This window comes from Petromyzon marinus, chromosome 13, assembly GCF_048934315.1.
Source record: "Petromyzon marinus isolate PM22_M1 ecotype Great Lakes invasive population chromosome 13, UKy_Petmar_22M1.pri1.0, whole genome shotgun sequence".
NCBI lineage: Eukaryota > Metazoa > Chordata > Hyperoartia > Petromyzontiformes > Petromyzontidae > Petromyzon > Petromyzon marinus.
In genome coordinates, this window is record NC_133679.1 from 314,788 (window position 1) to 367,206 (window position 52,419).

General features: G+C 51.4%; 1 protein-coding gene across 3 annotated transcripts; it reads right to left on the reverse strand.

Annotated features, from left to right (window-relative positions):
- Nucleotides 1-495: 495 nt before the first annotated feature.
- Nucleotides 496-37,400, reverse strand: LOC116942169 (uncharacterized). Of its 3 annotated transcripts, XM_032953784.2 has the most exons (4): nucleotides 37,310-37,400; nucleotides 36,350-36,651; nucleotides 8,679-8,812; nucleotides 496-3,396 (listed from the first exon to the last, which is right to left on the reverse strand). In XM_032953784.2, the coding sequence occupies exons 3-4, from the start codon at nucleotides 8,724-8,726 to the stop codon at nucleotides 1,534-1,536; spliced, it is 1,911 nt and encodes a 636-aa protein (XP_032809675.2). In that variant the 5' UTR covers nucleotides 8,727-8,812; nucleotides 36,350-36,651; nucleotides 37,310-37,400; the 3' UTR covers nucleotides 496-1,533. The 3 variants fall into 3 exon arrangements, with proteins under 3 accessions (XP_032809675.2, XP_032809677.2, XP_075922862.1); XM_032953786.2 differs by lacking the exon at nucleotides 8,679-8,812; XM_076066747.1 differs by lacking the exons at nucleotides 36,350-36,651; nucleotides 37,310-37,400 and adding an exon at nucleotides 33,211-33,499.
- Nucleotides 37,401-52,419: the final 15,019 nt, after the last annotated feature.

Here is a 52,419-nt window from a genome sequence, read left to right on the forward strand (position 1 = left end):
AAACGGGGAAATCAAAGATGAGCTCTGCCCCATTGCGCGTTTGCGAGGGAGACGCTTGACTTGTGTAATTGATGTCATTAGTGATGTTTATACTCCGGTTTATTTGGATTGGCAATTGCAATCATCTTCTTTTGACACAAAATCCTCGCGTGTCAGCCATTGTCTGTTCCCAGCGTTCTAATTGGCTGGAGCGCACGTGCCGGCCAAAGTGCGGGGGCTGAGAGTGGGGGGCGCGGAGAGGAGGGGGGGCACCTGGGGGTGGGGAGGTGGGGGCGGCGTCGTTGCTACGCGACGGCTACTGCCACTCATAACAATGTCTAATATTAACTTCTGCCCTGTTTATATTACAACTTTATTACCTGTGATAATAATACTGCAATGGCTTTCACTAATAACATAAGCTTGAGTATGAAAACACTGCTTACACTGCGTCTAAAACATATTTGAAACTCGATGCAAGACAACGCAATTTTCAAAGACAACATTTGTAACAACTTTAGGCAAGTTTAGTTTATTAACCGCATCAAAACCAACACACAATGAACGCGTTAAAACAGTGAACAACCTCCTTTAAATAATACTATTTTGCCATTTCAGCAAACGGGGTAGGTGTAGAAACCTCTGCTACCATTCCATGGTAATGTTTGCTGTCCAAAGGCAAACACCGTTAAAGCGCTCTCCATGCTGCAGTCAGGCCACATGCACGTGTTGTAGACTTCTTAGTGTTACTGTGATCGCTTTCTCTCATTGTATCTATCACCTAGACGAGCATTGTGCCGTTAGCGTCCAAGCAGCGGCAAACTCCGTTGATGAACGATCCAGAGGAGACATCGGACTCTGAGCCTGTGCTGCTTTTATCTCTGCAAGGCCCTCCTATGTGGGAATGGATACATTCTGTGAAACATCTAATTTATGTTATGGGTTTTAGTACGGTGTCTGACGACCGGGCTGAGACCATTATCTTGCCACGTGTGAGAACCTGGTTTTATTGTGGGCGGCTGTCGGGAATTGAACTGAGGATCTCTGGGGCGTTCGCTCTGCCACGGAAATCGCCCCCCCCCCCGAGCCACCCAGCCACCTCGGCAGTTCTAGCAATCTCTGAGATGAATACAGCTTCCTTACCGTAACATATATTCTACATGAACATCTGGGAGGCCTGGTTATGAGTGCTCAGGCATTGTTAGAGTGACAATGTGACATGTAATTAAATATACAGTGTTGTGCAGTACTTCCAAGTGTTACGATCACGTGGAGATTCACGGGAGATGACCTCCCGGCGATCCACAAGTCCCACACACCTACAAAACACGTTTGCAATTCAGTTCCATAAGGTTCAATTGTAAAACGTCTGACAGCAAAAAACAAATGGCTCTTAAATGCATATTCAAATACAACATATATGGACATGTCTTATTCCAAACAAAACAGTCTACATGTACTCGAAAGAAATGTAGGTAATGTTTAAAGTTCATTCAAATCAGAAACTGCAATTGCATTTCGTAATTTTCAATGACAGCAACTTTCGAGGCCTCCCTATACCATCCTCATGCTGATCTGTCTGGGGTTTGGCGCCTGAGCGCCCGAGTCGGTGCTCTCGGTGCGCCGGGAGGTGTACTCAACGTGGACGCTGGGTTTGTGTCTGCCCCTTCCCCTGCTCCAAAGAAACAGAATGAACAAGCAGAGCACCACGACGCCCAGAAACGTGAAGCAGCCGATGGCTATGGCCACTAGGATGGTTTTGACGTCGTAGAGCTGCTGGTCCCTTGCCCGAGTGGCGTTAGAGCCGGTGCCGTTCATCCCGTTGCCGACGTACGCGAGGGTGTCGTTGTTGTACAAAGACTGTGGAGAAAAGCTCTTGACGTCGAGGATGCCCGTGTTGGTGTCGTTGCCCGCGGCGTTGCTGGCTACGCACACGTAAGTACCGCTGTCCAGGATCTGCGCGTAGCGAATTTGCAGCGTGCCGTCTGGCAGCACGGCCATGCGGCCGTTAGACTGAGCCGTGATCTTTTGCTTCCATGGCGAGACCCACATGATGGAGGGCTGGGGGTCCCCCTCTGCCTGGCACGGCAGCAGCACCGTCTGGCTCTCGGCCGTGGCGACCTGCTGGGGCTTCTGCACCGTGATCCAGGGCTTCTTGCACGAGAAGTAATACGGTGACATCTCCTCGGGGAAGTCTCCAAACGCCATGCCCTTGACGTGCTCGGGAGATTCGCACGACGGCTGCCGCTCGCCCAGGGCCAAGCGTCTCCGCCTGCGCACGACCCACAGCAGGCGACAATCGCATGCCAGGGGGTTTGAGTCCAAACCGAGGACCTGCAGACTACTCGTCGACTGGAAAGCACTCTCCTCCAGGGACTGCAGCAGGTTTTTTGACACGTTTAAAACTCTTAATTTGCTGAGGCCTATAAAGGCCTGGGGCTTGATTGTGGTGAGCCTCGACACAGCCACATGCAATTCCTGAAGTCGAATTAAATTCTGAAAGGCACCAGCTTCTACTACTCTGATTTGATTGTACGATAGGTTTAATAGCCTGAGATTAACCAGAGGCTGCAATGCTGATTGTGGGACGGTGGTGATATTTGTGAAGGTAATTGATAGCGCCGTCAAGTTCAATGCATATAGACTGTTCATAGGAAGCTCCTCGAGCATTGGCCAGTGGCTTAGTTCAAGCACCTTCAGTCGGAGGAGCCGCCTGAATGAGAAGGGCAAGATGCTCGCGATGTTGAGGTGGCGTAGCCTGAGCGTGGACAGGCTGCCCAGGTGAGACAGCGCCTCCGTGGGGAGACTCGTTAGGTTGCACTTTTCCAAAGTGAGCTGCTCCAGGCTCTGTAGCCCCTTGAAGGCGTGGTGAGAGACATAAACCAGTTCGTTGTCTCCTACCTCCAGCCGCTTGAGATTGCGCAGATCCTGGAACATGTAATCCAGCAGGATGACGATCTTGTTTTCACTGATGTCTAAGTGCGTCAGGTTGGTGAGCCTGGAGAACACGCCGCGAGGGATGAGCTTCAGGCGGTTATTCCTCAGGCTTAAAGAGCGGAGGAAGGGCAGGTTGTTGAAGGCTCCTGGCTCGATATTTGCGATCACATTTTCATTCACCTCCAGCTCCTCCAGCAGCAGAAAGTTCGAGAAGTCGTCAGGGTCCAGGGAACGTAGCCGGTTTTTGCTGAGGTCCAGCGATTTGGTTTCTGTGGGTATGCCTTCGGGGATGGCCACCATTCTCCGCCGATGGCACACCACGGACTTCTGAAGCGCAGTGCACTCGCAGCGCGCTGGGCAGCCCATGGCGTGGCTCTCCAGGGAAGGCAGGATGATGACGACGACCGCCAAGAGTGCCTGAGAACAGCCCAGGGGCTTGTGAAGCACCCTTCTTCTGTGTCCGAGCATTTCAGTCTGAACCTGCCAATGAAATTTAAAGAAGATATAGTCCAATAATGTGCTGTCACCCAAGGGGGAAATCATGCCTCATTTGCACCCTGCAGTCTAACACCAGCAACGAGCGTAACAACCACATTTGCAAATCAACGTGCACGTCAAATAGCACAAGGTCACACAAGAAGGAATTACTATTATTCCAATTGGTGAAATGTGTTGTGTTAAGGAACCCACAGTATTCACCCAGCATTAACAGTTACAACTCGTTGTTTGTTCAGTGACTTAGACAACCTTTAAGCATATGTATTATCTCGTATTCAGTGAAAGGTCATATGTCAGACCAGGTAACACAATTATTACAGCTTTATTCTTTTGGCAGATTGGTATGGTACATTTAATATATTACCCGCTATGGATAAAAATATGGTCATTGACATACAAAATGGAACAAAAGCTGAAATGTGAGATTCTGAGATTCCCAATGAGGAATCATCAGCACGTAATAGCAATTTAATTGTTGCTGGATTGTGCCTAGGAGTGATTTTCTGCACACAGACTATTTTACATGCTATTCCTCATCCTTTGTCCCATAATTAAAATATATTCGTGAAAATATGTAGACATGTCTGCCACAGCACACTGTATGTAATGTGTACGCCTTGTACAATTGATTTCATGTTGCCCTCTTTTTAGCTGATGGATTCATTTGGATTGCCGGGAGAGAGATGTTATTTCTCGTCCTTATTTTGGCATGTTCTAACTTAACCGTGAGTGACACGCTGGTAGCGTTCCTAAACATAAGTATGACATATTTGAGAAAATTCTGCATATTTTTCAAATCAATTGCCATGGATATGTTGGAAAATGCATTGAATAAGCTGCAACTAATTACGGAGAGGTTATACAGATCACTTGCTTTCTGTCCGTATGTTTAACTTCTTTCTTTTTTGTGCACCGTATGTAGCTAACTGTGCTAATTGGAGGTGTGCATCTTCTCCACGATATGGGTGACAATTATCGCTCCTCACTGTCTTTAAAAAAATAAAATAGTAAATTGTGACTGCCATTTTTGTCTTCAAATTTTCCTAAAACATTGTGCAGAATTAGTCAGAGGTGTGTTATTGCTTGAGAAATGAATGTGATCATTTTCACATTTTAATTGGATCTGTTGCATGTCTGAATATAAATTGATTTAATAAATCCTTCAAGTAATCTGTCAGTGAGCATCATTCCAGAAAACGCAATTGCTTCCCGAGGGCATCCTGTGTCATATGGTTCATGCTTGGTGTCAAATATCTCTGATGCCTCTCCACACCCGTACGTATTTCTCTGGTTTACTTGCCTCCACCCTCGATATACATTTCTGTGATATCTCTCTCCTCGCACGCTATAAATGTTTTTTGAGTGAGAATGTTTCGGAACATTTCATCCTTTTCATCGCCACAGCGCCTCTCGTGAGATGGTGTACACTCTGATCAATGGATTTTAATAGCAGACTCTTACGAAGAACGAGAAGTCCTATTTAATATTTGTACTGTTTTTGCTAGGTTTTTCTACGTTTTTAGCGGTAGCCTTTTAAAGCCTGCATGATATTATCCACGGGCCGCATTGTTAAACTCCGTTCGCAGTTTGCTGTCATTCCATCAACTGTTGTCTATATCTGCTGCAGCCCTTTCTTTATTGTGTTTTCCCTCACAGTAATAGATCAGGACATGCAGGCTCTTTAGCTGTAGGCCAGACAGGCCATAAACACCTCGGGGACATTGACCCAGTCTCGGAAATGGAAAAGCAAAACCCCGGTGTGCTACATGCAAAGCTGGGCAGCAACCGCCACTTTCATTGTTGCAGCGGCTGCTCGTTTATTGCTGGGGGAAAAAAAATTAGTCTCTGGATGATTTGTTTTGTTACCGTAATTGCGCTGACAGTTCTCACACCGTAGAAAAATGAAGAGCTGTAGTCTTATTTTATATAATCCAATGTATGTATCTTTCCAGCAAGTCTAACATGCACGGTCAATTTGTAACAGCGGAAATATGTTTTTATCATCAGTTTAAGAACATATTTTACACAAAACATATCACAAAACAACCACACACAGTGGCTGAAACAAAGCACCAAAAGCTTCCCAAAGCGCGGGTTTGTTTATTCCAGTTGACCTTAGAGTCTCCCTACACACGTTATCCATCTTGACTGATCCGGATCTATTATCATAATTTGGTATTCGTGCCATTCTGATAGCTCAGGGCTATGACGAAGGTGGTGCTGTGGTTCACAGACACAGTTTGCAGTAGTTTCACAGCAGGGAGCGATGTATAATTTAGGTATTTTTTTTACAATTTGGAAAATTTAGACCGTGATGCCACCACACAATGGCCTACTCGTTTCAAATGCAGTCTGGGGATCTTTAACATCCATTGTGAAGCAGAGAGTGTGCATTTTACGGTTAATATTCCCGCAGGGATAACGAGGGCGGCCTGTAAAATTCGAACCGCGAACCTCTGCAACAAGCAGTGAACTCCCTACCACAGGGCCTTGTCAACACCACACCAAGGGATGCTCTTTAGCATATGTAGCGCCACCCACCCACACACAGTGTGTCACTAGAGTGGCACCAGTGCTTGTAGGAGTCTCAATATTCGGCACATCGACCCCACATAACGTCCACATGCATACAGTGTTTACAGAATGTGTTTCAAAGGGAGGTAAGGGCATCCCAAGTAACACGGTTGACTACGTACATTGCGAAATAAGTTCAACATACATACATCCCCTCACTAAATCTAAAAAGTGAATGTTGCTGCATCAGAGACACGTGATCTGAAGCACCAAACAAACCGATCCAGGGACAGTCTAAGAGTTTGCAGCCAGCACACATTTCTCTCTGATGCCAGCCACACGCTCTGCACCGCGCCTGAAGGTATGCCACATTTTGGGTGCCGTGTTCACCAGGGCGTGAATAACAAAAACTCAACGCATTCATCAAGAGCACTTTTTAAAAGACAACAACAATCTAAGAGACAACGTTTGGGGCAATGGTTCTTCTTCACCACATTTCAAGAACCATTGAAGGACCATTACCTGAAACGTCACATATTATAAATTTAGTTTATTTCCTTGTGAGGCGAGTGTTATTAACGAATGTGTTGAGTTTTCTTTATTTTTCCTTGTGCACCACTGGCCAGTATTACCAAATAATTTAGTTAGTTTGTCAGGGGAAGATAGCCGACCTTTGCACTGCTATTGTGCACTTGTGACACCGAGCACAATGTTCATAGTCCCGTACCCCTCAGATGATGAGTATGGAACGTCACACACATTGTCGTGCCTGATGCTCCACACACACTGAATATCGATTAAAGTTAACACAAGGAACACATCAGGGAAGAATGGAGCTGTGGTCTTTTGTGTGTATATGAATTGAGTAGCAACCATAATCAAAGTTGCCCAATGACACGATTGGCTTGACCCTGAAAACGACTGCTTTGATGACTTCTTGCTATGTGCTCCGGGCAGTCACTGAAATGATCGGTTCGGTAACCGAAGCGATGACATCGATCGTGAAGGTTCTGGTTAGCGAGCAGAAGGGCCGTGGTGAAGGCCGTCCCTGTCATCCTGCCCCGGCATACAGCAAGTGGGGACCATTTGTCGTTTTGAATCCAGGGGGTCTAGAAATGAACACGACGCTTTTGCTTAAATTATATTTTGGGAGAATGAGCTGGGTGGCTGCTTGACCTTTGCCTGCAGTATGCATTGGCTAAGCTCTGGGAATTGAGGCATACCTAGGACTTGATAATTGGTTTCTGGTCCTCCCGAGTAAAGTCGTATAAAAATAATTTAAAAAACACTGCAACTGAAGAAGAAATGATCCCTTGATTTTATGCGGAAAAGCAGTAATAATAAGCGCTTTTTGCGTTTACTTTCACAATATTTTTATTTATTTTGTACTTGCTTCATCCGAATTGACGATCTAAAGCAATCGAGGAAGACAAATGAAGAGCACATTACGTAGGGGCAGAGCGAGAGCATGGGCGCACTTATCGCGCCGAGGTGACTGGTAGCTCGATGGGTTAATACACACACGTAGTCAGCAGCACACTGAGCCAGTCCAATCACCAATGGCTGAACCAAAAAACCCATCAAATATATTTGATATTGCACTGGATTATCTCAGCTCTACGAATGGTTCACACACGCAAACTATACCAGCAGACACTGTTTAAGTGAATCGGCATGGCTACGGATATTTGTCAGCAGTGCAAAATTCAAGCCATGTTACTGTAAAAATTGGACCGCATTGCTACGGGAGAAAAAAAATCGGATAAAAAAACACATTTATTCTAATGTGAGATTCACATTACTGATGGTTCAAGGTATAAAATGAAATTTAAATTTGATTCCCACCACATGGCAAGAACCTTAAGAGATGTTATCTGTGCATATGACGTGTCTAACGTACCAACAGGGGGATGATTGCCGTGTTGATGAGGCCATGCACACGATCGAGATGGCGTTGGGTGGCTCACGTCGGCAAAGCGTCAACCTCCTACAGCAGGCACTGGGGGCCGTGTTCGTCTCTACTAGTGGCCCTGAGCCAGTCATAAACATTCCACATTCCTATGGTAGGAGCTCATCTCTTCATCAGATAGATAAATATCGGTAAGCGATTAAACTAAAGGTGAGCAATGTCATTATCCCATTGAATGTAGCCAGGAAACTCGTGAAAACTATTTTAAATCTTTAGATGTCTGAGCCGTTCACTGTCCCGTTTAAAGACTCCACCTCCCCACTCTCGTCTTCCTCTACTGCCCTGCAGGTGTCTTCCACTCCAACAACCAAGGATTATTTTCTGTTTTTTATTGCTTGTGGTTTTCAAACTGAGTGCATATTTTTTCTCTTTGTAATCATGTCATTTGTTCATAATATATTCATTTTGCAAAATCTTTTGGGAGGCTGCGCGTGGAAATTAGTGTTGTGAACTTTTGCATTAAAACGAATTATAATTATTCATGAGGAAGCTGTCCTAACGCTAAGATAATCATCGGGAGGGCGCTGCCCCCATAAACACCAGCCCCTCCACTCACCAGTGAAAAGTGTTCACGTGTGTATCTCCACTGGCCAATGAGCAATACGAAAGCTACAGGTCATATGGTCGGGTAGATTTAATATATATACAAAATTATCACCACAGTTTCTGAGCACAACGTTCTGTAGGAATGCATAAAATCGCAAATGAAAACCTACAAAAATGTAAGGAAATACAAAAGATCACGAGCCAAGAGTGGAATTCCACGGGACGCAGGGCGCACCTTAGCGCCGTGCGCTGCCCCGTGCCCTGGGGCCGGATCCAGGCCCATGGCCCCCGGCGCCGGGCTGGCCGAGCCCCACGAAGGCTCGCCCCGAGGAACCCTCCCCGCGCCGCCACCGCCTCAGCCGCGTGGCTCTGCAGGGACAGGAGGGCAGAGCACGCACGGCGAGAGTCCTCACACGGAACGACGGGAGAATAGAGCCATAAATCGGCACAGATGTAACTGAGAAATACAATAAAGGTGCTCAACTGGCTTCCAAATTACTCTCGAGTGTGCACAAGCCTCACACAGCCGAGCTCATTCCACCATGGTTGAGCCAATGCCAAACAATCACCATCCACCTCTTAACATCTGTTATGATGATGATGATAATACAAACACAGCACAGGCAACTATCGTGGGATCTGCAGTATATTTGCAGAGACTCCAGGCGGGCTGAAACCCTACAATCAAAAGGCTAAAACCTCCTGACCTAAAGTTTAATTTCCTTTATACCGCTCTACACGCTGCGTTAAACTGCAACAAATGCACAATGATGTCAACGTTGGTTTAGACTGGCTGTGATGAATATCTGGTGAGCTCCAACTCACATCGCAGCCAAGCCTCTGCGTGGCATACTCACCTGCTGTGTGGGGACGGCCTCAGATGAACAATTTTACATTTAACAACACTGCTGGACTTACAATTCGCTCCATATCATCTCAGTTCTCAAGCGCTTGTAACCTTCCTCAATGCAACAAATGTATGAACTCTTATGGCAAGTCGTATAACGCTGTTTTTTGCTGGCCATTTTACGTCTCAGGCCTTTGGGACTGTGCTCAGCAACTGTATTACAAAAAAAATGCATCATAATCTCAGAATGTGTATAAAAATTACAACTCCCAAGAAGAAAAATTGTAGAGTAAATGGCTGATTCCCATATCCCACTCTCATCACGAGCTACCCCATCGCAACATGCGTTACCATGTGAACATCACAATATACAAAGATCCCCCGTATAGCCTTAAGATACTGCTGGGGAAAGTGATATAAGCGAGCACCTGTGAAGGCTGCCACGACACACGAGGGGGTGGGTGGCCAGCACCACGCCTGACCGCCTTTGTCTCCCCAGTGGCGATGTTTACACACCGCACTGGGGGAGTTCTTCAGATAATCGTCACTGTTGTTGGCCGTAAGCGGGAATCGAACTCGGTTCGCCGGGTTCGTAGCGCAATACACTAACCGCCACACGACCGCACATCTAAGAGATATGCACACACATAAATATCCACTCCAAATCCGTACTGGGTTTTCCCTGACTAAACCACTGTGAAGTACTGATAATTCTACAGTTGCATATCCACTCAGAAACACTCAGAAGATGTAATTTATTTTGCTCTAAAAGCCATCAAAAATCCAGAAGCACGTGTTCTTTTCAAGGCCGAGGTTTTCAAAACGCGACGCTATTTTTTCTTCAGAGAATTACTATGGTCACGTGACTCCATGGACCTCGTACATCAATCCCAATGCGTAATTCGTGAAGGGCCTCTGACGTTTTAAAAACAATGGCGATATGCAGGCAGCAAGGACGGTGCAACTGCAAGGCATTGCCCTTCAGCTAGAAATTGTTTGGAAAAACTTAAACCGCAGCAACCTCATTTCACTCACCTCCCTTTGGTAGCTCTTAAATTGAAAGTGTAATTTTTTACTGACATTTGGACATTTTCAAAGTGCAGTGCATTGAGGCACCATTGATCTACATGGAGCAAGTCAAAGTGTATCTCCTGTCCAAATCAGCAATTGGGTTGCACCTACCGCTGTCGGTGGCCGTGAGTGGTGGAAAATAAAATTTCCAAAGATCAGGGCCAGTCTCGCCATTGTATGGCAACTGCCAACGTCCCTCAAAGTGGTGCTCATCTCTGACCCACGTGCTCATCTCTGACCGAGTACAGAACGACTTGTGCAATTATAGGAATTGCGTAACCTCGGACTTGTCCTAACGCCGATTCCATGTGGGATATACGCAAAAAACATTGCATAACCTCTGAGAGAACCGAGAGGTGGTCAGGACCAACTTTATCCGCCAGTGTGCACGTCGGTACAAAACAACAACAACCGCCATTCGCCACTAAGTGGCGGTGACGTCCACCACGACGCTTGTGCCAGGCCATGTGCACCTTGAGGCCACATGAAGAGTCGAACGCCCGCTGGCAGGTCACGGGGCAGACCCAAGTGCCACGGGTCGACTGACTAAGATGACTGAGATGACTGGCTGATGCACCACCTGTGCCCCCTACTGTGCTAATCTGCTGTGCTTTAGCCACCCGGCGCTCCGCTCGTTGTGAGCGTCGCTCCTCCGCCCTCCGTTGTTGTTGGACGGCGACTGCCTCCAACTGCCCAGTAGCATCCTTCACGAACCTCCTCCACAGAGGCCGATCTTGACACCGCTGGTACCAGTCATCGGCAAGTCCACTCAGCTCCAAGTCCTCTTGTACCACATCACTCCATCTCTTCTCTAACCCGTGCCGCGCCTGTTTAGCCCCCTTGATCCGGCCGAACAAAAGCTGTTTCGGCATGCGGTGGTTGGGCATGCGGGCTACATGACCCAGCCAACGCAGCCTTGCCTGCCGGAGGAGCTCACCGATGGGACCTTGCCCAGATCTTTAAAGGATGTGTGAGCTCCTCACACAATCCAGCCTGGTTAAACCCAGGATGGATTGTAGGCAGGCTAGCCTAAATGTTTATAACCGGCGAAGATGTTTCATTAGGGGGGTCCACGTTTCGCAAGCGTAGAGAAGGGAGGGAATGACCGTGGCCGAGAAGACCTGAAGCTTAGTGCGGAGCGACAGACGAGATGGCGTCGGTACACACACGTGCTCTCACAAGCACGGAGGCGGCGGCGGCGACTACAACGTTCGGCGACGTCACCACATCGCTTGTACCAGGATAGGTACACTGTCAGGCCACGTGAAGTTTCGAAACTTGACTAACAGGAGTCAGGTAAGCAGTCATTAAAAGTGAAGTGCAGATGGTGTTGGGAGACAGAGCAGCTCTTGAAGACCGCTGCGTGTTGGCTGTGCAGCAGTTATGGACACACTGTGTGTATGTTAAACTTATTTTGGACTGAACATAGCCAACCGTGCTAATCGGAGGTGCGAGGGAATGACAAACTAAACACAAAAGGCAGTTCTAAAGAAATTAGTTTTCGATTTAAATGATTTAAAGTGCATGGCTCCAGTGGCTTCCTAATATCTGAAGTGCGTTCCAGTCAGCTGCAGAAGCGCATTTGAAAGCGCGCGATGCGATCCCAGTCTTTATTCGATCCGGTGGCGGGGAGAGGGCGTCGATGGCTTTGGCCGTGATGAGATCTAAATATTGGAGCAAAATACATGAGACCATCCTCAATTTGTGCGCGGATGTCGCTGTGTTTCTGCAGCTCCCCGGCACCGTAAGACTCGCGCTGCGGTGTTGCTGCTGCTGCAAATGCAGCAGCGAGGCCGCCCTTCCACAGGCAGCCCCGGAGGGCCTCGCTCTGCACAATGTCGCCTCATTGATCTGATGCCCACTGACATTATTCCCTCGAGACTTTACAAAAGAACCCGGAGCTTTTAATGCTGCGAATAAAAAAAAAAGATACGTGACGAATGTGTGTCGTATATAAATGGGTGTCCATTTTGGACAATAAGAACAACAAATGGGGTAAAAACAACACGTTTTTTTAATTTTTGTTATGTTGTAAAGGTTCAAAGCGTCATTATTTTGGAGTTTGAATCAACTTTAAGTCTAGGTTGTAGTGTTTCAATTTCTGTAGTTTTAGTTTATGATTAGATTCCAAAGCGTGCCTTCGGGCAGCTCATTGTAAAGGGCGTTTCATAAGCTGGCCTTTATTATTGCCACTATGAATAATACCATATTTTACTGAAATATTTAATATAAACAAAACTTCCAAGAGCCATGTGAATTTTTTACCCAATCCACAGTTTCGAGCATGTCATTGAGACGATACATCCAAATGATGTTATTCCATTTTCCAAATTCACAGAAAGTAAACAGAGCTAACGTACTCTTTGGTTCTATTGGGTAAAGTCACGTAGGTAAAAAATAAAATAACAAAAATCACGACGTTTCGGCCACAACACAAGCGGCCTTCATCAGGTGAAGGGACGAGACTGTCTGGAGGATAGCGCTGTCCTCCAGACAGTCTCGTCTGGAGGACAGTCACGAAAGCTTTAAATCTAGAACAGAGCTAACGTGTTCTTCGAAATAATCGGCTCAAGCACTGGACGTCTTGAAATTAAACTAGACAGTGGATATACTCTTAAATATGCACAACTAAATGGTTTTGACCATTTGCAGCTAAAACGGGCACAAATCAGTGACAAAATAACCCAGCACACCATACCCCTCCTTCACACATTTGTCCCTCCACACGAACTTTCTGTCATTCTTCAGCTGGCACCAAAAGTGATTAAAGACCTCTCATTTGTCACTATTAAGTAGCCCAAAATACATTTACCATGTGGATGCATTTACTAATCAATTATAAAATATAAGAAGCAAAACTAATTTATGGAATATTTTGGTTCATTCACTAATGCTCATAAATATTGTAAGAGAAAAGGTCACAATTTAAATTCTACTCCTGAGACGATCCTAAACGTACCCATGGAGAGGCAACAATGTGACATGTATCGTGTGACATGTATGGTGTGACATGTATCATGTGACATGTATCGTGCATGCTACGGCTCCTCAAGTAGGTCACGCACAGTCGCAGACATGTTCACAGAGAAAGAATCATTATAAAATAAATAATTGCGAAAATAAACAAACTTAACAATATAAATATTCACATTAAAAAATATTGAAGCCACAGACTTCCGAAGAAATGACTCGCAAGGTTTAATATGCAATCTTCTTTTGCACGGCTGCTGATATAGCTACAAAACAACAACTACAATTTCACATTCAGGTGGTGAACATGGGGCAGAAGATGGCAGCCTTCATGCGGCTCACTCTGCTAAGTGAGAAATAACGACGAACGCCATCAACGCCGCGACCGAACATCGATCGTCGATCTCCCGGTCTCTAGAGCAACACCACAATATTCATTAACCAAGCATGATGGGCAGATCTTATAAACAGCAGCGGGAGGCATGGCGAAAACGCACTGATGGTGTCTTCAATCACGTGAGTCTTTACTCACGTGGGTGGGCCACGCTTCAACCGACAAGCGCCTCGCGCATGGACAGAGGACACGCAGCGGCCGAGGCCGGCAGGGAGAAAGCCTTCGCGCTGTGCCTTCGCTGCCCACTCAGACCCCGTTAATGAGCACGCACAAAATTCCGATGTAAAAAACGCGATGCAGCGGACGGCTACCTCAAGTTTCAGCCGTGAGACATGAAACACCCAGGCTGGACTCGCACGGTCCTGCTCAGCTGCACGCTTTTACATGGCCCAGCCACAACATCAAACCTGGGACAGGGTCATTTGAAACACCCAGGCTGGACTAGCCCCTGGCTAAAGTAAGCGCAGCGACTCTGGGGGTGGTAACATTGTATTCATGACTGGGACGGGGCCGACAAGAAGGTGGCACGCACGGTGGGGGGGGGGGGGGGGTCACGCGGTCGCATCGTGACCTCAGCGGTGTGCGGGGGGCTGACTCCCAGACCTGAGTGAGGTTCAGGCCGAATTCCTGCTAACCGGAGTCACCGGACAGACCCACACTCATATTGCACACTGCACCGCTATCCGTAGTTATGATTATTGATGGTGATGATGCTTTCAATTCGTGTATTATGTCATAGCCATCGCTGTATTCATTTCCCTAGGGGCTGGGAAGTGTCCTGGTGTGTTTATGGCGCAATGTGTCGTTTTTACACAGACCGACCGTCTATTGCTATGACCGTGTTGCATCATCAACAGATTGTTTACGTATGCACGGTGCTAGTGCATACTGTATGCCTTAACCACGAAGAAGGCGGATTGAGATGAAGGCGAGCCGTGTGTCCATTGCGATGTCCGCAGCAATCTGGGACGGAGTCTATTTTAATTTACGGCCAGGGCTGGAGATGGGACATGGGAGCGAGGTTCACGGTGGCCTAATGCGCACGGTAATTTAGGAAGGGCGACCACACGCTTATGACTACCGATGAAGATGTGTGCCGTACATTAATCCTGATAACAGCCCCATGACGCAGGGAAAACAAAGACGTATATGCACACAGATCATGTAGCAATGTGAGTATAGGAACGACGTAAAACGCTGATGCGTGCTATGGGCTCCGTTTGCACTGTGAATGCGAACGCGTAGGGGATGTTCACTACAGAACTCTGACTGACGTAATGCCACCCCGAGCTTAACACGATTTATTGCTGAATTAAATCTTGAATGAAAGATTTCGTGACTGCAGGAATTCACTTTATTTGGGTCTTTCGGTAAAGTCACGTGGATAGGTTCAAAGAAAATAACAAACGACGACGTTTCGATCACAACACGAGCGGTCGTCAGGAAAAAAAACGACCGCTTGTGTTGCGATCGACACGTCGTTTCTTGTTATTTTCTTTGAACCTAACTACGTGACTTTATGTGAAAGACCCAAAGAATATTGCTAAATTGGTTGTGGGCGCGGGATGACAAACCTAATTTGCAAATAGAGTATGGCTCAATCATTGCTGGATTTACAGTTCCTGTGCGGGGCACGCGCGGAGTCTTTGTTGTGCAGCGGCTTCCGAGCGGGGAGCTTTCTCGTCATTTAGACGTCGTCATTATTGTCGCCATTAGGCAAGTTATGGGTCCCCATGGTATAGAGATGCGGGGTTCCCAGGTAGGGACGTGGCAGCAGTGAGTATTGGTGACTGTACCGTACTGATGAGTCCTAATAAGGACAAACCGGTCTACAGTTGCCTCAGTGTATTACTGATGAATGTCTTAACGGTGACCTCTATGGGAACTTGCGCAGTTTATCGACACAAATCTGGGTCCTTGTATCAAGTCGGGCAGCACGGGCTCCGGGTGTGCGGCTGTGGCAGTCGCGCCCCGATCACCGCGAGTTAGCGGAGCTCGGCTAAAGCTCAAGAGGTCATCAAAGTCAATGTCACTGCTACTGCCACACCTGACCAGAACGTCTTTCCTTCACAATGTCATTAGTTAAACTCGTAACGCGCCGGACACTGTTCGCTCCCTGTCGTGGAGAGAGGACGACTCTGAAGTGCCAGGAAGCACAGCCACGCGGTGAGCTGCTGCCCCCCCCCTACCCGCTCTGCGGTCCTCTATGTATGAAGTTGGTATCGGACTTGAGTGGTTACATGTGAAAGCAGCACCCGGAGAAACCCCACGCGTACGAGGAGGCAAGATAATATCCCATACAGATGGAACAGATGGAGTCCTCATTTTGCTGTACCGCCTTTTCCTGGCGAGTGGGATTATGACACCTCCTATACAACATCTGTGCGTGATCCACCAACCCTGGCCTCCGCACAGTGCTGGATTGCAGGCATGCACCGCCACTACATTCGACAGCGACAGCTCTTGCACAGATCACACCTGGCCTGCAAAGTTGGCTAGACTCACAAAAGCGCTCATCGCTTCCTTGCCATGGGCATGCAAGCGATAAGCGTTCTCACATGACTCCTGCGTCGCGTGCTTTTGTAGTTTTCTGAAGCTATAAAAACACAAAGAGAACGGTGGAAGAGCAAAGGCCTTGCTGTGCGGTTCATCTCGACTCTCTCGCAATGGAGCCTCTCTGATGATAACTACTTTGAGAAACACACATGTCAGGATTTACACCAACGAGTCAGTCTCCTACACATACACACACACTCTACCAAGCATCCGACTACACGCGCGAGCGTTCTAATTTCATGCACAACCCATGGAGTATCTAACACGTGTGGGCCTACTCTACCAATCTTCTACCCTGCCCAGCGTCACACACTTGTACCCTCCTGAGTGTCCCACGCGCTTTATTAAACGGGTTAGTTAAATGAAGTGACATGTGATCCCTCCAGCTCACTCGTCGGCTGTAATGGCAGGCAGGCCACGCGACTTCCGCTCCTCTCTGCGTCGTTGTGAAGATGTTGGCTGTGTAAGTCCTCGCTCCGTGTAACTGTTAACCTCGCACCCGTCTCCGTTCTACGTCTCTCTGGATAGGGTGTGCATTGCAATTTTACGCACGTGCTCTGTACTACCTTTAATGGCGTGTATAACTCTTCCTGCACATGCCTTCGCGCTATCTCCACCATGGGTGGGTTTATGACGGTCACTCGAATGTGTGTATGTGTGCACTTAACAGAATATCGTCCTTTGAAGAAAACTGTTCTTGCCACAGGAGTATGGAATTTCCACGAAATGGTCCAGAACTGTCCATTGGAGAACTGTAAATACAGTACTTTGACTCACCGTGGCTCTAACAGCAATGGAGTGTAGATGAATCGAGAAACAGAAGCCACGGGACGTGGCAGCGAGGCGCAAGTGTGCTCGGTTTGCCGCTTGAAGAGGCCAATCAAGGCAGGGCTCGGCGTCCCTGCCGCGAGCGCTCGCGGCATCCCGTGCCGCGTCACAACGCGCTGGGTCAGGGATTTCCGTGCACGCGGAGCACTGCACCCGACGGCCCAGGGAAGCCACGAGCATTCGCATCGCAGTTTTAATTGTGTTTGTGAGACTGCGGTAATGGCTTCAAATTATTGATAATATGCCCGGAGAATTAACACTCTAATCACGTGTATTGGGCAATTACAATATTCAAACGTCGTGTACAAATATCAGGTCGTAATCCCAAAGGAGTATTGGTAAGAATTATGACCTTATTAACCAATGAAAGAGAGCATAGTTTAATCAGAGCAAACATCCGTATCCGCCACAATCAATCCGCTGGTGGATGAAGTCCTCCCCTCTAACGATCCTGCGCAGCGACAACAATCCACCCAGCGCCTGCACGTGAACCAATCTCATCAGTGGACGTCTTCTCAGACACATTCCAGTGAACAAACATAATCAAAATATAATGTCGTGTTAGTCCTTAAATACCTCTCTTTTTAAGCTCCGCACTGGGTGGCGTCTGGGAGCCACACAGTCCTGTCCCGCCCAAGGCTGGACGCGAACCTCTGATTTGGTGGAATGTTACGGACACAGACGGCCGCAGAATTGCTCTTCAAGCGCCATCCGATACTTAGAGATAAGAGACAGGGCCCTGTGGTCACAAATCCATCTCGCTGCCGTGCATTATTGATTGGCGTTGGCTGTGTTCTTATACCGAGTTAATGGACACCAGAGAAGCTGCCTTGTGCATCGCGAGGTGTGCGCGTTCTGGTTTATTCTTGCCACGTGAATATCGTGATGCTTCCTGGTCGCGGGATTTGTGGTGCGTCCCTGCCCGCTCGAGTCCTTTCTTCACAAAGCTCTGAGATGACACTGATATTCATGCGGTATTGTGTGGAAATTATCTTGCATCAGATTTATTTTTGTTCATCGTCCAATAAATCCCATTCCTTGCACATTAACCAAGGATTGTTATTTATTGTTTACGGAGAAGAGCCTCACCGAGTCTGAAGACTCTTCATCAGGAGGGTCTTGCCAAGTATTTGATACAGGCCGCGACATTACTGCTGTGTGTAATTCTGATTGAGTAATTTGCAAGTAGTTCTTCAGTATTGTGAGGAAACCAATGCCGAACAGGGGGTGGACAAACAAACTCCACACGGAAAGGCGTCAGAATGGAGAATTTAACCCGCGTTCTTCTCGCTGTGAGGCACGAGTGTGGATGCAGCGCTGGTGGCAATAGCCCCGGGCCGAGCCGGTAGCCACCTTGGTGTGAACACCTCGTGACCCCGGCCCTCCGTGCCCGCTCTCTGCACATTGATAGCCACTGCCGTGCGGCCCGCACATCCACACTACCGTGCGGCCTCCGAGGCGCAAGGGGGGCGATCACTCCCATCGCCCCCCCCCCCTCGTCGGATCTGCCACGGGCCTCAGCACACCTGGCGCTGCGTGAGCCGCTCCCAGTCGATGAGGAAGGATCCATTTCCCTGTAACCTCTGCCTAATGATTTTACTGTGACCTCTAATACTGAAGCGTAGGGCATTAATTAAATACCCTCCCCGCCAGTAATGTAATGGAAGTATAATATTGTTTTTATACACACATATAAAGGAAGTTTCAAACATTTCAAAAGCAATCCCGGCCATATAAATGCAATATTAATGTGCCTACATTTATTCATCAAAACCGATGTCTCCGAATGAAAGCGCAAGCCTTTGCTGCATCACATCCACGGTGGAGCGCACAGACCCCGCAGCACCACGCGCGTGAAATTAGAAATGCAGTCGCTTCCCAGCCCCGGCGAGTCACATCTCACATCGAGTGCGCCGGAACCTTCTGTATCATCGTACTTTTAACGCTGATGTGGACTAGAGTAGCCGTCGTGCTTATTAATAGCACTGCAACGCTGCCATTAGATGACTGCATAGAACACCCATTGCAGAATTATTTGATTAGGTGTTGCAGTGACATAGTGATCAAAAGCCCGTACGTATGAATCCTGTCGGGGTTGAGTCATCCCATCATCCTTACTGTGGTCAATAAAATAAATAACATTTTGTGGGACGTCAAGACCGCACAAACAAGGTCATGTGTGGGTCACGACCTGTAATCCTGACGCCATGGAATATGTGCAGTCATTGGTGATGGCCTTCGTTTAAAATTAAAGACATCGGCTTTACGGTACTGCGAGAAACATGAATCTCAGTGGCAGTGTGATTGGCAGAGTGCTGCCTTCGCCCCTGTGGAACAGAAGTCACCTGAAGAGGTCTCAGAGGTACCTCTGTGGTGTCCACTTGCTTGGACCTTTCTGTAACATCGAGGTCACACTGCTTTGCGAGAGATCATCATGGACCCTGTGTCTCATAACATCAAATACACAATAGGGTTACCAGTGGAGAATATTTTCGAACAAATGATATGTGACAGATAACAGTGCCTGCCTATGCATTGCCATTGCTTATAGCTCTGGCATTTCATATTATTATTACTACTACTACTACAATATTGTTAATAAGATAGCAATAAATGAGTGTGGCTCTCACAGCTCTCAGGCTGATTTGTTTACCCAAGTGAGAACTTAAGAGACCAGGATAGAGTCTCCTCTGAAGAGTAATGCCCGGCTCACCAAAACTACAGAAGAAAAACAAATACAATTAAATGCAGTACAGCAAACAGCACGATACATCGAAACTATTGCACGAACGTGAATCGGTGTTAAATTTAAATACAAATTTTCAATATAAATACTCGATGTTGAATAGAAATGCAATATAAATACTAAGTCTTGCCAACAAGGCTCCTCTGTGCTTCTGCTGTCGCGCCGTCCCCATCCACCGCTCGCGGCCCCGCGGCCACTCGCGCGCCTCCCTCGGCCGGCAGCGGCAGCAACAGCAGCAGCGCCGATTGCAACTGCAGCCACCAGGGCTCTCTAGCCGCTCGTTCTCTCCGAGGGGCGAATTTGAGTTGGTTTGAGGGGCGCTGCCTCCTCTGGGTTTAATTTCCCCGGCACGAGCGGCCACTGTGATATGGCAGTGGCGGATCCACGGGGGGAGGCATGGAGGTGATGTCCCCCCAACTTGAGACCTTGAACATTCTAATTCTCTTGATATTTACCATAAAAAAACCCACGTGGATGTTTTGTTCTTATTTCTGGAGCACCCTACCTTAAAATATTTACATTTTAGGACCACCCCCCCCACCCCCTTGCCTTGAGAAGTAATCTAGATTGACGATGACGGACGAAAAACGTATGTATCTCTTATCTCACCTTGAAAATGCAGGGGGCCTGGCAGGAGCTTCTTCTGTCTTTGCCAAGTCCTCACGATCTTTCCTCCTCAGAGCATGGACTATCTCCTCATCTTAAATTTTATCTTTTAAAATATCTCACCTGCACGGAAACGTCTCTTGCCATGGAAAATTTTGTTGGCAAGGGTGGCCACAGTATTGGTGGGCCATGCCCATTGATGGGGCTGAGCCTGTGGCTGTGATTTAACATTCCCATGCAAGGCAGGGCCAATTTACTGGGGCGAGGCGCTCGCTGAGCAAAGTTCTGTTCCTGCGGTGACGTTCATCGTCGCACGGGGGAGCGGCGTGGCCCATGTCCTCACGTCTCAGCGTCTGGACAACGGTCAATCCTTGCGCTATGCGGCCTACTCCTCTCCTGCCCCAAGGTGGCTGCAATCTTGACATCTCACATCAGTTGCTTGGCTTCTGGAAACGTTTCCTGTAAGCCTTTAAGAGGGTTAATTTGCAAAATAGAAAGAAAAGTGTGTCTTTTAAGAATTAAGCTGGGGGTTCAAAAGAACACTTCATTTTTCCTTGCACTGAATATTTTCACCATTCCCATTGCAGGGCCGGTCTCTTCACGGGACGATCGCTGTTTACCACTGAAGCATCGGTGTCTATTAATTACTCGCCCGACTGATGAGCCTCAACGGGACCGCAATTCCCATCGTGGATAACGCAAATTACACAAAAACACAACCAATGCGTGTGCTTTAAACAAAGATTCACATAACCCAAAATTCACAACTCCATCATTCTGGATATATTACTGTGCAATGTCATTCCTGAGCTCTTTAGATGTCTAATAACGAGCCACACCCGACTAATGAGTCTTAAAAAGCGGAAATGTGTGCAGTGTTTTCCTGCTTAAGCAAACGCTGCTGGAAAACATGTTTGCAAAAGGCCAATTGGCTCATTCCATGTGGGTAGAGGAATAAACCCACTCCGTTAAATTCTGTTTATTGAGCACTGGCCATTGTAGCGGTGTCGGGTTGTTTCTCTGAGCCTTGGGCACATCCAATGCGACTTAATCATCCTAATCACGCCTCAGCTTGGCTGTCTCTGCTCTGGGCACTCAATTAAACCCAAGCACTGCACCGGAATCCTAATACAGACTGACTAGCCTGACTACCACGGGTTAAGCCGATCCTGCTGTTTGATTTCACCCACGCAATGATCTCCAGAGGTTCACGGTTCGAATCCAGCGGCTGCCCCAGTTATTGCTGCGGGTATAATATAACCATAAAACACGCACCATCTGCTTCACAGTGGAACGTTTAACATCCCCTGACGTCATTTGAAACGAGTAGGTCATTGTGTGCCGGCAGCGTGGTCCAAACGTGCCAGGTTCTAAATAATCTTCACATTTGAGTCATTTGTGAGGATGAAACATCGTGTCCCCTACTCGTAGACTACCGCCCGCTTGCAGGTGAGGTATCGAGTCTCCTCGTGCCGCACAAGAACAGCTGCCACTGGGCGCTCCCTTCGGATGTTTGAGGCGAGGTGCGAATCACGCAGAAAGCGCTCTGAGCAAGACGCTGCGCTGTGAAGGACGCTCAATCAACATCAAATCTGTACTTGTAATTTATATTCATCGTGTCTTCAGATCAAACACAAGTTTTACAAAAGGAACGCGTTTGTGATGTCGGTGCTTGGATCTTCAGCAATTTACCCTGACATAGGAAGGACTCTAAAAACGCCTCCACACGCACGCCGCTACATGGCGGGACGCTGCGAGAGACGGATCTGTTTAATTAGAACGTCGTGCCAGCAGCAGCAGTAGCAGCTGATTTTCCTCAATGAAAACCTTCATTAATTTTTAAGGCTCGGGTCTCCGTTGTGGAGCGCCAGGCCGACCGAGAGTGGCCCTCACCGCACGCCCCGCTCGGCACGACGGCCTCCTCGTCTGCCCTCTGAAGCCTCTCTCCGCCAGCTCACACCCGTGTGTCTGCTGCGTGTGTGGGGATGGGCGCCAAAGGTGACCAAGCGTCGTGTTTGCCATACACCCTCTTGTGTCTCGTTCCGGCCTTAATAGGGGCTCGCTCACACCACTTGCCAACAGTTTGTTAAACGCTATGAAGGGATATTATTTGTGTGTGTTTGTGCGCTGGGAGCTGTGGCGCAGCGGTTAGCGCACTGCACTAGGAATCCCTGACTTCATTCCCACGCATGGGCATCATCAATGGCTCCAACTGAACGCCGTTGTGTGTGCAGGAGGCGGCCTCCCAAGGGGTGCTCCTATAGCGAGCATCCTCCACGTCGGGATGCCACTCTCGTGTCTATGCGAGTCGATACGCGGGCAGGACAGTAGTAGGGCTTTAAAGTGAACACCTCAAATGATTCCAGCCTTTAAATCGAGCGAGGGCTCAGCGGGACCGGTCCCCTTGTCAAGGGAGGCCTCGCAACACCCACAACTCTCTCTCTCTCTGTGCGGTGTCTTCACATCGCCCGCCGACTCCACGCTCTTAGAGCCACATTCAGCGTCGCGGCTCGGCTCTGGAAATTCTGAGCATGGTTGCGACAACGCTCAGAGCCGGCTCGAGTTAAGAGAATGGACCTTGAGCCGGCTCACTTGTGCCGGAGCCAAGCCTATGCCGAGCCGTGACTGTGATCGCGATGCCTCGGGTGCTGTGGCGCTCGTGCTGGGTGGGTGGGACGAGCTCGCAGCCGTTCGGGGATTTCACCTCCGGGGTGTCCCCAGCGGGGCAGACGACAGCGCCAAGGATGTAGACGCGATGGGGGGTACGGACTCTCCCGGAGCTCCATGAGGTCGTTAGAGCATGGAGACAGTCGTCAGCTTCTGTGCATTGCCACACGGGGCAATTATGCGAAGGAAGTTGTTTTAATGTTTATTGACAAGTGAGCTTAAAGTGTGAAATCGCTCGTGATTTCGCCGCGAATTTTGCGACGAGCGAAGTGCCGGCCTCACAACGTGACGCGGTGCGACCGGGTCACCTGCAATTTGTGGGCAATCACTCGCAATCACTCGCGATCACTCCAATCGCGGTTGCTGAATGCGGCCAATCAGCGTCGGGCGGCGCGTGGCGCGCGCGAGAGGCAGCGGCCGAGTTTGGAGCCTTTCCAGTTGGGGGAGGAGGGGGTGAAATGGAAAGGCGTGAGCAGCGAGGTGGTCAAGTGTGGCCAGACGGTCCTCATGGGGGGTGAAATGGAAAGGCGTGAGCAGCGAGGTGGTCAAGTGTGGCCAGACGGTCGCCATGGGGCGTAGTCGTCTGCCAGCCAAGTCGCTCTTATAAAAGAGCTTCTTAGCTCAGTGGGCTTTAGTCGGTGGGAAATTCATCCAATAACAGCCAAATAACTCAATAATAATTTAACACTTAACAGGTGATTATTGCCCCGTTATGCACTTTTAAATAATGATTCTAACGATGCACATTACCCTCGGAAAGCTCGCTGAGTCTCTGACGGTGGGACTATGGGAGGGGTCCCTGGGGGTGGCTGCGCGACGAAAGGGGCCCGACTGTGACTTGTGGAGCGAGGCGAGACGCCACCCACGACACTCGTCATGGCTACTGCTGCGGCTCCCCACTGAACCCACCCCACCCTAAACTGCGCGGGCCCTGTGAGCCCGGCTGGCTGTGAGCCCGAGCGCTGGCTCCCAGACTCACTCCGATTGTGCTCGCTGAAGAGTCTCGTGACCCCTTTCTCAGGAGGGTTCTGCCAAGTTTTTGCAGGAGGCGGGTGAGATTTGGGTATCATCCCAATTCGGTCATTTGCGGTGTCATTTTTCAAATTTGGACCATGGCACACAATGGCCGACTCGTGCGAATGACGTCAGTGGATCTGTGAACCAAACGGAATTTCAGGGTTAGTGCCACACCGCAGTATTAACCAGGGCGGCTGCCAGAATCGAACCGAGAACCTCTGCAACGAGCGGCGAATGCGCTACCGATGAGCAGCGTCACCGCGCAGCGTCGCAGTGAGGCTGCTACCGCCTCTGTCTGTGTACACCGCGTGTGCGTGCACGCTGGGCTACAACTTTAATCGTTTCCAATTAAATGTGATGAATTGTATTTCTTAATAATTTGATAGGCATAGCGGGAATGTATCACGATTGACATAATGCATTTCTCCCAGGCTTACACTGTCTACAAACACTGAATTATTTATAATGGACAATTAGGCTGTAAAAATAATAATTTGTCAATCTAATTGCTTGCCTTCGTAAACCGTTGTCTTAAACGCGAGCCGCGCTGTTGAATCTACGCTCTGAGCTCAGGGCTGGTGCCAGAAGATGCTGATGGAGGCTCCCGGCAGCATTGCGCTGCTGCTGCCGGGAGATGAGCTGCGATGTTGTTGAGGGAAAAGCCAACTTGTCCACGAGGCAGTATCACACATCCTCTTATTTAACCATTATTATTTCGCTCGTTTACCCAGGACAGCTTCCCACGTTCCATCGCTCTTTCATGACAATTGCGAAGTCATTTGCGATTAAGTAACTTACGGGGTCATTTTTCAAATTTGGCAAATTTGGACCAAGACACCGGCACACAATGGCCTAGCCCACGTCACGGCACCTTTCACATCCACCGTGAAATACGGGGGGCGCGGACTCGTACTGGTAATGGACGCACCACAGAATTGACCAGGGCGGCCGTCAGCGCCCCGTGCCGTCCATCCGTCAGCGCCCCGTGGAGGTTCCTCTGCACTCCTTTAAGGGTCGATGACTGTTGTGCATATATAGGCCTTTTCCCATTCCTTAGATAGTGACGCGGGATGCTGCAAATCCGCGTCAGCAACGCCACAGGGGAAGGCGGGAGGAGCCACGTGAGCGGAGCGTGGCCGATACGAGCAGTGGTGGCAACGCTGTGCGCGGGAAGCAGATGTGAGCAGATGTGAATTATTTTGTTTTGTTTTGTTGATATGTTTTGGTGATATCAACTGTTTTGTTGATATCAACTGTTTTGTTGATATCAACTGTTTTGTTGATATCAACTGTTTTGTTGATATCAACTGCAAAGAAGGCTGTTCCTGTTTTGTTGACGTTTCACAACGCGGTTGAGAGCTCACGGAGATGGGTGGAAGGGTGTTGACCACCTCTCTGTGGGGAGTTTGTGTATTATACCTCTGTTCTACAGTGAGAGCGAGTGAGTGAAGTTTGTATGTTCTCAACGTGTTCTACAGTGAGAGTGAGTGGAGTTCGTATGTCCCCCTCCCCCTCTGTTCTACAGAGTGCGAGTGAGTTGAGTTTGTGTGGTCTCCCCCTGTTCTCCATGGGTCTCCTCTGGATTCTCCACTTGAGATAAATAAAGCACACAATATAACGGGGATATTGGCAACATTACCCCTGACTGTGAAAACTTGTCAGGACCCTCTTGAAAATGTTCCTTAAGGCTCTGTGAGGTGTTCCTGGGTAAGCGAGCAGAATCGTACTACGATCGCTTCGCAGTCGCCTGCTTCTGAGGTTGCACTGATGCTCGGCCACGTGACGTGGCAGCAGAGTGGCTGCCCACGTGATGTCGCTTACATTCCTTTGGCTCTGACCTGAATTGTTCAACTGACACGAAATGCACTTTTTGCAATGACGGAAGAGCAAATAATTTACATTTCCTATTCGTTATAGTTGCGCACTGTTTTAAATGTATTCTATAACTCTTTGGTTCTTTGGGTAAAGTCACGTAGAAAGAAAATAAATAAAAGAATCATAGAATAATAATAGATTACGATGTTTGTTTTCTCATTCATTCTTACCTGATGAAGGTTACTTGTGTTGCAATCGAAACGTCGTATTCTATTATTATTAAATGTATTTTCTTTCTACGTAATTCCTGCAGTCACGAAAGCCTCGAATCTAGTTTGTATTCTATAACTTGGTTGCTTTTGTCCTGGTGTCTATGTGTTTCACTGCTGGTCTGTGTTTGTGCGTTGTTGCTTTGTCCCGTTGGTGTTGTCCCGTTGGTGGGCCAGGTCACCCTCGTGCATGCGCCTCTCTCCTCGTCTCTCGCCTTCTCACCTGGCTCAACAAAGTAGCTCAAACGTCTGTTCAAACACAACGACGCAGGATAAGTAGTTTCCGGTAATATTTTTCGTTAATGGTTAGAAGCAGGATCGAATTGTGTGTTGGGCAAGTGTTTGAACGTAAAATGCACGAACCCGAGCTGTGGCGTGGCGTTGTGATGCAGTCTCGTGAGGAAGCGGCACTCACGTGCCACGAGCGGTGCAGGGGAGTGTGGTGACTCATCTCGTTAGGGGCATTAACGACTCAATCGTTGCCGTAGCCACCCCTTAACCCCCAAGCAAAATGGAATGTAGGTGATACGATGGGGGCATGGTGGCGCGGTGATAACACTCGCGCCCCACGGCAACACTTTTCTAAGTTAGATCCCCGATTCGGTCTGTTTCTGTGCGGGGTTTCGTATGCTCTCCGCCTTTCTCTACATGAGTTCCCTCCGGGTTAGCAAAAAAATATCATACCCTGTACCTGGTATTAGTCAAACATCCCAATGCCAAAAATGACCAACAAATTACTCAGTCGGGATTTCACGCAGCAACATCGCCCCCCCCCGCCCTTCCTGAGAAAAACTCGGCAGGACCCTCCTGAGAGAGAGCCTTGAGACTCGGTGGGGCTGTGTTGATACACGCGCTCTTCCCTGCCTCCACTGCTGCCCCGATCTCCCGCGACTCCGACCTCACGAGTCCCTGCGCGGCACCTAAGCGCTCCCGCCCGGTTTCCGGAGTAATTGAGTGGAGGAACTTTGAGCGATGTTACCAATTTGAACAAAGTGCGCGCGTCGGCGCCCGCTATTGACTTTTCCTTGCAGCGCCGGCGACAAAGCAGCTGTTATTGCGGCACGCAGGCGACTCGCGAGATGAACTGCCCTGCCCACAACTGCATCAGCCGTGTCCTTTACACCAACACGCAACTCACGAGGGGACACTGCCTACAACGGATCGCTGCATTCGCGAGGCAGTCAACAAACGCGTGCGCCCACGTGGACCCCGCGCGACGACGACGAGAAGACGACGCGAGGACCTCGTCGCGTCTTGACCGGAGGGCCGCGGCCCGCGGGTGGCCGAGCTCCCCAGGGGAGGGGGCGAGAGGCGCGACCCTCGCACCTCCCACGCCCAGCCTGGTCCGCCGCGCCAAACGTGAAATTACCGTCAAGCCGTTCCTGCTGCCTTCTGTAAACTGCTCAAGTAACGTCCGTGATTTACAGTGGTCACTGAAGGTGTAACTCATCACGTGCGCAATTATTAAACGCAAACAATTCTAAACCGTCCGTTAATTGTGCACGAACGGCCCAATTGGAACAATCTTTTGATTGCGAAATCCCCCAATCGCATGTGGATGGGGACGCGTTCACGGCGCTACCGTTGAGGACAAATCATCTGGTCACCTCTTAAACTCTATTTCATCCCGCTTTGTAAAATTGCCACCGTTACTACCAAATGCCGTGTAATGTATGACCGTTATTACCCAACTTGGCCTGCTTTACAATAATGTTTCAACAATGGGAATATTTAATGATATTCGCTGTGAAAGTGAATTTTCATTATCGCAATGAATGGACGATGCTTTAAAGAGACCCGACGCGATGCACGGATAGGGGTGTGAACATGCGGGCACTCTTAGAGACCCCGTGAGCCCTTGCTTCTCAAACAGCGCCCCCCCCCCTCTCACTCACGAGTCCCCACCGACCAGCTTACACATCTTGCCAATAAAATATTCATGAGTGGCATATTACGGTGTGTAATTTACACGGATATTACTATAATTGGCTGACAAGCAAATTTAAATCGCAGGCATGGTGAGGGTTTCATTTTGAGAAGCCCAAGTCGCACATTTTATTTTATTTAAAATTACATCTGAAAAATGTATGCTTATGAGAAATTTCACGTAAAATAAAACAAGATGACGTACGTGGTTTGCGTGATTTTCATGCCAGAACCAGTTTACAGAAACACAAATATCGGCATAAACGAAGCGCTCCCTCTGCACTCCGCAGCCGCGATGCGGGAACGAGAGGGCCCTCTATCCGTCCGTCCTTTGACCCGAATGTCTATGAAGAATGCAATTGACGGCGGAAGCCAATAGGTATAATTGATTGATCAATAGCGCCGCGTGCTGTACACCGCAGACGACACAGACCCCACCTGGTGCTGGTGAATACTCGTGTGGACAGGACCGGTGCCTTTAGGCGCCGGGACAAATGTTCGCATGCTGTTACAATGCCCCGAGTTAATTGCCACGAAGTCGGCTTTGTGGCGTTCAATAAATGCCACGTTTGTGAATATTCACGAAACATTGACACCTCCAGAGGCGGAGATGAAACGAACTTCCCAAGGGAAAGGGGATGACGGGTCCCAACATTTCGAGCTCTTTAATAGGACCCCCTACAATAATTACACAAACATTTAACGTCTTTCCTGTTTAGTAATAACGATAAAATAATTATTTCGGGGTCTCAGAGGTCTGGGTGGGGCGTTTACCCTCATGAGCCGCTCTCTTCTGAATCTGCCACTGGGGTTGCGTCTTAGCGGACACGGCGATGCGTGGGGAAACTGGATGCCAACATCCACGGTGACCGCATGCCGTGAGCACATCTGAGTCACAAGCTCTGTAAAGATTCGGTAACTTGACTCCACGTGCCGCTGCCTATGGCACAGCAGCAGCGGTGAAGGTCACGGGAGCGGCGCCTGCGCGCGGGGCCCTCCCCCCGCACGCCCCGCGTCTCGTGCCGCCACTCGCCCTCCGCGAATTCACGAAGCCGACACTCGCGCTGAGTTTGTGTGTTCGGTGCGGACGCGACGAGCGCCGCTGTAGTAATCACCATGATCAGGCGACAAGCGGAACGCGCCGTGATCATCGCCGATACGGCGAGAGCGCGCGATTCGCATCCATCTGCCTCGCTCACTCGCTGCGGATGCACCTCTCTCAGTGCGGCCAAGCGCAGCGCCGCGTGTCGCGCTGATTGATCACGGATACAGAGCGCAGGGGCAGCTGCACCTCGCGGGGTCCAAGTGGCTGCCGCTCGGCCTCATTGAAGCGCGCGGCACGGGGCTGGGGACGAAGCATCCGCCTCGTGTCGGCGTCATCATCTCCCATCGCTCATCTCTCATCGCTCATCTCCCATCTACCATCGCTCATCTGCCATCGCTCTCATCACTCGGCACTGGCGAGCCGATTGTTGGTGTATACTGTGTGTGTATGTATATGTGTGATCGTCGTGACCGTCAAGCGGTCAGAAGCAAGCAGCACGGTCACAGTTGTAATGGATGATGGAGTGGACGCGTTACTTGAGTTGCGCCGCAAGGTTCTTACCGTGAGAGCTTGGGGGATAAGAGGCTGTGACGGGGAAGGGGATTCTCAAGTGGAGCAGTGCGAGGGAAGAAGCAGAAAGAGAAGTGAGCTGACCTGCAGTGTGGTGAGTGGTGAGTGGGTGAGTTGTTGTGACCTGCAGTTTGGTGAGTGGTGAGTGGGTGAGTTGTTGTGACCTGCAGTGTGGTGAGTGGTGAGTGGGTGAGTTGTTGTGACCTGCAGTGTGGTGAGTGGTGAGTGGGTGAGTTGTTGTAACCAGCAGTCTGGTGAGTGGGTGAGTTGTTGTGACCTGCAGTTTGGTGAGTGGTGAGTGGGTGAGTTGTTGTGACCTACAGTGTGGTGAGTCGTGAGTGGGTGAGTTGTTGTGACCTGCAGTGTGGTGAGTGGGTGAGTTGTTGTGACCTGCAGTCTGGTGAGTGGTGAGTGGGTGAGTGGTGAGTAAGTGGTGAGTTGTTGTGATTTGCAGTGTGGTGAGTGGTGAGTGGGTGAGTTGTTGTGACCTCTAGTCTGGTGAGTGGTGAGTGGGTGAGTTGTTGTGACCTGCAGTGTGGTGAGTGGTGAGTGGGTGAGTTGTTGTGACCTGCAGTGTGGTGAGTGGTGAGTGGGTGAGTTGTTGTGACCTGCAGTCTGGTGAGTGGGTGAGTGGGTGAGTTGTTGTGACCTGCAGTGTGGTGAGTGGTGAGTGGGTGAGTTGTTGTGACCTGCAGTGTGGTGAGTGGTGAGTGGGTGAGTTGTTGTGACCTGCAGTCTGGTGAGTGGGTGAGTTGTTGTGACCTGCAGTGTGGTGAGTGGTGAGTGGGTGAGTTGTTATGACCTGCAGTGTGGTGAGTGGGTGAGTGGTGAGTGGGTGAGTTGTTGTGACCTGCAGTGTGGTGGTGAGTGGTGAGTGGGTGCGTAGTGAGTGGGTGAGTTGTTGTGACCTGCAGTGTTGTGTTTGAACACAGTACGGGTGAGGCGACGCAGTCTGTCCTGTAGATCGTATTCTCAACATGGGTGGAGGAATAAACGAATGAGTGAAGTTTATAGGAAGAGGAACCATGGCAATAGCGATAGAAGAGTGGCCAGGGTGTGACTGACTCGCGCGGATCGAGTGAATGGAGTGAATCAGGGAGTGCGGGGTCATGAATCCGCCTGACTGCTGCTTCACTCTGAGTTCTATCGGGCGGAGCAGTGAGCTAGAACCTGGGAGGGAGGGGGGGGGGGTCCACCACAAATGGGAACAGCAGCAGCAGCAGGATTCCAACTTCATCAGGATTCCAACTGCGCTGTGTACAGCAACAGCAGCAGCAATGATTGCTCAAACTTAAAGAGGGTTCCGCACAAGAAAATGCAATAAATATTCTTTGATGCCTCCTTGGCCAAATTAGTGACACAGACATTCCATGACAGGCAAGGCGAGATTGTTGTTCCAAGCATATAATGGTTTTACTATGGGGCTAATAACAACCACCGTTAGATATGAAGGGAGGCACTGTGGCATTGCCAGCTTTGTGTGGTGTCATCTAGGCCACGGAGAAGCGTCTCTGAATGAGCGAGCCGCCACCGTGAACCACCGCACTCCGCTGGTTCGACAACATCAACTCAGGCCGCCACCGTGAACCACCGCACTCCGTTGGTTCGACAACATCAACTCGGGCCGCCACCGTGAACCACCGCACTCCGCTGGTTCGACAACATCAACTCATGCCGCCACTGTGAACCACCGCACTCCGCTGGTTCGACAACATCAACTCATGCCGCCACCGTGAACCACCGCACTCCGCTGGTTCGACAACATCAACTCATGCCGCCACCGTGAACCACCGCACTCCGCTGGTTCGACAACATCAACTCGGGCCGCCACCGTGAACCACCGCACTCCGCTGGTTCGACAACATCAACTCAGGCCGCCACCGTGAACCACCGCACTCCGCTGGTTCGACAACATCAACTCATGCCGCCACCGTGAACCACCGCACTCCGCTGGTTCGACAACATCAACTCGGGCCGCCACCGTGAACCACCGCACTCCGCTGGTTCGACAACATCAACTCGGGCCGAGAGCCTCGCTCGCAGAGTGAAGACCTCTGCTTAACCGCGGCACGGGGGGGTAAGGCCCACTGAGTTATATAGCTCTTTGTTAGAGGTGGCCTGGACACAAATTGTACCTCAACGAAGTGGTTTGTCACGTGGAAATGTATCGCAGCTAAATACTCTAAACGCATGCTCATTCTAAATGTGGAGGGAAAAACCGGAGAGAGAGACACGCAAACTTCAAATATTCAGCAGGCATCAGGGTTGTGATAGAACCCACGACCTCCTGTAGACCAAGCGAGGGAGTTAACATCTCGTCAGGGTCGTGATAAAGCCCACGACCTCCTGTAGACCAGGCGAGGGAGTTAACATCTCGTCAGGGTCGTGATAGGACCCACGACCTCCTGTATACCAGGCGAGGTAGTCAACATCTCGTCAGGGTCGTGATAGGACCCAAGACCTCCTGTAGACCAGGCGAGGGAGTTAACATCTCGTCAGGGTCGTGATAAAACCCACGACCTCCTGTATACCAGGCGAGGGAGTTAACATCTCGTCAGGGTCGTGATAGGACCCACGACCTCCTGTATACCAGGCGAGGGAGTTAACATCTCATCAGGGTCGTGATAGGACCCACGACCTCCTGTAGACCAGGCGAGGGAGTTAACATCTCGTCAGGGTCGTGATAGGACCCACGATCTCCTGTAGACCAGGCGAGGGGGTTAACATCTCGTCAGGGTCGTGATAGGACCCACGACCTCCTGTATATCAGGCGAGGGAGTTAACATCTCATCAGGGTCGTGATAGGACCCACGACCTCCTGTAGACCAGGCGAGGGAGTTAACATCTCGTCAGGGTCGTGATAGGACCCACGACCTTCTGTAGACGAGGCGAGGCAGTCAACATCTCGTCAGGGTCGTGATAAGACCCACGACCTCCTGTAGACCATGCGAGGGAGTTAACATCTCGTCAGGGTCGTGATAGGACCCACGACCTCCTGTATATCTGGCGAGGTAGTCAACATCTCGTCGCCGTTGCGCCCACACACAGCCTAAAAAGACAAAGATCCCCCGTATAGCCCTCACAAAATGTAGGGGAAAGTGCTGTTAGCGAGCACATATGAAGGCCGACACGGCACACGAGGGGGTGGGTGGCCAGCACCACGCCCGACCGCCTTTGTCTCCCCAATGGCGATGTTTCCACATCGCACCGGGTACTCATTAGAGGCTGCGTCGACCGAGGGGAGGCCCAGGACCGGTTCAGATCATCGTCAGTGGTGTTGGCCGTGAGCGGGAATCGAACCCGTGTGGCCAGGTTCGTTGCGCAGCGTAGCGCTAACCGCTACACTACCGCTCCTCACACACCGCCTGACACACACACACATACTATCTGAAACAGACAATGATCCCCCGTCTCGCCTGAACATGGATGAGCATTGTCACCTTAGCGTGGTTTAGACGTCGGGGCTTGTAGAGTAAATGGACGCTGTTGACTCGGAGAGTGATTTTAAAATTCACATGAAGCCTCAGCTTGATTCATGGTCGCGAAAGCCGACGTGTTAAACCTCAGCTGGATGTCGACCACGACGTGGAGGATAGCGCCGGGAGGGAGGTAGTGGAGATCCGTGAGGAGCCCTCCTCTCAGCCAGGGCTCCGCTCACGCAAGTCCTGAGCATGCAGGGACCGTGTTGTCGATGCGCGTGTACGAGCTTCGTGAGCACAGGCAGAGTGCACACGTGACGCGGTGTGCGCACAGCGGTCGACTGGACACACGTGGCGTGCCAACACACACGCGACGCCTCACTGATGTGTGTCTGTGTGTGTGTGTCTGTGTGTGTCTGTGTGTCTTTGTGTCTTTGTGTGTGTGTCTGTGTGTGTGTCTGTGTGTGTCTTTGTGTCTCTGTGTGTGTGTCTGTGTGTGTCTGTGTGTGTCTGTGTGTCTGTGTGTGTGTCTGTGTGTGTGTCTGTGTGTGTCTTTGTGTCTCTGTGTGTGTGTCTGTGTGTGTCTGTGTCTGTGTGTGTCTGTGTGTCTGTGTGTGTGTCTGTGTGTGTGTCTGTGTGTGTGTATGTCTGTGTGTGTGTCTTTGTGTCTCTGTGTGTGTGTCTTTGTGTCTGTGTGTGTCTTTGTGTCTCTGTGTGTGTGTCTTTGTGTCTGTGTGTGTCTTTGTGTCTGTGTGTGTCTTTGTGTCTCTGTGTGTGTGTGTCTTTGTGTCTGTGTGTGTCTTTGTGTCTGTGTGTGTGTCTGTGTGTCTGTGTGTGTCTGTGTGTGTCTGTGTGTGTCTGTGTGTGTCTGTGTGTGTGTGTCTCTGTGTGTGTGTCTGTGTGTGTCTGTGTGTCTTTGTGTCTGTGTGTCTTTGTGTCTCTGTGTGTGTGTGTGTGTCTGTGTGTGTGTCTGTGTGTGTCTGTGTGTGTCTGTGTGTCTGTGTGTGTATGTGTCTGTGTGTGTGTCTGTGTGTCTGTGTGTCTTTGTGTCTGTGTGTCTTTGTGTCTGTGTGTGTCTGTGTGTGTCTGTGTGTCTGTGTGTGTGTCTGTGTGTCTGTGTGTGTGTCTGTGTGTGTCTGTGTGTCTGTGTGTGTCTGTGTGTCTTTGTGTCTGTGTGTCTTTGTGTCTCTGTGTGTGTGTGTCTGTGTGTCTGTGTGTGTGTCTGTGTGTGTGTCTGTGTGTGTCTGTGTATCTGTGTGTGTCTTTGTGTCTCTGTGTGTGTGTCTTTGTGTCTGTGTGTCTTTGTGTGTGTCTTTGTGTCTGTGTGTGTGTCTTTGTGTCTGTGTATCTTTGTGTCTGTGTGTCTTTGTGTCTGTGTGTGTCTGTGTGTCTTTGTGTCTGTGTCTCTGTGTGTCTCTGTGTGTGTCTTTGTGTCTGTGTGTCTTTGTGTCTGTGTGTGTCTCTGTGTGTGTGTCTGTGTGTCTTTGTGTCTCTGTGTGTCTCTGTGTGTGTGTGTCTGTGTGTGTCTTTGTGTCTGTGTGTCTTTGTGTGTCTTTGTGTCTCTGTGTGTATGTGTCTTTGTGTGTGTGTCTTTGTGTCTGTGTGTCTGTGTGTCTTTGTGTTTGTGTGTGTCTTTATGTCTATGTGTGTCTTTGTGTCTATGTGTGTCTGTGTGTCTTTGTGTCTGTGTGTCTTTGTGTCTGTGTGTCTTTGTGTGTCTGTGTGTCTTTGTGTCTTTGTGTCTGTGTGTCTTTGGGTCTCTGTGTGTCTTTGTGTCTGTGTATCTTTGTGTCTTTGTGTCTGTGTGTCTTTGTGTCTGTGTGTCTTTGTGTCTGTGTCTCTGTGTGTCTCTGTGTGTGTCTTTGTGTCTGTGTGTCTTTGTGTCTGTGTGTGTCTCTGTGTGTGTGTCTGTGTGTCTTTGTGTCTCTGTGTGTCTCTGTGTGTGTGTGTCTGTGTGTGTCTTTGTGTCTGTGTGTCTTTGTGTGTCTTTGTGTCTCTGTGTGTATGTGTCTTTGTGTGTGTGTCTTTGTGTCTGTGTGTCTTTGTGTCTGTGTGTCTGTGTGTCTTTGTGTCTATGTGTGTCTGTGTGTCTTTGTGTCTGTGTGTCTTTGTGTCTGTGTGTCTTTGTGTCTGTGTGTCTTTGTGTGTCTGTGTGTCTGTGTGTCTTTGTGTGTCTGTGTGTCTGTGTGTCTTTGTGTCTGTGTGTCTGTGTGTCTTTGTGTCTCTGTGTGTGTCTTTGTGTCTGTGTGACTTTCTGTCTCTGTGTGTGTGTCTTTGTGTCTGTGTGTCTTTGTGTCTGTGTGTCTTTGTGTCTGTGTGTGTGTCTGTGTGTGTGTCTGTGTGTCTTTGTGTCTGTTTGTGTGTCTGTGTGTATGTGTCTTTGTGTGTGTATCTTTGTGTCTGTGTGTGTATCTTTGTGTTTGTGTGTGTGTCTGCGTGTCTGTGTGCGCACTCTACATTAAACTTTTAAGCAATCGGCACCGCCGCGTAGGCAAATGCATCCACGAGAGATGGTGGCCACCGTGCACGACTATCGCTAATGCATCGAGTCTCGTGTCAACGTCACGGACATGCACTATTCGCGATGTGACAGCTCGCAATGCAGAGTCGGCTGGGCGGGACGTCCCCGTACCCCTCCAACTCTGCGCTGCAGCGGCAGCAGCAGCAGCAGCGGCCTCTCTCTCAGGCCGAGGGGTCTCCAGCGAGACGGCGCCGCCCGTGTGGGGGGCGTCTGCGGTGGTTGTTGACTAAAGGATGAAGACGCCGAACCGAGCCTTCAACAGAATCGGGGGGGGGGGGGGGCGAGTGTCGGTAGGTAGCGGGACACCGATCAAGGTCGGCACGACACGCGAGGGCGTGGGGTGGCCAGCCGTCACGCCCGGCCGCCTTTGTCTCCCAAATGCTAACCCGGACAGTCCGGTAACTGGCAGGAATTAAATAAATTTGTACCGAGATTTGGTGGTTGTGGAACTTTACTGTTTACACGACGCTCCACCGCGTTCATGAGACCCCAGTGCACGGGCTTGGTCTCTACAGACGAGGAGGTGGTGGTGGTGGTGGCGGTGCACGTGTCGCTGTTGGTGTCGCTGTTGGTGTTGGTGTCGCTGTTGGTGTCAATGTTGGTGCAGTGGGCGCTCAGCGGCGCGTCCCGCGTACTCACAGCCGCATGCAGCGCGCCGAGGAGGAAGAGCAGCAGCAGCAGAGCTCAGCAGCAGCAGCAGTCACTGCTGCTGCTGTTGCGACAAGAAGACGCGGGTCCTGCGTCCGTGGAGACCGGCATGGGGGTGGTGGTGGTGGCTCCTGCACCACGAGGAGCCGGGGTCCCCGTCGAGGAGACGTCCGAGTCCCGGGGCCCCCAGGGGTTGGTGGAGCAGAGCCAAAGCGGCCACGCGAGCCCCGTAGCAGCCGCGTGAGCGCAGCAACAGCGGCAGCGGCTTCTCGACTCCCGCACGCGACTCTCACCTGAGCCAGCGACGCACGCGCACACAAAGACAAAGACCCCCGTATAGCGCTAACGCACCAATGGGGCAAGTGCTGATAATGAGCACACGTATGAAAGCCGCTAGCACGGCACACGAGGGGGTGGGTGGCCAGCACCACGCCCAGCCGCCTTTGTCTCTTTAGTTACGATGTTTACACACCGCACCAGGTACTAATTTGAGGCTGAGTCGACCTAGGGGAGGCCCAGGACCGATTCAGATAATCGTCACTGGTGTGGCCCGTGAGTAAGAATCGAACTCGAGTGGCCGGGTTCGTAGCGCAGCGCAACTGTTAAACCACTGCGCCACCGCTCCCAACACCCACACACATACACACAAATATACGGACGCATACAAAGACATACAAACACACGCACACATACCAGACACATACAAAGACCGACATAGACAAAGACATACACACACGGACACACACAGAGACACCGGCATACACACGGACACACACACACACAGACACACGGACACAGACACACACACAGACACACACACGGATACACACAGACACACGCACAGACATACGGACACACACAGACACACGGACACACACAGACACACACACAGACACACGGACACACACACAGACACACACAGACACACGGACACACACAAACACACGTCACCTGCGCTGTCTCCGCGAGTCGAGCCTAGCGAGTGGAGCGCTCCGCGCTGCGCCCCCTCTCCCCTCCCCGCCAGGGCCACCACCACCCTGACCACCACCCTCACCACCACCACCCTGACCACCACCACCACCACCACCCTCACCACCACCACCCTCACCACCACCACCACCACGAGCAGCAGCGGCAGCGCTCTCTCCCTGCAGAGCGCCGTGCCGCGATAGCCGCAGCGTCGCCAGCATCCCGGGGCTCTTACGCCCTGACTCACGCTGGGACTCTCACGTGGCAGGACTCCGTGTTCATCACGCTCGGGCGGCCTGCCCAGCGACCACTGAGATCTCATACATACAGCCAGCGACTCTCAGAGAGGACTCGCACAGCCAGCGAGGCTCACAGAGACATTGTACATACAGCCAGCGACTCTCAGAGAGATCTCGCACAGCCAGCGAGTCTCACAGAGACCTCGCACAGCCAGCGAGTCTCAGAGAGATCTCGTACAGCCAACGAGTCTCAGAGAGACCTCGCACAGCCAGCGAGTCTCAGAGAGACCTCGCACAGCCAGCGAGTCTCAGAGAGACCTCGCACAGCCAGCGACTCTCACAGACACCTCGCACAGCCAGCGACTCTCACAAAGACCTCGTACAGCCAGCGAGTCTCACAGAGACCTCGCACAGCCAGCGAGTCTCAGAGAGAACTCGCATAGCCAGCGAGTCTCACAGAGATCTCGCACAGCCAGCGAGACTCACAGAGACCTCGCACAGCCAGCGACTCTCTCAGAGAGAATTCGCACAGCCAGCGACTCTCACAGAGACCTCGCACAGCCAGCGAGGCTCACAGAGATCTCGCACAGCCAACGAGTCTCACAGAGACCTCGCACAGCCAGCGACTCTCACAGAGACCTCGCACAGCCAGCGAGTCTCAGAGAGACTTCGCACAGCCAGCGACTCTCACAGAGACCTCGCACAGCCAGCGACACTCACAGAGACCTCGCACAGCCAGCGAGTCTCAGAGAGAACTCGCACAGCCAGCGAGTCTCACAGAGACCTCGCACAGCCAGCGAGTCTCAGAGAGATTTCGCACAGCCAGCGAGTCTCAGAGAGATCTCGCACAGCCAGCGAGTCTCACAGAGACCTCGCACAGCCAGCGAGTCTCAGAGAGACCTCGCACAGCCAGCGAGTCTCACAGAGTGCTCGCACAGCCAGCGAGTCTCACAGAGACCTCGCACAGCCAACGAGTCTCACAGAGACCTCGCACAGCCAGCGAGTCTCACAGAGACCTCGCACAGCCAGCGAGTCTCACAGAGACCTCGCACAACCAGCGAGTCTCAGAGAGACCTCGCACAGTCAGCGAGTCTCAGAGAGACCTCGCACAGCCAGCGAGTCTCACAGAGAACTCGCACAGCCAGCGAGTCTCACAGAGATCTCGCACAGCCAGCGAGTCTCACAGAGATCTCGCACAGCCAGCGAGTCTCAGAGACCTCGCACAGCCAGCGACTCTCACAGAGACCTCGTTCAGCCAGCGAGTCTCAGAGAGCTCGCACAGTCAGCGAGTCACACAGAGACCTCGCACAGCCAGCGAGCCTCACAGAGACCTCGCACAGCCAGCGGCTCTCAAAGAGACCTCGCACAGCCAGCGAGTCTCACAGAGACCTCGCACAGAGAACTCGCACAGCCAGCGAGTCTCAGAGAGAACTCGCACAGCCAGCGAGTCTCACAGAGACCTCGCATAGCCAGCGACTCTCACAGAGACCTTGTACAGCCAGCGAGTCTCAGAGAGATCTCGTACAGCCAGCGAGTCTCACAGAGATCTCGCACAGCCAGCGAGTCTCACAGAGACCTCGCACAGCCAGTGAGGCTCACAGAGATCTCGCACAGCCAGCGAGTCTCAGAGACCTCGCACAGCCAGCGAGTCTCAGAGAGACCTCGCACAGCCAGCGAGTCTCAGAGAGATCTCGTACAGCCAGCGACTCTCACAGAGACCTCGTACAGCCAGCGAGTCTCAGAGAGACCTCGCACAGCCAGCGAGTAACAGAGAGTCCTCGCACAGCCAGCGACTCTCACAGAGACCTCGTACAGCCAGCGAGTCTCAGAGAGACCTCGCACAGCCAGCGAGTGTCAGAGAGACCTCGTACCACCAGCGAGTCTCACAGAGACCTCGCACAGCCAGCGAGTCTCAGAGAGATCTCGCACAGCCAGCGAGTCTCAGAGAGACCTCGCACAGCCAGCGAGTCTCAGAGAGACCTCGCACAGCCAGCGAGTCTCACAGAGACCTCGCACAGCCAGCGAGTCTCACAGAGACCTCGAACAGCCAGCGAGTCTCAGAGATCTCGCACAGCCAGCGACCCTCACAGAGACCTCGCACAGCCAGCGAGTCTCAGAGAGATCTCGTACAGCCAGCGAGTCTCACAGAGACCTCGCACAGCCAGCGAGTCTCAGAGAGACCTCGAACAGCCAGCGAGTATCAGAGAGGTCTCGCACAGCCAGTAAGTCTCACAGAGACCTCGCGAGACAACAGCACTCTTTGAGGGACACGGTGCCACATGGTGAGGAGGTGGGGGGGCTCAGGCCCCCTAACTTGACAGACCAGGGGAGGGCATAAAAAGACTCCAGCCCCCCACTAAGAATCCGTCACACGTGGCTCTACTTCTAAAGTGAACAGAGGGCAGCAGATCAGTGACGGCGGCATCTCCGTGGAGGGTAAAGCGCGCTCAGCACACGCTACTCGGTTGTGGGAGCTCGAACCCGGACTCCACGGGAAACATCGAACCCAACTCTCCACAACTCGCCAAGGGGGAGCGGAACCGATGCGCTCCGCGGGTTAACAACGAGAGCCGCCTCGCGGCCCCTCGGCTACAGCGCCCCCGCTCAGCATCACTGGGGGGCATCGTCCCTGCCAGCTCCGCCACAGTCAATTGCGCACCCCCCACTCCACAGCCACCACCATCAGAGACGGAGCTATAAACTATCCGGGGGGGGGGGGCAGAGCGGGCCCGAGATTGCAAACTCTTAAAATTGGGCCCCCAGCGGTAATAATAATAATAATAAAAACTAAAACATGAACAGTTTTTTCTCGTAAATATTAATACAGCACTAATGTTGGGAAAGGGGGGGGGGGCCCATCGCACCCTCTCCCTTGGATTGACCACTGCCCCCCATTTATAAAAATGTTGGCACCACCCACGAGAACACGTGGGCAGCAGCAGCAGCTGCTGTGAGTGAGGCTGCGAACTCGAATCCCAGCCAGGGTCGTCCACTCGCTCCCTGATCCCCCCGGCATCCACGAGCATCCACGATCATCCACCAAGACAGGATTCTTCATTCCCCCTGCTCCTTCTCATCGGTTCAAGCGCATCGACGGGGTCGACTTCCGATGACGGGGTCGAGTGTCGGCCAGCCACCCCTCTTCCTGCCACGGCTAAGAGGAATTTCTATCTTGGCCCAGGGACGCAGGTGATGAGCACCGTCCGGCTTTAGTCGAGGCAGCAATCGTGGACCCTGCTCCCTGGCTCAGCGGAGCGCCACGTTGCTTGCGTTTTCTCGAGATCGGGTTTGCGTACAAATGTCCCGGCTTCATTACAGAGACCGCCGCGTCATTCCACGTGGTTTGATTAATACAGCCCAGAGCATACCACTCATACACAATCTGTTTCCATTTGCTTTGTGAATAATTTATTCAGCTCTGAGCTCTCTACTCAAACCTTTGATTATGGATTTCGTTGGCTGATTGACGTGGGCTCTATTTAGAGAGCGCAGGGTTCGGCAGAGCACGGGTCTCGCTCGTTCAGCTCTACTACTACTATTGTTATTGTTATGGTTATTGTTATTATAATTATTGTTGTTCTAGGTCACCGCCACGATCGCCGCAATTCATTCCACTCAACACTCTCGGGAATAGTATGTATAGTCATCGTCACAAACTGTCTCCCTGCTCGAATGAGCACGCGCGTCGGTGGCCCTCAGCCAATGGTGGACATTCCACATTCCTTTGGCGGGGACGAGGGACTCCGTTGAACAGCCACTGCTGTTTTCTCTCTCAACGTTGTAGTCATTTTATTGCACCGCGGATGGATGATGGTGATGGGCTGAGTTAACCCGTGACCGGGACGTGAACTCACAACCTTTCGATTGCGAGCCACTCGCCGAGCCACCCGGCCGAATGTTTGACGAAGCTTGCTGCATTTGAGCAGATTTTCTGTTTCCATCGCATTCATGTAACTCGGATCGAATCTGATGCTTCACCAGGTCTGTATGAAGCAAGAGCAACAGTGTGACAACACCTTGCGAGCTGATGAGAAATGTCGATGCGGAGAGCACAGAACCCAAGAGAGCGGTGTCCTTCACAACGACAGGCGAGCGACGACGCGGGAAGCCTGCTTTAGGGTTACGTTAACGACGGGTTTTTTTAAATCGAACAACTTTGTGATTTTAGTTTCTCCTCCTCACAACGTGCGTGGCCGCACGGCCACTGGCGTCACGCTCTGCTTCTTGACAACATTTTGATAGTTTTAACTTGGTTTGTTTATTTTTCTCAAAAATAGGACGAATTCTGGCAAGAAATCATTCTTCGACTTAAAAGTTAACGTAATTTTAAGCATGCGGACTTGGTATAGCGTCTCTGCTCCCATCCATTATGGATATCGTGGCATAATGAGTGTAATGCATTTGCAGCCACAATCGATGCTTTCTCGGCGCTAATGAGAGAGCAAATGTCGGCTTTGCCTGACGGAATCACCGCCGGACACTTTGATCTTCCGAGTTGGCCTTGCACACAGCAGCCAAAGGCTTTGGCGAGCCCCGGGGTTATGAAGGGAGGAATTAAAGCAGAACGAACGTCGTCAACAAGACAACGGTGCCTGCAACTTGCAGGTGTTTGAGCACCCGGAGAGAACTCACGCGTGCGAGGGGAGGTGGGGGTGATCACGCCAACCCCGTACAGATGGAATGCAGATAGAAATTAGCCCCACTCGTTGCGCTGCCTCCATAACCTGGCACGCCAGGAGATGGCGACCTCTACACCCACCCACGGGCAGGGCGGGAGTTTCGCGAATGTCTCTGTGTGATCCAGCAACCCTCCGTGCGATGCGTGCATTGCGCAACGCAACGGTGAGCACCCCCCCCCCCCCGCGGTGAGCACTCCCCCCCCTCGTGGTGACCCCCCCCCCTCGTGGGGACCCCTCCCCCCCCTCGTGGTGACCCCCCCCCGCGTGGTGACCCCCCCCGCGTGGTGACCCCTCCCCCCGCGGTGAGCACTCCCCCCACCCGCGGTGAGAACTCCCCCCTCTCGTGGTGACCCCTCCCCCCGCGGTGAGCACTCCCCCCCCCCGCGGTGAGCATTCCCCCCCTCGTGGTGACCCCCCCCCCGCGTGGTAACCCCCCCGCGGTGAGCACTCCCCCCCCCCCTCGTGGTGACCCCCCCCGCGTGGTGACCCCTCCCCCCGCGGTGAGCACCCCGCCCCCGAGGTGAGGATCTTTTCCCCCCCACCCGCGGCGCCGTGAGCATCCACGTGACCTCTGCTCGCCTTTGCCGTTGAACTTTTTGTCATGTGGTGCTGTATTAAAAAATTGCGCTTGGTATAATTAATAATGATGTTGATTTATAAGGCGCTCTTAAACAACGGATCTCAGAACGTCGTGCATGTCAAAGCGGAAGGGATAAGTGAAGAGTAACCCGGGAGAGAAAGAGTAAAGAGAGCAGCAGATGGAGAACCAGAGGGCGGCTTTTAAAAAGGTGGGGGTCTTCAGCCAGGAGCGAAAAAGCTCCATCGACTCCCGAATTCCTGACCTCCAAGAGTACGCAATTCCAGAGCCTTTGAAACTTTGTTATCGGTAAAGGCCTCTTTGTGCACTCGTCTCCGATAGTTATTCTGCTGACTGCTGCTGACTGCTGCTGTTGGCTGCTGCTGGCTGCTGCTGGCTGCTTGCAGGCTTGCGGCTGGCTGCTGACTGCTTGCTGCTGACTGCTGCTGGCTGCTGACTGCTGCTTCTGACTTCTGCTGCTGCTGGCTGCTGGCTGCTGCTGCTGACTGCTGCCTGCTGCTGGCTGCTTGTTGCTGGCTGCTGCCGTTGGCTGCTGCTGCAAGGCGCAGTCCCGCTCGCCAATAAATCCGAAGCTGCCATCCCCTAGCGGATTCCGCGGCCCTTGGCCACGCGCTCTTCCCGCGTCGCTTCTTGGCACTGCGTGAAACGAGTTGGCGCAGGTGACCTGCCGAGCCGCTCCACGTGTTGCGTCGTTGGCGGATTCGCTCGGCGTGGTTGGCGGCAGAGCAGCAACGATTGGGCCAGAAATGGAGAAGAGCGATGCGAATGTCTCGCAGCAATGAGCGGCAAGGGACAACAATGTAGAACTGTTGCTCTTGTTAAAGCATTGCACGAGAAGACAGGTGGGTGAGAGTAAGAGCCTGGCGCGGTTGTGGGGTCGCTCAGGTGGACGTTACAGGGCGAGAGACACCGAGCCAGGCTCTGCCACGCCTGGTTAAACCGGGGTTGTCACCGATGACCGACCGTCCAAAAAACCCCTTCATCTTAAATTTGAAATGTCACTCATTGCGGTTTACTTTAGCGCTGGGAATTGAAAATTCTAATTTGGCGTCATCTTCTGGAGCTATTCTCTGGCACAAGGTGTTGCTCTGCCATCTGTCAGTCATGACATTCGTCGTTCAGTCATGCATGTGACCGAACAATGATTGGGTAAACGCCGTGCAGCTGGGCACAGTCGTGCGTGCCTCTCGAGCAGGGCCACAGCCTCCATCTGCAGCCAAATCCGCACTTGACGAGAAGACGACACTGAGAGCAAGGGGGAGGTGCGGGTGAGCCCTTGGAGAACGCTGAAGATGGTGAAGGCGATCTTAGTCCACCTGGCACTGGCTTGCTTGGGGGCCGGTCGAGGAACCGGAGCGCTGGGGCGATGTGGGCCACGTTTACAGGTGACGTGTGTATGTATGTACAGTATCTTTGCAGATGCTGATGAGGAGTCTAGCAGTGGCATTGTGCATTAGCATGGAGTTTGGAGGCGAGGGGTTTAGGGAAGCCATAGAGAAGAGAGCCCAGTCCAGTGATGGTGATTGTACGGATGAGTGTCTTGGCGAGGAAATGTTACCAACATGCTCTCTCCTCTGCTTTGCAGGAGATGGGCCACCACTCTCCACCACGCCGTTTGAAGGATCCTCTTGCGGACAGGCAGAGCGTCTGCGTTCCCGTGAAGCTCCTCGCCTTCACCAGACATATCGCAGCAGATTCCAGACCTCGCACTCTAAAGACACACCGCCACTCTTGACTGAAGCCATTAAAATAGCCTTGGCTGATGGCAAAAACCTCTTTTGTCATCTCCACGTGCAGTGTAAAAGGCCATGGCCTTTTCAGACAACACGGAGTGATGCATCGACTGACCTGCAGCCTCGGGACAAACCAGTGGCGCGTTGATTGGCCCAGCCCAGGACGGACCCTGGCCGAATGGCTAGTGAAAATCCACCCAGGCGCGATGCAATGATCTGTCACAACTCGAAATTGCCATTCGAATCAAGGATTTGTTTCCATTGCAGTGCATTTAGCATATCTGGTGGTTACAGGGTTTTCTGTGCACCAATTACACGTAGCGGAAGCGAATTATAAATATGTAGTCGTCAGTGTTCAGCGTAACTCGACGCGTGTATTGAGCATAACAATCAATTTAAATTGGTTGAATCAATACCTAGTTACATGGCTCGTGGGCACGGGTTTAGCTGGTGGTTACATGCCTCGTGGACATTGTGCAGTCTTACCGTGCCTGGTGAGGCCTCCAGGACCGCACCCTTTAACTTTCTGCAACATCTGCAACTCCTGCTCCAGGCAAAGCGTGGCCTTCTGCCCTCTCTCTTCTCCCTCGCCCTCATCCTCTGCCTCTTCTTCCCCTGGGCAGCTAAGGCCACTGAACAACTCCTCTGAAGATATTTGTAGACTTTGGGGAAACAGCGAGAGCTTGGAGTCTCTCTCTCTCAAGCAAGTTCAACATTTACAATGCGGGGCAAGAGCGTGGTCAGTTTGGCTGGTGTCCAGCAGCACAAAGCGCTGGATACACAACACGGATTTATACCGAGGAGGTTTGGTTGATGTTGGATAGTCAGCATCTCCCTCCACCATCACCACCCCCGTTGACCAGTTAGTTGGTCTCTGTGGATAAACAGCGTTAACAGATAACATGGGTACGGATAAAGAGATCCACTCGACACACCAGCTCTGCAATCAATTAGGGGTCGCCAGATGTCTATTTTATTAAATGTAATTATTATGTAAAATGTACGTGGCGAGTGTACATCAATCTATGATCATCTCCCCACACTCGCAGCTTCCCAGAAGCGCACGGCAGCGCCACACGAATTGGGCCCAAACCCCCGTTGTGTGCTCTTCTTTGGGTAAATGCCCCCTGCGGTTATTAACGAGTGGATAAAGAGTTTTTCTTCACATAGTTCAAGGTTAAAACCAATCCCTCGCAGAAATTAATTGATGGAAATGTTAAATTCCTCGGATAAAAAATGTATGCAGGATTGAATCGGAATAAATATTCTGACATTTACCCGTGAAATTAATTAAATGTGTGAGCGACGCTGGCATTCGACGCCGTGCCATGCCGAGACAATCCGCGTGCATCTGCTAGCACCGCCGCTCCACGTGAGTCGCGCAGCTAAGGTCGCTCGCCTCGAACGCGCTCTCCCGGTCCAGCACTCGAGCTCGGCAACGAGACGATGGCTCATCCAGCTGCACGACCTCTACGCCAATGTATTATTGCGTTCGGCAATATTGACAAACGGACCCTCTTGGAGATTGGGCAGGAAGATCATTGTCAAATTATGATCTTGTTGTTTGTAAAATACTAAAGGTGAAAGTAGGAGAGCTTCGGTACTCGCAACCGAGAGCGACGTTGGGAAGGCGATGGCGCAGCCGTTTGGGGAACCGCGTCCAGAGGACGGTGAGCGCAGCACGGTCACGTGGCTGTTGAGTTGACGTGAACCTCTCCGTTACCGCACGGGAGCCCTCGGAAACTCATACTTCTTATGGCAAAGCCCTTCACAAGCGAAGCAATCAAAACGGACATCCTTCACTCCTTGCGTGGATGTCGAGCAGGAAAGCAGTGCTGTAATTGGTGAGACAGTTATTACCAGTCAGCTCATGACGATGGCGATGAATGCGAGACTGTGATGTTGTCTCACGCGTGTAGTTAATGAGAATGACGCGCCACCACTTTACTGTGCGCTACTGTGCTGTGGGAGGGTTTCTCTCTCCCCCAAACAGACTTTCACGGTGATAATGTTCGTTTCAATTTACATCGCGCATAAATAGCGGAACATATTAAGGCTGATTAAACGATGCCTTTATGAACACAATCCTACCCCGTGAACATCCAGCGTTGTTAACTCGGTGCGAGTGTGGTGGATGAGACCACGCGTGCACAGACGTGGTCATGCTGCTGCACGCTGGTGGCCCTCTAAGCCGGTTGTTCAAAGCGCATCTCTGGCATTCGTTTTTGCGAGGGAGACCTGGGATCCTGCAGGTCTCTCCACAGTGGGATGTGGACTTAAGGCACAACGCACCACGGCGCGAGCATCCTCGTCCCGGAGTCGTTCACTCGGTGGGCCCGCTATAGCCGACTCGCCATTCGAGCCGGGTCTCCCGTCGGAATCGCCGCGGCCGAGGCAGCCGAATCGAGCTCTGGGAGCCCGTTGGCCCGGCCCTGACTGCCCAGTCACGAGGCTCCGCGTGCCCGCCGCTCCTCAGTGGCGGATCGGGGTGAGGACGTCGGGGACGATGGTGGCGATTGCCCCCCTCCAACCCCATTAGAGACCCCGAATATTGGGATTTTATTGACATTTTCTGTCATAAAATGTTCAGGATATTTGGTATTCACGCTATCAGCAAGGAAGGGGCTTATTCAGAGACACATTCAGAGACACAGTCTAAGGCAGTTTCACAGTAGGGGGCGATGCTGCTGAGTGTAATCCTGTTGACACATTTGTCAACAAATATGAGATATTCGCATTCTCAATGTTGCTGCATCTAAATTGGACCCAGAGAGTGGCCAACGTAGAAGTAAGAACAGGTTACCCGTAGAAGAAGACGAGCTGGTGATGATGATGACGCAGGCAGTGACGAGAAGGGAACTGGTACGATGTGGACACACACGTGTAGGATGGACAAGAGGAAAATTAAAAGTGTGTTGTTGTTCTAAAAAATGGAAGGAACCGGAAAGAGGGGAAGACCTCACAGAGAATGGCTTAACGACGACGACACCACAAGAGATTGGTGCCAGAAAGACGTGGCGCATTTCTTGATCCTGTTGGCACAAGAGAGAGAAAAGTGGAAACAAATGACGACGTGCAGTGGACACCTCCGGGCTACGTGCCCATGGATCGTGATGATGATGACGTGCAGCAGACGACGCTTTCTTTTACCATTCATGCAGCGCGGTATTACAGAAGGCGGCCACAAGAAATTGAAGCGCGAACCTCAGCAATGAACGGTGCTGGCCGCTGAGCCAAATCGCCACCCCACGGGGCCATTCACCAGAGTAGATGGTTACTGAATGTATTCTTATTACAGTGGGGGGGGGGGGGCTATTTAAATAGCTTGAAATTTCAAGGCCCCCCTTCACCCTTGGGATGTTTCTAGATCCACCTCTGCCCCCCGTCCTCATAATTCGGTGCTCAGCGGCATGGTCGCGAAATCCCTCGGCCTCTTTTTATGTGGAGAGAACAAAGCTTCTACGTGAACAATTTCATTAATTATCTTTAAAAAAAACACCCTTATTGGGCCATTTGATGCAAGGCAATTATAGCCGAGAGGCCCTGGCATGACTCATTGGGGGTGAAATTGAGGGGAAGTTATTTGTGTCTGCAGAAGTAGATTGCATGATGGATTGCTCTATTAAACTGGCGCCTCCAGTGCAGCAGCAATGCAAACATGACAGATGAATTCAGTGGAGGCCCTTGGCCATGGCGCGGCTGATGCAGTGAGCGCCGAGCCTCGCAGCAGCGACAGCATCACGGGGCGATTTCCCTGCAGAACTCGGAGCGCAGCCTCCACTCCGTGTGGGCCACACAGCCATCTCAGAGCGACCCCCTCAATGATTTCACTCATCAGCAGCAGCAGCATCGCTGTAATTACCGTCGGTGTTATTCGTGGAATAAATAATCTGTGTCCCAGCTGGGAGCCATTCAGGCGTCATTTCGGGTCATTCGAGAGCCCACCGGCAGTGACGTGCGCACTTTATATGATTTTCTTATTTAAATGCGAACGTGGAATCAATCGTGGTTACGATGAGAGGAAGCCGGCGCGTGCAGCACTCTGGCAGAGTGCAGTGGCCGATTCGACAGTTCGGGCCGGCTTCTGTACCAAGCAGCTGCGAGTGAAACGAGCCCCACTACTCAGTGAATTCACGCAAAGGGATACATTTGTTTAAAAAAATCATATATAGGGTCGAGAATTCCTACGCAGGTCGCCGGTACCCCCACCACCCTCACCGGTGCTGTAATTGCGGCCACTGCAGCTCCACGCACACCGGGAGCGGCGCTTTTCACCGAGCAGTGCAGAATCGAGGAGCTGTCAATCGTGATATTCCAAGCCAGACGTATCCCTATGGGCCCCATTATCTAGCGAAGGGGATCCCTTGGATCAATGGGGATATAGAATGCCGACTGGCCGACTAAGGGCCCGCTAAATCAGCCTCCTTTGGATAAGTAGTTTACATCTCTGGCTGTTTGCTGCTCCATTCTAAATTGATGTTTGTTGCTTGTCAGAATGCTTTGCCCTCTAGCGCCGAGAGGGCCGGCTCCGAATTACTTCGCCCCCCCCCCCCTCCGTTATTTAATCCAATGCCTACATAAATTCTGCGCTTGTGTTCAACGAACGCCTCATTTAAATTCGTAACATTCCTGCGCGGCACGGTAACTGCTGTGCTTGGCGTGAAACTGAGCAACTCGGTGGCGAAATGATTGCGATCGTGTTGTTGTTATTGTTGTTTTTGGTATTATTGTTGTTGTTGTGTGCGGCTGGAATGGTTGCTCAACTATCCCGCACTTTTCTCTGTGCAAGCGCGTGGCAGATGGCTTTGGTCGCGGAGCCATTCCACGTTCACAGCGTAGGCCCCGCCAGCCCACTCCGAGCGCGTTTTGCTTCGGGGTCTTCATGCCAGCTGCACAACGAACGAAACCTGAGCGTCCCGGGATCAGGGAGACACGGGCCAGCCTCGTGAGAAAGACGCAGGCTGAAACGTCGAATCCCTTCCACGAGGGGTCCCTTGTCCCCGCTGAGTCGCAGCCGCGTGATGAAGCGGTGGCTCCCTGTCTCGTGGCGTCTTCCAGTACTGGTAGCGTCCTCTCTCCCGCAAGGCATCCATTGAGGGGTTGGCTGCTCACGTGGAGACGAGAGAGGGAGACGCCACACCCTGCGAAGCGACGCCAGACTCACGCACGGCTGAACAAGTGTTAAGTTGGATGAATGCGGTCCAGAATAAGGACCCCTGCTCAAAACGTCGGCGGAATACAGGATACTACATAGATACGTTTGTTATATATTCATATGGATTGCTGCGTCACGAGGCTGCGAGGCATGGCAGAAAATTGGGGAGGACTTCATCCAGCAGTGGATAGATCGTGGCTCAGGATGCTGATGGGCTGCTACGCCCTCTCACCGCTCCCTTTCACCAGTCACAACCTCAGGGCAATGGAACTCGGAGCCTGAGCCACAACGTGAACTCCGTGGGCCTCAAAGGAGCCGTGCCCTAGCCCCAAGTACCGGGTCCATGAGGCGGCGTCATCCCGTGGGGGGGCGTGCGCGCGTGCCCGCCCCCCAGTCGCTCCCCTTCCCCACATCCAAGACTCGCAGGGGCGCCGTCGTCTCGGCCAATTGGGCGCGGCAAGACGACGATCAAAGGGATGCGATTCATAAGTGAACTGTGCGTCGTGCACCCTCCTCCACCCGACACGGGCAATCCATAAAGTTGTCACGTGGTGAACAAGCGTGGCCAACCGCTGCTTGAGCATCACTGCCGGTGTTGCTGGAGAGCTTCAGACGCAGGTCCAGACGCAGCTCCAGACGCAGGTCCAGCCATTGGGGGCGCTGGTAGCTACAGCCGGCATCTTCAGATCGCAAATCAATCTTGGATCATATTATTTGTCGCGAAAGCCGACACCTGGTGAACGTAGGAGAGGGATAAGTTTCATCACCCTCGGAAGGTCGCGAATTCAACGCTGTTTGGGGATTGGCTCGGCCTATCATCATCTCTCCGGGGATCGATAAAATAAGTACCACTTTGTGGTGCGGTCAACGAGAGCTATGCTATGGATGGACTCGCCCCAACCATATGAATACGGAATTTCCACCACCACCACTCATGCCGCTTCCCATTCCCCCTACCCCACAACCCCACCCTCTCTATCTCTCTTCCCTGGCTCCGCCCCCCTCTCTTACCTATAAAGCCTCTTGTCACAGCAGCCCTTCTGCCCACTTCAGCAATTGTTTCTTGCTATGGTTGTCCTACCTGATTACGGACGCTTGTGTTGCGCCCGAAACGTCGTGATTTAATTTATTTTATTTTTATACCTACTACGTGACTTTACCGAAAGAACCAAAGAGTATGGATCCCTGCAATTACGAAAACTTCAAATCAAGATTGATTCCACCACTGGTTCAGGGCTTCGACGGGAGATGAGCACCACACCATTGCTCAATGGAGCAGCAGGAGGATGGCACTGTGACTTTGAGAGATGTCAGTGGCGGCAACGACGACAGGGAGGAGGCGCCGTGGTCGTCGTCTGTCTTCTCGGCGACACGGGAGGGAGAGCTCTGATGGGGGGAAGGGTACAGGGGCAGGCCGTGCCCCCCGTACCTCGTCCGGGCTGTAACACCCCGAGAAGAGTGGGCAGGCCGCTCCGGGACGGTGGCCGGACGCAGGGGAGTCCAGAGGAGGGGATCATTCAGGCGATTTCGTCCGCCGGGGGAGACGGAGTGCTGAGTGTCAGCTCGTGTGGAGGAGAGGGGTGGATGAGGGGTGGATGAGGGGGGGGATCGATGGCCCGCAGGACCGTGCGAGGTGCTACCGGCTTGGAGAGGCCTTCATCCGGGAGCCGATTGCTCGTGGCTGCCGAAGATCAACAAATGCTGTGCAATAATAATGATTATCAAATTGTACATTTTGACAAATTGTACATTTTCTTTGGTTCTTTCGGTAAAGTCACGTACCGAAAGAACCAAAGAAGATGAATCCTTGCAGTCACGAAAGCTTTAAATCGAAAAATTGTACATTGTAACTCAATTCCACCTCTGTGCATGCATGGCACGCGAGGTGGATTGTGCGGTGTATGATTCTTTTTTTAAAGCGTGACATTTGAGTGGGGTGATCTGCGCGTTTGTAAGAGCAGGGTAAAAGTCGAGTGAGAGGATAGGGGAAGGGAAACACCCCGCATCCCGACCGATCGTCCGTGACATCCATCCCGATTCAACAGGGGACAGGGAGGGAACTGCGCCTCGCGGGCTGCGGAGCGGCTGGCGACTGGAGACCCATCAGCGGTCAATTAATTAATTGCCCTTGTAGAGTTTAATAAAAACCAGCCTGCACTGGACTGCCCCATTAGTTTATATTTGTCTATCTCAGTTCCCCTTTACCATTCGCTTCATTAGCCCCGATACAACCAGCCAGCCTGGGACCTGGAGACTGGACCCACTCGTGGCTCCTCGCTATCGAATTCATATCCCCTGCTCCTGCAACATCCCATCAGACCTGTCGGACACAGAGGATCGCGGAACGCAAAGCGCCGCTAATGCATTTAAACTGCCATGACGCCGTCTGCGGAGAGGCTCTTGGTGTCAATGACACCGTTTAAGGGAATGCTTTTAGAACGCGTGTGATGATGTCTACTTCATACGCGGTGTGTGATGACATCGCTTGGGTCGTCAGCCACGTCCCACGCTGGCAAAGTGGCGACCAACTCACGTGGCTTCTTCGCCTCCGTGTGCCTCCGTGTTGATGAGGCGCTCGCAAACTCGCCACGAGCACATGCTCGTGGGCAGCACCGGGGTCTGTGTGTGTGTGCATGCGTGAGCGAATCATCTGTCACCAAAGCCAATTAATGCAATTTGACATTTACA

Coding starts and splice junctions, on each gene's coding strand:
- LOC116942169 (XM_032953784.2), bottom strand. CDS start 8,726: ATGGGCCTGGATCCGGCCCCAGGGCACGGGGCAGCGCACGGCGCTAAG. Junction 3,397..8,678: donor GGGCAGCGCACGGCGCTAAG/GTGCGCCCTGCG, acceptor TTTCATTGGCAG/GTTCAGACTGAAATGCTCGG.